General features: G+C 31.6%; 2 protein-coding genes across 5 annotated transcripts; both read left to right on the forward strand.

The window, feature by feature from the left end:
- Positions 1-3,869: 3,869 nt before the first annotated feature.
- LOC129984589 (uncharacterized) lies at positions 3,870-42,572 on the forward strand. Of its 4 annotated transcripts, none has more exons than XM_056094510.1 (7): positions 3,870-3,987; positions 9,197-9,490; positions 14,296-14,347; positions 26,513-26,911; positions 32,451-32,562; positions 32,831-32,988; positions 41,312-42,572. In XM_056094510.1, exons 1-7 carry the CDS (start codon positions 3,970-3,972, stop codon positions 41,596-41,598), a joined length of 1,320 nt encoding a protein of 439 aa, XP_055950485.1. In that variant the 5' UTR covers positions 3,870-3,969; the 3' UTR covers positions 41,599-42,572. The 4 variants fall into 4 exon arrangements, with proteins under 4 accessions (XP_055950485.1, XP_055950484.1, XP_055950486.1 ...); XM_056094509.1 differs by having other exon boundaries at positions 3,872-3,987; positions 9,194-9,490; XM_056094511.1 differs by lacking the exon at positions 41,312-42,572 and having other exon boundaries at positions 3,872-3,987; positions 9,194-9,490; positions 32,831-33,001.
- Positions 42,573-52,795: 10,223 nt separating this feature from the next.
- LOC129985246 (deubiquitinase DESI2-like) lies at positions 52,796-58,072 on the forward strand. The gene is made up of 5 exons (XM_056095205.1): positions 52,796-53,160; positions 55,985-56,057; positions 56,359-56,452; positions 56,626-56,767; positions 57,414-58,072. The coding sequence occupies exons 1-5, from the start codon at positions 53,122-53,124 to the stop codon at positions 57,594-57,596; spliced, it is 531 nt and encodes a 176-aa protein (XP_055951180.1). The 5' UTR covers positions 52,796-53,121; the 3' UTR covers positions 57,597-58,072.
- Positions 58,073-72,089: the final 14,017 nt, after the last annotated feature.

Here is a 72,089-nt window from a genome sequence, read left to right on the forward strand (position 1 = left end):
ATGATTTAATGCATATTTTAACTTCATTTTTGATGTATTGATTATCTGAGCACTGTAGTTTACATTTTAGTTTATTTCTTAAACAAAAAGTGGATAAGATGTTATTAATAAAATTGCATCAGATTGCAACAGTTTTATTTTTATGCAATGTAACAATCCGCCCAGAAAAGATTGATTAATGCCAAATGAAATTCAAACTTTAATGTAAGACATTACGGAATTTGAATTCCATACTAAAAAAACTGTACAAAGTTGTTAGGTTAAATTAATCCTAAAACTTGAGTGGTTAGTACACTTACCAATGATATTTTTACCCTTAACGCTCAGCAATAAATATGCTGACAATTTTCAGTTTTTCCTGAACAATCTCTGGTAAGCATATTTACCACTCCTTATTTCATAAATTAAATGGAAAATCAACGAACTTTTGATGTTTTAATATTTACATCATCAATTTATCATGATATAACCGTAAAACATTTTATTTGTCAATGCCCTATAATGCCATATAAAGAGTTAAATCTTGCAGGACTTCTTGGCGAATTTCACACTAATAGTCAAACAAGAAACTAAAAAAGAAAGTAAAACCTACTATATTTTCAATAATGGAAGAGAAACACGCAACTAAATATGAAAAAATAGTGAAAACTATCAGAATTTCATTGCAAAAAGGGAAAAATAATGATGCAAATTATGATCAAAAATATTTCTCAAAGTTTGTTAAAATTATAATAGAAGTCAGACATCTATTGATTTCATATTATATATTTCATTATTATATAAATTATATTTCATATCAATGAAAATATAATTTTTAATAGTGTTTAAATGTTGTGAAAATGATTGCCTTGCTATAATTTGAAAACTATCGCCAAAAATTTCACAAGCATTTTGTTTAATTTTTAACTAACTAAAATTTCGGAAAAACTCGTCATAGGTGAACATTTTCAATCTGAATTTTGAATCATTGTTAGATAGCAATTTTATTTTAGTTTAGTTAACGTCCGTTTAGTTTAGTAACGTCCCGTTTTAAAGCAACACTAGGGCTACTTTGGAACGGACCTCGTAATTTTGAACCACCGTCAGATGATTAGGAGGATATCTGAGATGGCATCTTCCTCTCCAAACTTCCACACCACGCCAGCGGGAGGACGTTTGGCCCCAACGGATTTAAGTGCTCCAGGCTGGCTAACACGACGGTTCTTCGGTGAAATCGGGTCTTGAACCTGAAACCCTCTCGTTCCGAGCCCTTACCACCAAGCCACCGCAGCCCCTGATTGGAAAGACACTTTGACTGCACTCTCTTTCCAAATTTCCAAGCCATTACCGGAAGAGTGCATTTAATCGCTACGGCTTTAGCATGCAACAGTCGGCATTGAACAATTCATCGGTGCAATGGGTTATCGAACTTGAAAAACTTCGAGCTTTGAGGCCGAGTCCTACTACCAGATCACCCCAATCCTCAATATATATCCTAAATAAATCCCTTCACCTATATAGGAAAACAATTAAATTCCTAAGACAAGTTAAATATAAACCAATAACTGTGAAAATATGGTGAAGACTCTGTTGTAGCATTTCAGTTCTTCTTAACTCCTTGTAATTGAAATATCAAAAATTAACATTTATGAGATTTATTCACATTTTGGAAGATTTAATCACATCTCGATTTATAAAATATTTTATATGTACGCAATATTATTTGTATGTTGATATGTAATATCAACTTATGATATGTATGTTATCAACTTATGATATGTATAGGTAAATATGATATGTATGTTATCAACTTATGATATGTATAGGTAAATATGATATGTATGTTATCAACTTATGATATGTATAGGTAAATATGATATGTATGTTATCAACTTATGATATGTATAGGTAAATATGATATGTATGTTATCAACTTATGATATGTATAGGTAAATATGATATGTATGTTATCAACTTATGATATGTATAGGTAAATATGATATGTATGTTATCAACTTATGATATGTATAGGTAAATATGATATGTATGTTATCAACTTATGATATGTATAGGTAAATATGATATGTATGTTGATAGAAACAAGTAATGCTCTATTATTATATAAAATCATATTTTTCTTTTCGAGATAAGAAGTAATTCATCTAGTTTATTGGAATGACTAAATTAATCTTTCAAATAGTAAGAACTTCCGCGACCCTATTAATGGTATTGATGAAGTCATGCTTAATTTTGATGTAAAACATTTTATCAAAAGTCATTACTATTATAAATTATAATTGTATAACAATGATAGACCACTGATTAGTTAGCTGTGTTTGTAAAGTGATGAAATTAATTGGGGACAAAAATTGATAAATTCGGTCTAGATTTTGTGATTGGGATTTCTTCTAAATTTTATCTTACACTGTCTTTGAAATTGATAAACTGAAAGCATAAGACCCTTGATGACGTTATCAGGTGTCATTGATTGTCATGCGAAATAAAAATTGGCGAAATCGACACAGTGATTGTAGCTGGGGGACTAGGTTAGACTTTCTTTGTTATTGTTTGAACAATTATTTTAAATACATAGATGGTGCATGAACTGCATCATCTACTTAAATAAATAAAAGCGGAACAGTATAAATAAATTAATGAAACCTCACTTTGATATCTTTATTCTAACAAGAAGTAGGGAAAGTAGTAGTACATTAGGAAAAGCTGGAGTGTTTTTAAATCAGTTTCTACGCGCACTTATATGGAATTACAAGGAATTATGTATCTCATAAAAATAAACACATAATTCTAAATAATCTAACATACATAATATATACAATTCCAAAATATATAATAGTATATATAATTCTAAAAATGCGTCTTTCTGACCGATGAAGTCAAAGCCATATAAAATCATGAAAGTCCCGAATTTGAATTCTTGGTCGTTTTGTAGAGTGTGTAATAGTCACTGGATATTATTCTTTGTATACAAGATTTGATCCATCGTATATTCTGTTGACAGCTCACAAAAAAATGCCCGAAATCTCAATAGGCATCGATGATATAGATCAGAGGAGCACTCATTGTGATAAAACCCAGCGGGGGTGGTCTCTCCGAGACTTTCTCGCATACTCTTGCATAGAGATGAATTGTATTTTAGAAGCGTCTTTTAAACTAAAATATGGCACATTTAAAATTGCTGCCACAAAATCAAGTACCCAATTCATCAAATACCAAAATATATGTTCCTCAAACTACAGATGGACGGACATTCAACCCCTTATTGGATTATGGCTCAAAATGTGACGGGTGTCTGTACTGTACATGTTAAATCTACATACCGAATTTTATCCATCTAGATCTCTTCTTTTACAGTTATCGTGCTTACTTTATTCAAATAGTCGTACAGATAGACTGCTTCTGAATAGAGTTTACTCAAAATTTGATAGAATTCTACACATTTAGCTTGAAAACCATATACTAAATTTCCTCCGTCTAGCACAAAACATTTTAAAATTATCTTTGTTATAGACAGGCATTTTCCAAAAATAGATTTTTCGAGCTCAGACTGGTCTAAAACACGGAGATTCGTTAAAATCTCGAGTACGAATTTTTTGGCGATTAGAATACTTTCTCTATGCTTCGTGTACGAAAAAGTAATGAAAAACTCACATTTTAATATAACGTAATTATCCTTCAATGTGAAATTTTAGTCAGCGGCAACCTTCCATGTTTCCATTAAGTGCAGTTAAAGAAACACGCACGCCGCAGTTATGCAAATATCTCTTAGAGATGGCTGTGCGGTTTGTAAGCAACCACCAAAACTGTAAACAAACAAAATATCCTCCTGGGTATAGCAACAAGCGGAATCTGTTCCTTTTTCTAGCATTTAGAAGGGTAGATACGCTTTACAGTTTTGCTGTGATAGTAAGAGGATTGCAAGGAACTGAATAGAAAACGCTTCATCCCAATTGAAATTCATCGATTATATCCATGTTATTTAGACGTCAGGTAAGTTGATTTCCTTTGTCCGAGATTTAAACATTAGACGCATTTTCTGATGAGGATAAAAATAATTATAACAGCTACGTCAGAAACAAAACTTGACAAGGCATATGTCGTCCGAAAAATGTAGATAAAAGAGTAATAATAATAATATTCTTATATGGCTGTACTAAATTTATTAATTTAATATTTCCAAATAAGAAAAATAACATTATATGAGTATTGATGAAAGTTTCAAACGTGGGCTGCGTAAAAAATTGTGAAATTCAGGTATTTAAACTATACTGAGATTCTTTTTTTTCTTTTTTTCAAATGGATATCAATAAGTTATATTTATGAACGATTAGATACCAGTTTTATATTTATTGAAAAAAATCAAAAACGGAGTTCAGATTGAGACATCACGATGGCTATTTTGGGACGGATGTCGGAATTATGTCCAGGTGTTCATGTTGTTTCTCATGGCACTTCTCATAGACAACCCCGCTGTCAAAGTCAGCTATTTTAACTCGAATTTAGCCTCTCTTGTTTCAGTTGCACCATCTAGGGCCGTGAGTATGGCTTAACTACTCATGGATCACAGCCCTTTTCACGGAGCGGACTTCTTTCATACATTCCATCACAGGTCATAATTTAGACCTGAATCAGAGAACGATCACCTCTGATCCAGTATCCCCAGTGTTATTGTCTCGACTTGGAGGCCTTTGTGGTTACGACAAATTTATACGTGAACCAGCCACCACATACACGGGCAATCTTCGGCCGCCGTGGTTCAAGCTCACAACCCAAGGGATGCGAATCCATCGCCTTACAAAAAAGCCTATCCCAGCCTCGGAGCGTGCTCATAACATGTCAAATGTGCTCAATTCAATTTAATTGGTGATAAGCGAATGGCTTATGTCATTCGTCATTGGCAAATGACATTTAATTATTTATGATTGGAAATTTAAGTATTCAATGTTGAAAATTTTTACAAAATCTCTTATATAATATTAAATTGACTGGACAACATAGACAATCATTATGAGCAGCAAATCTTAAATATTAATACTGCACATATATATATATTTTGTGCTGAAAAATTTACTGAAAGCAATAAGAGAGTTTCACTAGTTTTTTCATAATTTCCCAGAAAAAGAAAAGAAGAAAAACTAAGATTTAAATCTAAAATTAAATCTAATCTAATCTAAACTAAGATTAAATCTATTCATTCTAAACTTGTTACACATATGCATATGATTACATTTTTGCGATAAGTAGGGATTGTGATTATTTTTAAATTGCTAAAAATTATTCTCATTCTTTTTCCTTAAGTTGATATTAGATATTCCATTAATAAAAGTTAGTTAAATAAAAGAATAATATAACACATAATAAATTGCTTTAATAAATAATCTCTATATGTAAAAGGTAAATAAAATTGGCTCTTTCATCACGAAATCTCTCAATAGTACTACATTAAAAGCCTTTGTTTTCTTGCCATTGTATTAGAAATGGGAGTACAGGATTTCCTCGGCGAAGCGAGCTCTCTTGATTCTAGATATCAGATCAAACAGGTTCTTAAAAATTCTGTCCTTCCTTATTACGTAATGTGCTGCATAAAAAAATTTCTTCAAAAACTTCCTCAAAATGCTAATTTAACTATGAAGCATATCCAAACAAACACAATACAGACATGATTTATTATTTGCATGAACTTGTTCACAACTCAGCTAACACACACACAAAAAAAAATCTTGCATATTTTTAGCTTTTTTTTTTTAAGTTCAACTTTTGGGTGATTCATTTACTTATACTGAGGCAGGTACTTAAACACGAGAAAGATAAAAGGCGTCAGACTCGTAAAAGTAGTACGGGCGAAATGCTTATCAGAAAAGTCTTCTCGAAAAATGTTTCAGTGTATTGGAACAAGGAAAGCTCATACCACGTCAAGAATAAGAGATCGAGTTCTTGAAGTTGATTTTTATTTTGCTGTCTATGTTATTATTTTCCCTATTTGTTGCCTGTAGAAAAATCGTCTGCAACTCTTTTACTGACTCATCGCGAATTTCTCAATCACGATCGGTGGTGGGTTTTAGTTTAGTTACATTAACGTCCCGTTTTGAAGTAACACGAGGGTTATTTTGTGACGGACCTTTTAATTGTGAGCAGCGATCAGAAGACGAGAAGCTGGCTCTTGAACTGGTATCCCCTCTTCAAGCTGCCACACCACATCAGCGGAAGGATGTTTGGCCCCGACGAATTCAGAGTGCCCTAGACCCGCTTACACTACGATTCTTCGATGGAATCGGGTCTCGAACCTGAATCCCTCCGGTCCGAAGTGGAGACTCTACCATCAGACTACTTCGGCCCTTGATCGGTTGTGGGATTAGTTATTCTGAGACCCAAGGCACATTATGAAATTCCTCTTTTAATACGTTGATCAATTCAATTTTACATTTCCGCACGCTATTCCTGGGATTTTTATTGTAAACCTACTGGCAACTAAGAAAATAAACATTTTTAATCGACTTGCTAAAGGCCTCCTCTTAGTTTAATAAACTTCAGGCAACTGCCTCATCTGCCTAGTTTTACTTCCATTTTTAAATAATCATTGCTATTTTAAATTTCTGAATTTTATATATGCATTATCCTTTAATCAACTTCCCCCTTCTCTTACTGAAGCCGACAGATTTTATGTTTTAATTAATGCATTATTTTTATCTAGTATGATTTTAGACCATATGCTTGGCCCAGGATGGCCAAACATAACCTTTGCGCAAAAAAAAAAAAAAAAAAAAAAAAAAAAATTCCAACATAAGAAGAACAACATAATTTGCCTAGTTGGAAATCCGCCACTGATCAGAATGGAATTTCAATTTGGCTAGTGTTTGCTAAGAAATTGTGTTTGGAAAATCTCCAAGTAGTCCAATCTCTCTAGTAGTAATCTCTAAGTAGTCTCTATTGTAGAAATTGCATTACTCTGTCTTCTCTTTTGGATAATAGATGGCGATGCCTGATTAGTTCGAATCGCATAGTGCATTGCGATTATAATTATAATGAGATGAGATGCTGTTCTGTTAAAGGTGTGCTCGCGTTAATGTCTTGTCTTGTCTTTGTGTTTGTTTAGTGTGAAATGTGATCATTAAAGAAATGTTCCCGAAAACATCCACTGCACGGATCATAGCGATCTTCATTCCACCACATCATCTACTGCGAGCTACTTATTCAAATATTTATACACAACTCTGTCTGCAGTAAAAAAGGTTAGATACTTCCAGGCGTTAAGCTTAGATTTTTTTTTTTTTACATATAAATTTTAATAAGTAAATTGCGAGTTTTTTGGAGGAAGGCAATGCCTTTATCCCGAAAATACCTCCGGTTCCATCGCACTGACACTTCGGTCCAAGCGGCTGCAGTCATCAGTCAAGATTATTGAAGAAGTGAAATTGTTACAATAAATGGAGTATTTCTTTCATGATCAGAATAACATCTGTTCCTCAGCCAGCCCCTTGGATAGCTGAACCTTTCTCTAGCCTGAAGGCGAAGAAGCGACTGGAGAAGATATAAATGCCACAAGATTTAGGAGATGCATAAGGATAAAAAATTAATGCTTTTATGCCAATGAAGAGAAATATGACATGCGAGCAAAAAAGAATGCCATGCCCCGGGTTTCTTGAACATTTATTGAGTAATTAATAACGACTAGGGGCAAAAAAATTATGTTATGTCCTTGCTTCCTTTATATTTGCTACGCCACTGCTTAAGGAAGAGCTACAACTTTAGTTTAGCAGGAAGTTCTTTAAAATTTGTTATATTCCATAGGCTCTATTTCAACTTTTGGAAGAAAAAAAAATTCTAAATTTTTATTAAAAAAAGGAATTTTATTCTTCTTTATCGAGTTGTAGATTAGCGACAAAGCTACACCGGGAATGCTAGTTTTTAAATAAATTAATAAATAATCCTCAAATAAATTAATAAATAAGTAGAAAGTCAATCAATAAGTAATTAATGTAATTAATGACACATAAAATCAGTGATCTGAATTTTCACCGATTTGATTATTATTAGACCAAATTATTTCATTTTTCGAATTGCATTTAATTTTTCCGTATCTAAGATTTTCCAAACATGTGCAATTATTTCCTGGATTATTCAAACCTATTATTTCGAGAAAAAAAATGTATCTTCCTTGATAAAATAAGATATTTTACATTCGTTGACAAACCATATCAACTTGTTGCTCATAGTAGTATCGAAGAAAAGATTGTTTTGTATTTCTTGTATTTTTTTCTCATGGACAGAGACTAGGAATGCGATAATCAGAACTTTTCCATTTACCGCAAACAAGATTAGATGTAAACCATTTTAAAATATTTATCCATTAATCTCATAAGAATATTTCATAGACTTAATCTATGTAAAGTGAATAAGATAAATTTCTCCGTGTTGCCACATAAATTCAGCATATTCGAATGACATGGTCAATACCCAGTATTTAGAAAAATTTGAAACATTTAATGTTATTTTAATCATGCATCTTCTTATTATTTATTATATAAATGAAATTTTAATACATCTTTTTTTAAAATTGTGATCGATTCAATCAGATTATCCTAAATTAAGAACAAATGTTTCTGCATACACAATTATTATGAAAGATTTCCATTTCCAGTTTCATGACAGACGCGATTACTTAAAACTTGTTTCGGGTATTTTGATATGACTGTGGCCGTAATCTTTATGTATTTCAAAAGGATTTTGCTTTGCCTTCCTTCACAACATTTTTGCTTTTTCGTCTCTAGTTAGGATCCGACAATCCGTTTTTCGCATAGATGTTCTGGTGGAGTTGCGTGTCTATGAAAACGAATGAAATCATTATTTCTCTAAATATAGTTGCAAAAGCTTGAAAACTCATTGTCATGTTTAACATCGGCATGCTCAAATAAAACACGATTTCATAGAGAATTTGAAAGTAATGAGCAACAAAGTACACATTAATGAACATTTTGTTTTGCAAGCTTTAGTTTCATAAGTATTAACTTTATTGTATTTCAGTTTTCCAGCTCCCTAGGAATTGACCTATTCTATAACAGCCACGAACGCCTGATTAGGACATTGCAATTGGTAGAAAGGAGCTGAAAAACTGATACTTTTAACTAAATATTCTAAACCAAGGATAATCAGGGATGGAATTTTCAGATATGATAAAATTGCCTTTCTTTTACATAAGCAGGAACAGAAGATAATGGCGTTACATAGCCTGCTGCTACTTCTGTTGGGAGTGCGGTGGTCAACAGGCGGCCAGGTGTACACTTTTTTTCTCAATATCAAGGATCGACTGCACGAGGACTGGGTTGCGGACGAAATACAACCGGTGACGAGGACCGAGTGCGCGACCTTCTGCTATCAGAGGGGCACTTGCGATTTCTTTGGCTTCAAGGACAGCCATTGCCTCCTGCTGAAGGACACCTTGGACGGATGCACCGGGGAGGAATGCCCCGAAGTCCTCGGCATGAAGATATACGAGGTGAAGGCTCACTCACTCCTCCTGTCGCGTGTTCTGAAAATATATACAATTAGTATATAATTAGGAACAGGATATGTCAAAGATCTTTGAGGTTTAAGTATTTTCCCTCGATAATCTTAGTAATTTGAAGAATCCGGATGATTTCCTTTAAGTTATTAAAGACGTTTCTTTGCCACGAAATTCTGTTCAACTATGGGGAAATACTAAAACCGAATGCATTTATCATTGCAAAGCAATAAGTACGGTTTAGTAATTTTTTTTTAAATTCCTTTCCGATTTTATTCACCGAATTCTGATTTTTAAAACGTAAAATAAGCGCAAAAATATAGGTTTCGTGGCAACTTTTCTTCCCAAAATCGATACCCAGGGCATCTCTACTTCTTTATCCAGTATTCGTTACGCAACTGCATTTATTCAAAACATCTTCAGAAGATTTTTTTTTGGGGGGGGGGAGGCAGGGAACAAAATCTCATAATCTAAAGACATATTTTTTCTCCACTATAAGCTGAGATGTTATCTAAGGAAAAGAATAAAGCATGGTGTAAAACATTTATATACATAAAACATATGTTTTTGAGCAGTTTCATGACCGAAGAGAGAGAAGACACTTTTGAATTTTTTAAAACTTCGCTTTATTCTATCTCGGGAGGCATAATCTATGTAAAAGCAATAAACGACGAGGAACGTCATTTACAGAATGACACAAGAGCGAAAAGAGAAATAGCGACAGAAATAATTTTTCCCGATGATTAGATACCATGACATCCTGATAGGGATTTCTTTACATTATAGATTTAGATAAGTGATTCATAGGTGTCATTTAAAAGAATTTGTTTAGATCGATAATTTTTTATCCCTTCATTCGGAGCGTGTGAACTGCTGATTTAAGCAATTTTACTGAGTTTCTATTGAATTAATTAAATAAAAAAGGTGGAATGGGAACAGGAAATAAGAGAACATTTTAGAATTTAGTTAATATGAGTTAAATTATGAAATTAATTAATTAATTATATGAAATTAATTGGGATTTAATTTAGATTCAGAGATATCATTACACACACACACACACACACACACACACACACACACACACACACACACACACACACACACACACACACACACACACACACACACACACACACACACACACACACACACACATATATATATATATATATGCAGAAACTGATTAGGAAGAATAGTTATTATATTTTTCACTACTTTCTTTTTTTACTATTATTAAAAAAAATTTCTTTCTCTTTATTATTTTCCTAACTCATTTTTTTTTTTTTTTTCAAACGGGTTCACTCGTGCTGGTCACATCAAAATGAATTCATTCCAAATATATTAAAATCCAGGGGAAAAAATCTTCGACATCTAAATTTATGAAAAATTAAATCTAATTAGCTTTTAATATTATTGGTTGGCTAAAATGTTTGATTCAATTTCGGATATACTCTTCCATCCCGGACTAAGAACTCTTCTTCAAAGAAAATACTATCTTCTGGTTTCTCTAGAAGATAGCGAAAACAGAACAGGGCGATTTGTTTTTAATTTCTCTTTATCTAAAATTAACTTTCTTTTTATGTAGCCTGTTTTAAATATGAAATTTGTTTAAGCTTTTTAATATGAATTATTTACTAAACAGTTAAATTCGTAATAATATGGCGTAGTTCTCCCATCCGTAACAGATTGTCAAAATTCGGAATAATCTCGCCGTCTGGGAAATCTGGTCACTTTACAAGAGGCAGTTTTGATTCAAAAAAGTTTACCGCAACATAAATAATAAAAAGGAAATGAGTGAGTGATTAGAAATAAAGTTAAATAAAAAGAATCCATTTAAAATAATGATTCGTAAAATTTTAATAAAATAAATTGCATGAAGTTCTCTCCGCCATTTTTGAATGCAAATGTTAAAGAATCTGAAAGAAGCCGCGGGAAAGTGTTCATTACACCGTTTACAAACACACAGTTAAAAAACAAACTAATCTAATTCTGTTGATGCATGATTTACTTGGTAAATAAAAAGATAGTATTTCTGAAACTTTATACCTTTAAGTACGGAAAGTTGATTCTTTATTTATAACTAAAATTATTATTCTACTAAGATTCATTGGTTGAATCGATTCAAAGATTGAATGAATAAATGCATCGAAATGCATGATTAAATCAGTTTCGATATAAGACTTTTTTTTTCTGAACTAAGAGTATTTACTAATCAAAAATGTTTTGTTGAGAAAAGAGTTAAAGCATTTCACTCCTTTCCAGAGTCATAGAAAGTGACTCATATGTCGTGCAGCGACACGTGTCGAATTCGATCATAGTAATTTTTTCAGACAAAAAAGAATACACTTGACATCTCTAACTAGTTGACTAGCTGATCCTAAATATATAGAAAGTGGATAACTGATTACACTTCAATTAAAATTTTAACATTTCAAGCGATCAATCGGTTTAATTCTTATTAGCTTACTATTTTTTGTATCTTTTTTAAAGTTATCAAAAAATCACTTATTAATAAAGGATTCGAGTAAACTTATTAGATGACGGCTGGATTAAAAAATCGTCTTAAATCGGTTTTTAATATTTAACCATGACGGCTAAATATAATATTTTGTTAATATTGTACAAAACATTAACGAAGCAGTTGTGGAACCTTTTATAGTTGTTTATTCCATATTACAAATTGTAATCGACATGTTCGCTATTCCAAAACCGATTGATTAAATTATGTTATTTATTTAATATTTCTCCTCAATGGTCTATCGATGATTTTTAAATGCGTCATATCCATTTTAACCATTCAGTCTTTTTACTTCTTGTGTGCAAAATTTACAAAGAGAAAGTATATTGTATTCCTAAAAAAAATTGGAGCTCTAGATTTCTATGCTTTAGATCTTCCTGAGGCCGAAAAACGCATGTTTGGTATCGTATCAGTTTGTTAACACGATAACTATAAAACGCTCAAGTTAGACGGATGTGGTTTAAACTGCTACCAAACTTTCAACAAAATCCGTCCAGAGAAAGTTAATGTCTGTCGCAATAACTGCAACAATTAAAGAGGCCCTTAAAAATTGGCCGCCTAAACTTTAGATCCGTACCAAATTTTAAAGCAAATCTGTCTCGAGGTTGACAGTCTGTGTTTCCCATACACGTAAACGCAATAACTGAAAATGCAACGACTTAAATAAATGAAATTCAGTATGGGATCCTCTTTCTTAAATTGTTAGTTTTGTGTCTAATTTTGTCAATCATTTGAGCAAAAATGTCCAAAATGGATATTCTGTTCTATTCATTATGCTATGAAGAACAAAATGCTCGTGTACAGGATTGGAAATAAAAATCGAGAACGTGGCGTTCTCGGCTTTGCTTAATGTCCTCGATTTTATATATGAGAAGGGGTGTAACATCTTTATTAGAGTATCATGTTAGTATGTCATGCTATGGAGAGACCACTCCCTCTGATATTCTGTTACCGTTTTCGAGTTTCCGCCAACAATCAAATGGATAGAAATAAATGCATTCAAATATTAATCTATTAAAAACATTTAACAAGCAGAACTCTCTTTTTTTGTATATGGAAAATATGTAAGAGAGAGGGGGGGGATGCAGTATGCACATCGCGCTATCTACGTGTTACCAAGGGTTAGGGCGATTCATTCTAATACTTCGAACCTAGATCCAGCGCCGTCTTATTCAGTGAACTCAGTAGGATGTAGTTCAGGGATACCAATCGATCCTAGGGTTCCTAAAATTTTACGATACTGAATATTTTAATTGTAACAAAAGATGGCATTTAATTTTGAAATACTTGCTAGAATAAATAAATTTATATGAAAATATATAATTAATGTAATAAATTGAATGAATGATGTAATAAGATCATTATTATTCGGAATAAATATGTTAGAATTTAAAAAATTTGAAAATTACTTAAATAGAGGAAATGAGTGATTATTCAGGTTGCCTGAAATATCAATGATAAAGTAGCTGCACCTCAGAATTTAACAATAGCAATCAGATTCATTTCTTTAATCATATTATAGAGAGCTTTATTTTTAAAAAAATTGCATTTTTTATTGTAAACAATAGCGTGGTTATTCTAAATATGATAACGTTTATTGTATCTCAAATATATATAAATTCTCTGTTATTTTTATTGAAATATTAAGCACGTTATCGTATTTTTGTATTAAATATATATTTAGAATAGAATAGGAAAAAAGTAATTCTTATCAAAGGCAAAGATTAGAAATTTTCGTGTGTATAGTGAGGAGACAGAAACTGACCAGTAAACTCTTGTTCTAAAGATACGGATTTTCAAATCAAGCAGAATAGCTAGACAGAGAAGAGGCGAACATTTTTTCTTTTGATAATTAGGTAGATGATTTCATTGGGCCAAAGATACTCAGCTTCCTAATTAAGGTTCGCAAGTGACGCCGAATTAGTACAACTTGGGGCTTCCAAACATGTCAAGACGTTTACACCAAGATCAAACCATGAAAAATGATAATAATGAATGTAAATTTATGGAACACCTCAAAAAGTCTGCAAGATATTGAAATAACTAAATGAAAAATTGTTTTATATCTTTTATTACTTCTACAATATATTAAATATTGGATAATAAGTTGGTTTCGAGCTGTCATTTTTGATATTTCAAATTGATAAGCTTGATTAATCAAAATAAAAAATTGGAAGCAAAAAGTAAAATTTCGGAAAGGTCAAGATCTCGAAGATGATTCCTCTATTCAATAAGGTCAATCACCACAATTACATTTTTTTTCTCTTTTTTTTTACAGCTCAGGAAAGAACCTATTCCGACCACAATGACACCTGCAGTAACAACAGAAGGTATGGTGGTTACAATATTTACATGATCTTTATATTTATTACATTCGAATTTAGTGCATCAGACTTGATATTACCGAAATGAACCATTATTAAATCAAAATATAATCGATTATAAATGTGTGTGTGTGCGCGCTCGGAAGATATCTCGCCGCGTCACCAAACCATACAGTCAGAGGAAAAAAAAAGATGTAAAAGAACATAATGAATAGACATTCACAGAAAATTCAATCAAGCATGAAAATAGGCTTAACTGACGTCAAATGAGCAATGCCTCACTTACTTCTGAAAATTGAGGTTTTTATCTTATAAAACTTTTAGCAAAAAAAAAAAAAAAAAAAAAAAAAATCTTAAAAAGAAAAAGATTATTTTTAATAACATCAATTTCCTTTCCGCCCAATGTTTTTTTTTAACTTGTAATAATTTTTTAAAAAAATTAATTCGATATGCTATTTGTAACACATTTTTAATGTTTTGAAATTCAAACTCATTCATAAAAATGTTACATCTCGAGTTCGAGTTAGTTGATATTTCAGAATTTAATGAGCAACAATATAATTACAATGAGATGTGGAATCGCAATGACTTACCTATGGAAATTAAAGGTCATAGCTTCCAAAACTATCGCTTCACAAAGATTATGTTTACATTATCTTAAAGCTCAAGAGAAAAACTATCGTTTTAATGATATCAATTTCGTTCCTGTACATTTTTTTCTTTGTTTAAAATAGTTTTTGAAAGGAATTGTAATGCATAATCTAACTAGGGATTTAATGGTAAAAGATAAAATGGCAAAAGATATACAAAGTAATCATTAAACCTTTTCCTGATTACAAAAAATATTTTTAAAAAGAAATATTGAATATGATGCCATAAAATTTTTATAAGGGAATAGTCATGTTCTTGGTTTTTTTTAGTCGAAATAATAGTGCAACTAATGCAGAAATAGTGATTTTAATTTCAATTGTCATCAAAATGGCGTCAATGGAGGAAAAAGTTCACTGTGTTTTTAGATTCAATAATTTCTAAGTGTCCAGTAATGTTCAATGTCAGTTTTGAGGTGATAGTAAAACACAAAGTATGTGCAGCGCCACTTGAAAATATTGATACATTGCAGGTTTAGATCATAGATGTTGTGTCTCGTGCAACAGCCGAAGTGTTGTCATACAATGCTTTGTGAAAACTGAAATATTGTCTTCACATTCTTCGAACAACCAAGCGTGCTCGCATTGAAATTTACTGACCTAAGTGATTTATTAATAACTTTATGAACTTCTTTACAATATATCGAAACAACCAGAAGCCAAATTATATTAATTATTTTAACTAATTTTTTTGTAAGCAGGGAAAGACTTTGTAATGACCCTGCATCTTCGAAAGGATCGTAATTTCTTTTTCGATTTCAGATTATTTTCAAACAAAAAATAAATGTGTCATTAAATCTCTATCAGATTTCGACCGAAGTGTCTAGGAAAAAAGGAAGCTTAGAAACAATTTAGTTGTGAATAGGTCATACATATTTTTTTCAAAGGCATCAGTCAGTTGGCGAAACAACGCCAGCATAATTGTAAGCACCATGCGAGACTACAGTATTTTTCTCGTTGAGTTGCTTCAGAAGATTCCGAATGAGACTTTGAAACTTTTTTTATTGAACATAATATATATAAAGAAAGCACTGAAACTTTAATGATGATGCACAAATTGAAGATAACAAATTACATGATGAGACTACGATTATCAGGTTCAGAGCTAACATAAAAGTTCGTCTTCACATCGCCGCGTCTTGTCGCCGACTGACAGCAAATTTTGTTTCCTCCGCCTGAGACGCTGCTCAGTGGTGGGAAGTGAAGTACCTGGCATCACATATATATTTAAGTATGTATATCCTGCTGGTTAATGCAGAAGCCTGGGGTAAGAGATGCCAGCTCTGTTATTGCTCATGTATCGCAGTCAAATTATGAGAACCTATAGCCTTCGTTTGGCATCGGGGAGTAAATATACTTAAAGGAAACCAATTATAGAAATTAGGCCAATTTATTTTACTTTTCTTCAAAATAAGACTTGATTTTTTTAAGAGTTTCAAACAGTTTCCAGGGCTTTTTTTTTTTAATTTGCAACAATAATCTGTCATTATATTCATATTCTCGTATCTATGCATTTTATACTTTGAAGAAATCTATCATTTGGCTCTTCACAAAGATTTTTCTGGAAATTATTAAAAAGAGGAATATACTCAATCAAAAGAGGAATGCACTCAAACTCATATCATAACTAAATCTCTAACGTTTTTGTAGTCTCTTCCCCTCCTCCTCTTTCACTATATATTGTAGTTTGGATTTTTGTAACTTCCTAAAAATTTCTGTGTCTCGTTTTCTAAACTAACCCATGTGTTTTCTACCCTTCCATCCATTTCCTTTTCCCTAAATTTTTTTGTATCCTCCATTAATCCTTTTAACTCCAGCCCGACAAACAAATCTCTGATTTTACCTTCCTTTAAATGTAAAAGGTCATCCATAAAATATCGAAAACAAATGCCACTTTTAAACAAATTGTTACAAACCATCCTTCATTTGATGTTAAAAAGTTGAAAGAGGACTTCATTCGAATCCATTACATTCTGTCGGATCATAGTCTTTAAACCTTGGTTTAAATTTCTCCTTAGAGGCCACTCTTTCCTTATCAATGCTTATTTTTGATTTGTTATTCCATTCTCACCCTTCATGTTCTATTTACTATCCTTTGATGCATTTTCACACATTTCTAATGATTCCCCCCGACAATTATATTATTTATTCAGACTCGCTGAGTCCTTGACGTCACTCCATCGCTTCAGTCACGCATTGACTTTTAAAATTCTCGAATTGCGCGATAGCCTTGCACGTAAAGACTATTCACACCTACTCCCTCACATGCAGGGCAATGAATTGGCTGACGGGGCCACCATTCTTTTAGATGACCCTGTTCCTTTTAACGACATCGACATATATATAAAAGACCATTCTAAATTTGGAATGGCAAACAGAATGGGATAATAGAGAGGCAAATAAGCTTCTTTCCGTCAAATATTCCATCGAATTGTGACCCAGTTTATCTAACAGAAAATTGGATATAATTATTACCCGTTTAAGAATGATTCATACTAGACTTACACATAGGCATATGTTGTTGGGGGTGCCCTCCCTTCGGTACACAATATGTCAAAGCGTAATGACAGTTCGGCACATTCTTATAGAGTGCCCACGTTTTAATTCTCAACGAATTCAATGCTTTCATTCGTCTCACATTATTTTAAAAGACATCCTGCAAAAAGTGTATTATCCTTATATTTTACCTTTTTAAAAATGATCGGTTTCATCTATCTTATATGAGTATTGTTCATTCTCTTTTAATGTTTTAATATCTATACAACAAGTGTTTTTATTAAAATTCAGAATAGAATATTTGTAACATTGAACAGAATTTTGTATTTTATGAATCATATGTATGCACATACCTTATGGTTGGCGCTGCATAATCAGAAAGGGTTTTAGCGCCAGTAAACTTCATCAAACTCAAACTGTTATTCCATTCACAGAGGAAACGGGACATTTTTGTACAATGACCTGGCTTGTTTGTAAGCATGAATAAAATTTAACATAACCTCACATTTGCCATTTAAACTTTATTTAAATAAAAAAAATCGAGGTTTAACTAGAAATATTTAAAATTGCTGAAGCAGATACGAGAACTGAAGCAAGACATTATCATTACTCTATTACATAATTTTTTCAGTTTACCTTTCGGCAAGCAATGAATATATTCCGTTAAGATGGATTTATGATCAACAATTGAAAAAAATTATCGATTAATCCAAGTGGATGTTTCCACTCTATAAGCGTTTTCCCTTTAGAAAAGTCCCTGGTTTATTCTGTTCCCTAAATTTTTGCATCAAGAAAATGTTTATTTTTAAATCGCGATTTTAAAATTTGAATATTTTTCTTTGAAAGATTTGAATCCAGTCTAAATCCTTTAACTGACCTCTTATAAAAATTTGTGCAAGATTTTTTTCTGGACAAGGCTTCATTATTTCTTAATTCTTCAGAATCAGATGGCAAATCAAAGGATCTAGGAGGTACAGACTAATCGAATCTAGTAAATCGAGACCATACCGTATAGATTCAATAGCTTAAATAATTTTTAGTAGCAGCATTCGCGTTATTTTTAATATTGTGTCGCCTTATCTTAGTTCGACAAAAATGGTAATTTTCTTGTTTGACAGGCTATTCTGCGTTTATTAATAATATTTTACTCTGAAATTAACTTTAAATTATCTAAATAATGTATTTTATTCGGTAACATTTCACATTCATTCATATTAGCCCCAATCGCACCTTCCATTAGTAAAGAGTGCGCGGAGACCTGGTGATAAGGAACCGCAGGGTTTCAGGTTCGAGACTCGATTCCACCGAAGAACCGTCGTGTAAGCAAGTCTGGTGCACGTTAAATCCAACGGAGTCAAACGCCCTTCCGTTTGTGTGGCGTGGAAGCTTGGAGAGCGGAGTGCCAACTCAGGTTTCATGTTCGTGAACTTACCGCGATTCATAATTAGATGTCCGTCCCAAAATAGCCTTAGTGTTGCTTCAAAAATGGGACATTAATATAGCTAAACTAAACTAAAAGCTCATTAGTTTTGATTTTAGGCACATCTGTAGGCCTGGGAGGGAAGGTAAACGAATATAATTTTTTTATTAGTGTGCTTGTTTTATTAAAGGCAAATCTTCGGTTGACTTCAAATTCAGGTTGACTTGTGTATTTATTGGTTCATTATTTTAATAGCCTTCTTTTATGCGAATTATTTATGAATCGCTTCATTTCAGTGACGTTTCGCCCTTTCTTCTAAAATCCCTTCATTACTTTAGAATCTTCATCCCTTTGAATCCTTCCCCCACCCCTAATCCTCCAAGGACATCCCAAAAATGGAGATGAGAAACTTCCGGTATGATGGTTTGATTGCGGTTCCCTGATAGATAAAAACAATGGTGTAGAGTTGGTTACCTTCATACCGATTGCGGAACATATTTCTTATTTAGGGCGATGGTTGTACCCGTTATGGGGATGGTCATTAGGACTCAACCATACCGCGACGACGCGGTCTTTCAGTTTAATCTAGTTATTAAGGCAGAGTCAGAATATCTCGCTCAGATTATCCTTTAAAATATATATATATATTTTTTTTGTGTATATTCTGATCAAAGGAATAGGAAACATCTGCTAAGAGATTCCGGTTTATTGTTCTGCACGGCATTTTGATGCAGTTCTGCTCTGTTCCGGTTTTGCCAGGCCGGCGATTCTTCAATCTCTGAAGACGCTATGAAACAATGGGTTCCCTTTGCTAGTATTTTTATCGTTTAACTAAACAGACTTATTTTAATTGATCAAATGTTTGACTTTGCATGCTTTTAATGAGTACAATGAGAGTTCATAAAATAATAAAAGCATTTAGTAATTTTTACTTTATTTCATTTTTAAAGTTGTTTTAATTAATATTTATTAATAATTATGGTGCTTTGAATTCATTGATTTTCATTTCATACTTGAATTCCACGTAGTTAAGTATTAGAGAAATAAGTTGGGCATTCTTTGCATCTATAGTCAATCGTCCAAAGAACAAGGAATGACATGGGTTTATTTTAAGATCTATTCATTTTAAGAGTAAATGACAGTAAAGAGTAAAAGGGAGAGTAAATAAGTAAATATTTCATCTTTAAAAACAGAATTTTTATATCAAAGTCTTTATAATCAAATATTAGGAAATGCAAAAATAGACCTAGTATTTTTTTCCTCAAACTGAATAATTAAATTTAAACAATACCGAAAAATCAAAAAGACATCATTTTTACAAATTTTTCATTTTATTTACAAACGAAAACTTTTGATTCTTTCATTAAGTTTTTTCTATTGATAAGTTTCATATTCCGAAATTTAATATTTTAAATCATTTTATTAGTTAATTGTTCAGAATTTATTTCAGAAGTCTGTAATATACGTATGTGATAAAATATGCTTTGTAAAGTTTAAATTCCAATGCTTTGCTAAGAAATTCATGTTCAGTACAATACTACTTTTACATAACACAGCACAACTCGTATTCTTGAAATATGATACGCATCGTATTTATTTGTTATCCCTAGTTGCGTGCTGTTCTGATCAAATGCTCAAATTTGATGTTCACGCTGCATTATTCAAATTTTGGTTACATATTGTTCATAAATCTGCAATTCATTTGAAATGAAATCATAAATGTCGAGATTTTTATGACTTTGCAGCGTTTTGGCGATATTCCAAAAATCTTCCTTCGCAGCATTGAAAGCAGCTCTGATTAATGCTGGGTTTACGCTTGGCCAGTAGACAGCGCATGCGCAGAAAGGGACTGATTTATGTTTGCCACAATTTCATAAGATAGATTCAGGCATTCCATGCTTGGCAATAAATTGCCGTTTTGGCGTTTCTGAATTTTTCATTGTGTATCGCAATAAAATAATAGATATCTACACAAGAAATATGGTAAAATAAAAAAAAAGGTCAACATACCTAAATTTGAAAAGTAAAGAAAAAAATGGTAAATAAATGAAAAAAAAAGCATAAACTTGCATCAAAAATAACAAAGAGACAAAAATTTTGGAATTAATCTATGATAAGTGATCAATTTTTTTTCGTTCGAAAAAACTCGCCAAATTTTACAAACGCATGCACAGTAAGAAAAAAAAAAATACAATACAGCAGCATGTTTTTATGCCATCGAAGTAATTACTTGCCATGGACAGAACAGCATTTTTTAGCTTTCTACACATGCGCTCCCTATTGGCCGAGTGTAAATCCGTGCATTAGACTTGGAATCATGATTTGAAACCTAAATATGTCATTGATTAGGATATTTATATAAATATGTGCATCATACAATTAAAAATTAGAAGCATTATTAAAAGTTAACCTCTATTTCTATTTTTATTTCGTTTTGATTTTTTTTTCCGAAATAAATCTGCAATTTAGAATACGTCCCTTTTCAGTTAAAGCTATCATCTCATTAAGTGCTTCTGACAGTCATTATCAAAGCCAAATTTCGATGATCCTTTCAAGAGGAAAGTGGAAAAGAGAGCTCAAAAACATTTTTAAAGGAAAGACACGAAACTTGAAAATAAATAATCCATCAAACAAAATAAAATCAAAAGAGATTCGTAGCTCCAAACCAGAATTTCATAGCGGAATGATCATTGGTGTGGTGCGGAAGTTTGGAGAGATGGGTGCATCTCAGGTGTCGTCCTCGTCATCCGACCGTGGTTAAAAATGACGAGATCCGTCCCAAAAAAGCCCTAGCGTTACTTCAAAACGGGACCTTAATGTAACTCAACTAAACTAAACTAATAGCGGAATGATATTTGAAGCTTGATTCGATTCTTGATTGATATTTTTAAAACTACTCTTAATTAAACAGCAACGATGACATTCACACACATAAAAAAAGTACTTATTGTCGAAAGCACGCAGTGAGAAATAATGCAAATAAAATGTCTGCTAAAACAATAAAATATATTGTTTTAAAAGGCCCTTAAAATATTTTTAACGACTGTTAAAATTGGGTGATCACTCATGCACTGGTGATAGGAATTACTGAGAAGCTGTTTTTTTATTATATTTTTTTATTTTAAAGCGATATAAAAATATTATTGTGCAGTAATACGCTCCAAAATTATTAACAAAAATATCCAAATTTTGATTTATTTTTTAAATTAAAAATATAGTAAAATATTGAAAATTCTTTTCTCAATGAGCATCTCCTACCCAAAAAGTAATTAAATCTGAAATTTGGTGGTTTTAGAATCCCTAAAGCGCGTTTAAAGCGGGTTTTGCATTGCACATTTTTACGCATTTCGCAACTAATTTATAGTAATAAATCTATGAATATTATTACGTTTAAAATCCATGCTGCTAACAAAAAAATAAAAGAAAATAAAAAAAAAGAATGTTCTGTTTCAGTTTCATGAATTTTGTTATTAAACATTTAATTCATTTTTTGGAAATTTTTCTTACATTTTAACATTTTTACTCTCATTAGCAACATCGCTGATTGAATAATTTTTCTATTATACACCTAAAGGTAAAATTCTTTAACGCATTGTTAGTTCCGTATCACTCGTTATATCAAGTGAAAAAGTTTAGTTTAGTTATTTGGGGACGGACTCCATAATTTTGAACCGCGGACAGATGGCGAGGACGACAATTGGGCTGGCACTCTCCTCTCCAAACCTCCACACCACACCAGAGACAGGATATTTGGCCCCGACGGATTTAACGTGCACCAGGCCCGCTTACACGACGGTTCTTCGGTGGAATAGGGTCTCGAACCTGAAAATCCACCGGTTCCGAGGCCTTACCACCAAACCTCAGCAATCCATCAAGAAAAAAAAAATCATGATAAAGCAAGCGTTTTTTTGTTTTTTTTTCGTATTTCCTTTCTTCACACATATATAATTCTCTTTTGCCTGCATGCCTGTTACGTGGTTTCAAATGTTTACTTTCTCTTCAACCAATCATTAATGCGTCTTTCCGCTACCTTTAAATTGTGGCAGCTTTTCTCGGTCTTCGCATTTAGGTTTTGTGTACAAAATTTAGATTTTGAATTTGATCTTCCACTGCTGCAATGTCCGTTTCGAATAAGACGAGGAATTTCTACCAAGTGACAGTTGAAACCATTCACGAAATAAATATTTTGATCGTAGTTAGCGGAAAGAGGGCATCGTGAAGTACATTCTTCATTTCTTTTTCCATCAGCCATATTCCGAACTAGAGGTTCTAAATCAGTTTTGATGACAGTTTTATCTATTATTTCTCGATGTATATTCAACCTTAAAATTTTTGTCCATCTATTTGCTTTAGCTCCAAAATTACTTAGTAAAACAAGACAATGATAACTTTTTCTTTATGAACTGCATAGGCAACTGAACTTTACCATGAATAAGCGGAATTCCAACGCCAAGTTGCTTCCATTTGTCGTCACGAAATTTTCTTTGCATGAATCAATATAAGATTATTCAATGACAATGTTTCGACGTAGAGCGAAGAACAATTGTGCATTCACAATATGAAGATTTCTTTTTCTTTTCTTGTTTTGTTTTATGCATTGTTTTACTAAATAATCGACAGCGAAAACTTGATGACTTCTTTAATCTTCAAAGAATTCCTCGTCTCTATATTTTTGTCAGTCCATTGTTTCTCTTCTTCTCGTATGTATTAATGAAAAGAGTCTTTAAATTTTTTTTTATTTACTCTATTTTATGACCTATTGAATTAATTTTTTTTAAAAAACTTTATTTAAATTTTAAAAGAAAAAAGTGGTTGATTTTTTGTCTTTTCTTTCTTCTTTATATAGTAAATGTTTGAAATTAAGAAGATAAAAAAAAATTCTGACTTGAAATTTTGATTCTGCTTTGAATGAGAATATTATATGTTAAAGCGAAAATCTTCCAGTGGGTAAGCGGCGAAACTGAACAGCAGAAAACAGCGCTTTATTCCACGAAAACTGCAGATAAAATTAATACTAGGAACAAAAAAAAGGCCACATTTATATACTAACATCACAAGCAAATAGTAAATAGTAAATTGTACCCAAAGAGAGAATGACTCTGCTTCAGCCACTCGTTTTATATAAGTATTCTGACAGGGCGTGTTGTTGCATGGAGTTCTCTAGGAGGATCTCCAATTATTATTTTTTTCTTTTTTTCATTTACCTTGTCATTCTCATATTTGTCACTTTTATTAATAAAATCGCCTAGTAGAACCACTGACTCCATTAAAAGTCTCAGTAAATCTCGTTTCCCATCCGGACTAATATGATGGAAAGCAGCATCATAGATTTGTAACAATATAATTTTTCTGGGTGTGATGTTGCAGTCAAAATTATAGATACATGTCATCTAACATCAATATGCAAATTATCATTAATGTTGCGTTCTTTTCCTCTAAACGACGCAGAGCTGAATTCACAATGGAATTGGTACATCGAAATTCATCTGTGCAACAAGATCACTGCCCTTATTGTGTTGACTGTCGACCTTTCATCGTTTATGTCTTCGGAAATTAGCATATTTTTATTTTAGTTTTGGTGTTTATTCACTTGCATGCTGTCTTTCCGTCAATTGAAAAATATAGGATATGTGTGTTCGTGTGGAAGATATTAAGCCTAAAATTTCAAATAATTATTGAAATATTGTAATTAAAAAACGATACAACGATCAATTGGCTTCACTGAGTTGAAATTTTTCACATTCTGATACATAGAGTAATACTAAGAAATATAACTGCAATTGTCCTTTCTAGTGAGAATAATTGATTTCCCCATTTAGTCTGTAAAGCACGTTCTTAATATTTATGTCCAATTGTTTTTCTCTTTCTTTTATATTCAACCAAATCTTAGACTGGTCACAGTGACTATATAAGCCACAGGGACATGCGATGGTATTTTGTATGTCTGTATTTACGAGAGTGCGATATTTCAGAAACAGAGCGAGTGAAACGAATGAAATCTGGTATACATTCTTAATACCAACATTATTGGCCTGTATGAAATTTTGGATCCAATAAGTGAATTTTAGGATTATTTTTCCAAAATGCATCCTTATTTCTGTTTGCTTTACAACGATGTTAGACATACAAAGCATAATACTGTGTACGAACCATAGAAAGCAGTTGGGAAAACTATTCAAATTTATTTGGTCCTTAATCCATTAAGACTTAGCATATTCATTTGAGAATAGTTACATTTCACTTGTGTGACTTATTTCATTGTTTCTTTTTTAATTTGTTTCACAAGTAAATATTTTTGCACGTTAAAATAAGTTTCAAAATAATAAGTTTATTAGAAAATTCCAGATAAGTGTAATAAGTTTTCTAAATAGGTTTCAGTTAGCATTCACCACCCATTAGCTAAATTTTGAAATAAAAATGTCATCATCTTGAAATCTTTTTTTTTTCCTATTTAATTTATTCTTGCAGTTATTAAAGCATAACTTATTTTGCCTGCATTTTAATAACGTACCTTATTAACGTTTTTTCATATTTTGCCTATATCTTAAATATCTTTTAATGCATATCAATAAAAAACGTCTTTTTTTTTAATAATCTTCACATGTTAAGCTAGAATACCATAATTTTCAAAAGAATGTTCAGGCATTTAGATAACCCTATTCCGCGTCTCCTTCGTATGACACAAAGCCATTAAATCTCATTTTTTTGTCGGGAATATCATAATAACTGATTCTAGTTTTAATACCCTTACGCTTTAATTTTATTTAAAAGTAGATGCTTAATAAGAATATAAATTTTTAGCCGAAATTTATTGAAAGTAAAAAGACTTATTTTACCAACTTCACTTTATTTGAAAATTAAATGCGAAAATATGATGGAACTTTTAGATATTTCTGCATTACATGTTTCATGATAGGAGTGGTGAACGTTGCTAAGTGCGATGATGGAAAAATCCGAGTCGATGACGTAAAAGAAGATGTAGCAGTTAATTATGCAAGATACTTCTATTGAAAAATTATAATTCCCTCAAAGTGTTTATTTTTATTGGCATTCTATTCAGTATTTTTACAGTCGTGTATTGGGAACCAAACTCTTATAAAATTTTATATCAAGCTCAAACCTAAGATAATTAGAGATAAAAGTATTCCATATATAAGAGATCCTTTATATAAAGCTCAGAAGTAATGTGAGGGGAAGTTTCTTTTGTGCCAAAAGCTCAAAGGTTGTGGAAATGAAGAAATAAATAATTATTCTAAATAAATTTGGAAGTATTCTAAATAAATCACAGCAACGCTGAGTAAATTTGTATTGAGGAAACAATCACATTTCTCTAATCTAAGTTAACACTGGTATTCAAAAGACTGATGGTATCACAGAATGGGAGATGAGAACGTAATCCCTACACCTGCTCCAGCGATTTTTGACTAAAACCTGTCAGCATCCCTTTTACTTGTTATTCTTAAGTACTGAATACCTGCCACGATTTAAAAACTTTATAAAACATATATTTTTCCTCTAGTAATACAATCTACGCATGAAGTTTTCCATTTTATTGAACTGGCATTCTGTATTCTTCCTTTTTGTTTATAAGAATTTAATATAATTTAGAATCTACAACAGAAGATCTCAAAACTACAACGCAGGAAGTCACAACAACGACAACTCTTAAGCCCGCTATCAGCACCGAAAGCAGCAGTACTAAACCTACAACTACCATCAAACCTGCAACGTCAACTACGGAAGAACCGACAACAACCTCAACTACTACGACAACAACTACAGAGGAGTCAACAATTAAAACCACTACCACTACTACATCAAAGCCTACTACGACTACCACAAAGGAACCTACAACAACTACTACAAAAGAACCAACAACAACTACCACAAAAGAACCAACAACGACTACAACAAAAGCAACAACAACTACCACAGCAAAACCAACCACAACCACAACAGAGCAACCGATAACTACTACTACCACGGAGCAAACCACAACCACTACAGGTAAGGTTTGAATCAGTAAAAAGCAAAATATCATTTAAAAAATTAAAGTACCCTTTTAATAGAATGTTTAAACTCTGAAACAAAGAAAAAGTCTTAAAAGGCGTGAAGGGTGACTTTTTTTTTAGTTTAAGTAAATTCAAAATTATATTTTATAAAAAAAATGCATTAAATAAATTGACATTTTAATAAAAATTTACAAATATATTTTAATTTTATACGAACGTATATGAATTTTCTATATTCTATTGCTCATAAAGGTGACTTTCTTTCTCTTTTGTTTTCAAAATACCTAAATTTATAATTTTTGACAAAAAAAAAACTTTTCCTTCTTAGTATAATAAAAAAGTGAGCTATTAAAATTTTTTCTATTTTTATTATTTCCTATCACAACCTTGAGTCATTCTCATGCTTGAAGCTTCTTTCTTTTCTTTCCTTTTATTCAAATTAACTTATTAATTTTAATATCTATTTTATGTTGTCTTCCTCAAAGCCATTTTAGTTCTTATGAGTCTAATCTAATATATATATATATATATATATACAGGGTGATCAAGAAATAACAGGAAGTGTTCGGAGTCCTGTAGCGTGTTATGTATTGGACGAAATATAACAAAATTTGGCCACCATACACATTAAAGTATGCGGTTTCGATTTATCAAAAAAAAAAAAGTAGTACCAAATAAAACGCCGATTGGAGAGATCCTGGCGCTGCAAACGCATAATATGAATAAAAAGAATACATAACTGCCAATGGAAAACAGTAAATAACAACACACCAAATACCAAAGAAAAACGTTTATTAAAGCAACGTACAAATTTGACTCAAGGTGAACACCAACTTGATGTTCCAATAACTGCATGCGGTACACGAGGTTTTCGTCGGTGGCTCGCATCATATCGGCATTTATTCGTTTGACATGTAACGTTTTTTTTTTTTTGTTTGTTTGTTTGTTTTTTCCAAGTAGGAATCTTAGGAAATTGTCCTTGATACACAACGCCTTTCAAGCTTTCAAGTAGCCCCACAACCAGAAGTCGTCCTCCGCCTTGCACACCAAAAATTCCTGTTGTTTCAAATCTTTCTAACATTCTTCGTAAGTTAGTTATGGTCATCGATCCCCTACGTAACGGTTTTAACCGCCAGTATTCATGAAGAGCAGCACTCATTTTCATCCCGCTAATGAAACAGCTTGACTAATAAGGCACATTCACGTGGTGACAACGTCATCTACGGGCGAATTTTTGCAGAATGACATAAATTCCAGCAACCCTTCCTTTTATCATCGACATCGTGTCACAAAATACCCGTGTATGCAAATTACATAATGAAGTTTTTGATCGCAGGGGCAAAAATTTTCCTATCGGCGGTTTTTGGTACTATTTTTCTATATATATATATAAATCGAAACCGCATACTTTAATGTGTATGGTGGCCAAATTTTGCTATATTTAGTCCAGTACATAACACGCTACAAGGCTCCGAACACCTCCTGTTATTTCTTGATCATCCTGTATATATATATTGTAGTCATTAAGGTTGCAGTCATTAAGTCCTTAATTTCCTTTTGAGATACAATTTATTTATTTATTTATTCGCTTTCTAAAAACTGTTGTTATTAATTCTATCACATATTTTATCATTTTTATACACTGAGTTAAAATTGCTATTTCTTTCAGTTGTATAATGCAATAAAAAAGTATTTAAATAGTATTACATGGTAAATATCTTTAGAAATAATAATCAAAGCTGCAGGACGCCTTTCAAATGTTAAGAACTTCATAAATATATCATTAAGTGTAATAGGAATTGAATGACTGAATACTAGAACTCTATCAGTAGGGCCTATGCTGCTGTCTGCTCATGGAATATGAAACATCCTCCGGTCTCCTATGATATATCTAATCTGAGTGTTTTCCAGTACGAATCTTCCCTACTAGCATGAAAAATAAATCCTATATCTAATTCAACAGTAGGAATTGACGGGAAGGAGAGACAGGAAAATCTTTTTTATCTCTTGAAAACTAAAGAAAATATCAGGTTATTGGTGGATTTAAAAGATATCTTGTCTAAAATTATAAACTATAATTATTCACGGAAAAATAATTGAAATGTTGCAGTTGCTCAGACTTTGCACTTAATGGAAGGTACAGAGCATTGCGCGAGTATTTTTGTATATTAAATCCAGAAGGGCCTGACATAAATTCAACTGAAAAAAGGCACAATTGCTCATTCTTTCAACAGCTAAAATATACTTTATTCGTCATTTCAATAAAAAATCTGGCTGTCCCACATTAGTTCCAAATTATTCCTAGATTTTTAACTCCAAAGTGTTCTCCCGCAACCTTCTACCATGGCTTAACGAGTTTCATTCTGTGGAATGCGAAGTACAAAACAATTCGACCAGTGACAATGGCATCATGAAGTGCCAGCTTCACTGGCTTTTTAGAGTTCGTGGGAGTTTTATTCTCGTTTTGACGCTTAAACTTTTTAAGAACGAGAATCGTCTCTACCTTAAATTTGGCATCTGAATTGTTATCATGATAGTATACATTTTCAAATTCAACAAATTTGTCAAAAGTTAATAGTCCATTTCTGTGTTTTATCCCCTTAGTTATCCTCTAAGATCGAAAATCAAAAAATGTTGTCGTTTCCTTTAGTAGGCTGATTGTTTCAAAATTATTTCTCCTTATTTGTAAGTTATTAAAGCCAGAGAGACATGTGAAACACAGAGTCGAAAAGAGTCGTTTCGTGTTATTGGAGTCCCCAGACCGATTAGATCAGCGGTTCTTAAACTTTCGATAACCGCGGCCAACCTTTATGTATCAGCCTGACCTCGTGGACTCCCAAACGTTTGAACATCCCTCCCCGATTCCCAACACATGGCTGAGTGCTTTAAAAGTTACTCAATTATCCTCTGCTACTGACACAAACTTTTTAATACTTCTCATTTTTTTTTCCTTTGAGAAAAAAAATAAGCATCTAATTAAAAATATTACAAAATGCAGAAGGATGGTGCTGCATTTCTTAACAAGTGCTGTTATATCAGATTGATATCTGCAGTCTCCATTCCAGTTTTATGCTTTCTGTATTTATTTTTAACATAAATCAGTAAGGAAAAGCGTCAGAACTTTATTGGGCAGCTAGGAAAAAATTTCCTATAAATGACTCAAAAGTTTGGAAAAGACTTATTCTTGTAAACCAGTTTCAAACCATCTGTGGGAATTTCTATCAGCTGTTCTTCTTCTACTGATGTGAGACTATCCGGTTCACACAAATCTACTGTAAATAGATCTCTAATCCAGTTATTTTTTCGTTCGGAGACAGGAAAATATTTACGCTTTAAAACTATGCTTTAAATTTAATAAATGTGTAAACACTGAATGGATATTCTTGATCGAAATATACGTTCCAGGAGAATTTTTCAATTGGAGGGAATTGAGTGATCCGGTCTAGGATGGCACATCTTTCAATTTTTCCACGATGCCTTTCAGAGTCTGTAAAAGTGGGAAACCTTAACATTAAATGAGAGACCTCCGAGGATGCCCTAGAAAGATGCTGGGGACCCCCAGTGGTCCACAGACAACAGTTTAAGAATTGCTGGATTGGATTATTGTGGAAGAAAAGGCCATTATAAATATTTCTTTAAATTTGTGTGCATGTTTTATATTTTATACCAGAAAAATTTCATTTGTGCTTAACGAAAAGACTTATTGTTGCAAAGAATAAGCTTAACCAGCAGCTAAATGCGATCACTCACGTTAAAATGAAATAGAAGCCTCAAAGATATACATTATGCTTTTCATGGCATGTTGTGAAATAGCAGTTAGAAAATACTGATCTTCAGAAACGCTACTTATTACCCCAAGCTTTAGAAAAAATGAGTAGTTTTGCCTTTATCGATTCATCTAAACACTGATTTCATCTTGTCCATCAAAGCAAACATAAATAAGTTCATTCTTATATAGTTTCGGTCTTCTATTTTAAAATACGATATCTTACATAAAAATTACTTTTAATATGTAGTTTGAAATATTTTGCATAAAAAACTTTTGCATTTCACTCTCTCGTGTATTACGAGAAAGTATTGTAACCATTAAATATTTCAACCTTGATATTTTGATGATTTTTAGACTGCCCTTTAGATCGATAGACAAACACAAATCATTTTTTTAACTATCACTGTATATCGTTGAGCCTATTTATGAATAAGATAACTCAAAAACACAATCAGCTATATAAATGATATTAAATATATGAACTTTAAACTAAAATTACAGATTTCTATCATATTTTGGACGTGTGTGTAGGGAATCTGTCTGTCTTTTCGTCCGAGTGCATATTAGTATGACAACTAAAATATTTCGAAGAATTAGATGAAATTTATTGTATGGCTTTATCATCAGAATGTAGATTTAGATCAAATTGTAAACTAAAACCATCAGTTACCCTCTGTCGGTTTGCTTTTCCGCTTGTCTGAAAGTTATAATGTTAAAACATAACGACTTCGATAAATAAAGTTTGGTATCTGGTCTTATTATCAAAAATGTAAATCTATTTCAATATCGTATTCGGTCGGATATCCCAAATGCATGCTTGGTTTCTTCATTATACTAAGTATCACAAAATACACCAATTTGCTTCACCTCCTGTTGTTTCCTTTGAGATTTGTTACGGATTCTTGTAAGGAGAAATGAATACTAGAAGATCGAGAGAAGAATATTATCTTTCTCTAAATCTTTATTGCGGCCCGTTTTCGGATACAGAAACCTTCCGAAAAGCTTCTGCACCGGGAGGCTTTTATTTCTTTAAAATGGGGGATGAATAAAAGATCTTTTGTCAGGAAGATAAGTCTCCATCCAGACTCGGCATCCGGGTTCTTTAAAGACAACAGATCTCTAACGAGGTCACTGATCGGACATGATGAAATTATCTCCTCAAGAGAAAATCATCGACTTCGGTCAACCGACATAGTTCCCTGAAAAAAGAAACACATGCCCATTTGCACAGATTCTATGTCCGTTTCTCCATTCTAAAATTGTGTCTCAAGATACAGAAAGAAGGTAAACTGATTAATTGTCTTAAGCACTAATTATTCTATGAACAGCTACAGACCTAAAATACGAGTTGAGTCATACAAACAGTCCTCTATCAGGCTTCAAATTATAAATTTAAGTTCCTTTCGGACATGATGACGAATCAACAGTTCTAATAAACCGAAATGATGGAAATCTTTTGGAAGAATTCTTGATGGTAGGTGATAAATATTGGATATCTAAATATAGATCGTTATTATTCAGCAATGCAGGAATCTCCGATTATCAGTGGAATTAGGTGGTGTAGTTAAAAACATGTTTTGGAGTGAAAGTCAAGACCTAACAAAGAACTCTGGAAATGCGCATATCCTACTCTCTGTGTATAACCTCTCTGAAGAGCATAGTTGTCTCAAAGTGATAGCATCGACTTTCTTGAAAAGAATAGTAACTGGCACTGATATTTATCATTTATTTCTTAATTCCATTTCTTTATCTATGAATCTTTCAGGGGCCACCACCACCACGACAGAGGGGAAGAAATTCAGCTGCGACCCTCCCAAAGGAGCTGAGGCCCAGGCGGAGTGCCCGATGGACACTATGCTGCTAAATGCCCTTGGATCGTAAGTGCAGTCCTTCTATCCAACCAATACAAGTCAGAGAAACTTCCACAAAAGAAAAATTTATCGCAACTTGTTTGCCTTAAGAAATGCAAAAAAATTAAAAATTTTCTGGGACGGACACGAGACGAAGTAAAAAATTCTTTCAAAATATCTAGGGCGAGCAGAAAACTCCACTGGTTTGAGACAGGGGCAAAAAAGCATAATTTTTATTTATATTCAAAGATTCCTTCAATACACCTAAAAGCATAATTTTTTTTTTTAATTTCAGGAAATCTCCATTCTTTGGGGATGCTCTGTCGCCGAAATGCTACGACTTCAAAGAGAACATCTACGACAAGGACATTGATGATGTGTATTACTTCTTCTCTGTTGATGGCGGAATCACCATCAATGCTCAATGCCCGGGGAAGCATGATGTCGTCATCAGTAAGTAGTTACAGAAGTCCTGATTTTGAAGAAAGAGAAAAGGATCAAACAAAATGATTTGAAAATAAAGTAATGATTACTTAACAATATTTGCTTTCAAATTATTTGTAACTTTTTACGAGATATCTCTTATCATTCTGGGGAACGAGAAATTCCTGTAACAAAGTAATATGCAGAGTACTTCATATATCGAAGTCATTCTACAAATTGCAGGATAAAGCATCAGAAATTGCTATTTAGGCCTAAAATAAATCACGCTGTATTACTATAAAAAAGATAATATATTATTTTATAGTATTATCTCATTATTTTATAGTATTATCATAGTATTTTTCTCATATTATTTTTTACTATACATGAGAAATAATGCTAAAGCATTCAGTTTAACCAGGGGAATTAATTGGCGACGAAAATTGACGATGCTTGCTTTTGTAGTAGGAATGTATTAGGAATAAGACGATGTATTTCGGAAACTTCGACTTTTGTCAGTTTGGTTAGAATTTCTTTGTTTGGACCCTTGAATTTCCTACTAATATAATCAAAATATTCCTTATAATGAGAATTTATTTTAGTAAAAGTGATGTCAAAAACAAAATCTATTTATTTCTGAATTATTTTCTTCAGTTAAAGATGTCCGTAAACTTGTGTATATTATTTTGATAATCGTTGATACTTTAATATTATTTATTTTTTTTTTTTTGCAATAATTGCTGTATTGTGCGACAGCAATAAAATTGTTATCTGTAGTTACTTCAATATGAAATATTTCATTGTTTTTGTCTAAGAATGGAAAGGAATTCGAAAATAGTAACTTAGATGTAAAGAAATCTACTTTTGCCTCCCAACTTATAGGGAGAAATTTTTTAATATTTTTACTTGTATTTACTTCACTTTTGTTTGTTTTTTATTTTCCATACACTCACACAAGCACACATACACGTATATATATAAATACACACAAACACACAAATATACATACGGACAAGCAAGCATACACACGCAGACATACACACACATAAACACATAAACACACAAACATACAAACATATACATACATAAATAAACACACATAACACATATAAACACACAAACATACACACACAAATATATATACACACATACCCACGCATACATACACACACATATATATGAATTACATTTGTGTGATAATAAAAATAATTGTACCGCTGATATTTGGTCTGGAAACTTTGCACCGAGGTGGGATTCACATTATTGAAAAGGCTATAAAATGAATCAAACAATAACAAATAATAGTAAAATTAAACAAAATACAGTGGAACCTAGATAATCTGAATTTTTTCAAAAAGATACAGTTAACAAACACAGCAAAACAACAACCCAGGCAATGTTTAATAGATAGTTCACTTTCATACGCATCGCTGTATTATGTTCCTTCAGTTTCCCTGTTGTTAAAATGACAACATTGAAACATATGCACTTAGGCTTCTAAGACGATTGTTTCTTTGCTTATTTTCTGTCTTGATAAAAAGCAAAAATATAATTACGGAGATTACAGTCTGCAGAACATGATTCCAAAAACGAATGGCTTCAAACAAGTTTGGTCAGAAAGAAAGAGAAAAGGAAAAGTTATGCGTCAGCAATTATTGCCATTAAAAGTAGCTTCTTAGTGAAGTATTTCGCTATGAGGAAATTCCACGAAATGTTTCCTGGCGAATAGCTTAGATCAGGGATGGGCAAACGACAGCCCGCGGGCCATCAGAAGGTTTTATCCGGCCCTCGGATAGAATTTTAATCGGTATGTGGTCGTTTGAAGCCCGCATTGGAAATAAAAAATTGCCCAAAAATGTGTAAGAAAAACGACACAGCAAAAAACAGTGCACAAACATTAATGATTTATTTTTAGCAAATTAAATAACATATTAATTTTTTAGTTTTTACTTATCCTAAATTCGCAAATAAATTGCTTCAAGTGGTCAAAATGTTGATCCTGATGTATTCCTTGTTTGTTACGCAGAAACCTTTTTGTTAAGGACCAAAAACACTCGATATTCTGCGCATGAATATTTACACCGTTTGGGCTTACAAAATTTTTGGAATGGTTAATTTGTTGGTAACCAAAATCTTCGTTATTAGAGAGAGTACCTTAATAAGCACGACACTCATTTGTTATTACTGTAGTCCCAGGAAGAACATATTCATCTAAATTCTCAGCATTGTTTTGGTATTTCTATTGTTTACAGGCACAAGAAACGACTTTTTACTTGCCCGTTCGGTATCTCCAAATACCATTGCCCTCTAATTACCCGACCTCTATTATACTTTCTTTAAAAAAAAAGGCTTTTGTCTAACTCGATGATTTTCGGCCTTCCATCTTCAGTTAGGCCACTCTGCCTGTCATTATTACTTATTATGTAACGTACTATTACGTCTCTTATTTTCTCATTATATTCTCCGACTGTTTTTCTACTGATATCTGTCTCATAAGCAGTGAGCTCAGCTTTGCAGCTTGAATTCATTGAGTTGCAATCTAACAATCATCTCAAGCAGTTGTTTCTAAATATGCAAAAGTTAGAGTTTTACAAATATTTATCGAAAGTAGATTTTCCAAATTTAATATCTCACGCCCAGAAAATCAGTGCTATGTTTACTCCATCTCATATATGTGAACAAGTGTTTTCATCTATGAACCTTAGAAAGAATAATTTCAGAAGTAGACTGAAAGATGAGCATTTAGCCACGTTCCTTAGAATCAGTACATCTCACTTCGAACCTCAATATAAGGAACTTTTAAAAATGAAATCGCAATTTCATTCATCTCATTAACATATTTAAATTGTAGTACTTGTATATTGTTTTTCTCATTTTCAAAAATTTATCTTGGCCCACCATTTTTTTTTTTTTTTTTCGATTTTTGGCCCGCGATCGAAAACGTTTGACCATCCTTAGCTTAGATGATGTACAATAGCATCAGAAGTCTCTCTGCATTACCCTGGCTTCTTAAACTATGATTACTGAAATGATTGACTGTTTTAGAAATATATTTCTTTTAAAAATGAGGTTTTAACATGATTGTCTATACTGATGGCATACTATCAGTAAACTGCGTCACGTGATATGCCTGATGAAATGATTCAGATTAGCAGAACAAATTATTGAACCTGGCGCTACAAACTTTCGCGCATGCTTACTTCTTGGGAAGTAAGTCTACATCAAGAGAGGGAGTTTTAAAATTTTAACGCATTTTTAATCAAAGTTGTTTAATAAATTCTTAGTATTTTATTGCACAAAAACATTTTTACACACTTGAAAACTTCATTGTGAATAATAAAATTAACTTAATTAGGAACTTAATTATCAATGATATCCATTTTATTTATGTAAATTTTATTTCTAATTTCAATGAATGTTAACATTTTTTAATTAATTTTGATAATCTTTCAAAATTAAGTTTTACAAATTTTTTAACATATTTCTACGTATGTTTTATAATAATTTTCATCTTTTTAGTTTCTCGTCTTAAATTCGCACATATTGCTACGATATTAAATTTTTTATGGGCTAGCAGAAATTGCTGTAAAACTAAGAAAATATTTTAAAATTAGAAAACGGATAGACAAATCAAGCTCAAAACTTTATCTTAGAACATTTTGGCCTATAGGAATTATTCCTTTCTAAATTATTTTAACAAGAAAGTCCATAAGAACTATGAAAAATCGAATATAGACCTAAAAGACCTAATTTCTATACTTTTAAGTAGCCAAGAAAGCATGCATTTTTCTGACATGCATTTCCTGAAAATTAATTTTAAAAGTAAATATCAGAATAATATACATATAAATGTGTTCCAAATGTATTTTTAAACTATAACATAAAAAATTAGATACACAAAATTGAAAATTAAAATGCATGGAATTTTCAAAAAAAAAAATTACTGGAAATTTATTAAGCTTTCACAATATAATTTTTCAATTTAAAAGTGTTTTTTTAAAAATTATTTGACAAAAATATCTTCTTTTGTATATGCGTACAAAATTTCTTAGTTGGAAGTCAATAATTTGGACAATTTATTATAAAAACCACCGTCCTCTTAATAAAATGGCCTAGATCAGAAAACGAATGTAATAGATTACACAGAATTGAACGGATGATCATTCCTGTACCACTTCATGCCTTTTTTTTTCTGAGTTGTATTATCTACAAATCGAAAATTCCATGTCAAATAAGATAGCTATTGGGTGGTGGTGGGGGGGGGGGGTTGCTTTAAAAAACTTTAATGTATTTGAAATATTTTTTAAAAACTATGAAAACTAAAAATAAATTAAAAAAAAAGAACTATCTAGTTGTGATATGAAAAACTATTCGACTTTTTTCCCCCTTTCAATGTTTGTGATTCATTCATACCGCGCTTTTCTCCATTTTTCCAAAGATAAAATGTAAATGAATTTTCCTTTTGAAAAACTGGTTATGTGAAGACTTTACAATCTTGTACAAAATAAACAAAGATATTCCTTCAGAGTTTGGCTTTGTCAATATAGAAATCCTTAGCGAAAGATTTAATTTTAAACTTCAGCTAACTTTTTAATATGTAATTACGCTCAAAAAGTACATCACAATGTTTCTCTTTCTTTTTTTATTTCCTCGTATACAAAGAGAAAATATTGTAATTGTCAAGAAATTCGACCTGGGGCCTTCAAAGAATATCCATGCTCATACATCCCAAGGTCGAAAAAACACATTTTTGGATAATGCCTGTCTGTCTGTTTGTGAATATATGATAATTCAAAAATGCTGTTCAGATAGAGAGATGAAATTGAGTATGTGTTCTTAACATCGTATTTGTAGATTTCTTTTAAATCTTGAATGAAATCCCTTTATATGAAGTCTGTCGAACTTGTTGTACACGTATGAGTGAACACGACACTACAGAATGCAGAATAAATGGATATATAAAATATGGTACACTGAAGTTCTATCAACTAAAATGCGGATCTGCATTAATCTTTGAACCAAAAATCAGCCAACAAGTTGGCCGTTTGTCGATATACGCTTTCCATTAATTAAACAGATTATGCAATAATTCTAAACGCAGCGACTTAAATAGATGAAATTTGAAATGTGGTATTCTTACTCATAAAATTGTAATTTATCACCAAATGCGAGATTAAGTCCTCCAGCATCTGTATAATTACATGTTAATGCAATAATTCAATGCAGACTCAATGATATTATTAAATCTAGTATACAATATTGTTATTAAAATTATAATTTTGATCAAATTTTGGCTTAAATTTATCACAAAAAACTGCATGAGGGTTGGAACTTTGATAGTGACAACATTGCTGTAGAGACGCCAATCAACGGAACCAATGAATGTCGCTTTTACAACCTGTTAGTTACATACCTCAGAGCAAAAAAAAAATCTCTCTCTTCCTACATCATGCGCTTGCCGAGTGACGAGAAGAAAAAGCCTTGTACTAGTTTGCAGTCTAATGCAATGTTTGCACGAGCGAGGATAACGAAGTTGCAGAAAGATTTAATGTACCGGAGATTGAACAGCACTACAGTGTCACCAGGGTCTTCAAGAGGATTATGGGGAGTCTGAATTTCCTTACAGAACAGAGGCAAGATGGGTAAGGGCCTACAACGTAGGACGCCAAATGTGTTCAGACATGCATTGGCCAGGTCGTCCTAGCGTCAGTGAAGAAGAAATGGATGATCTTGCCATACTAATAGACAGTGATCAATATCATACGATTCGTGAATTAGCCCAAGAAACAAAATTAGCGCATACGATTGTGCTTCATATTCTGAAATTGCTCCACAATGGGTTCCACATGGTTTGACGGAAATACAGAAATGTCTATGATACGACGTAGCTCCTACTCTTTTGGAGCGATATGAACGTGAAGGAAAGTCTTTCTTGCGCCGTATCATTACGCTGTATGAAACATGGGACGAATCGTACTAACCACAACCGAAACGCCATTCGAACGAATGACATCATTACGGGTTTCCACAATGATCGAGAGTTCATCAGAACCCCAGCAGTGCGAAAATTAAGGTGATTCTTTTATACGACGGCGTTATCCTGACGCATGCCATTCCACCGCAGCGTATGCGTAGTATTTATTATTCATCTTTGGGACACAATCTGAGAGCAGCTTTGAGAAAAAAGTGGCGGCAATTTCTGCAGAACTCCCTATATTTTTGCACAACAATGCTCGGTGAAACACAATGCAGGATGTGACAAGTTTGTTTGATAGATGGGGCTGGGAATTGCTGTACCATCCATCATGCTCCCCAAACTTAAGTCCTTATGACTGTGATTTGATTCCTAAAATGCACGAACCACTTCATAGCATTCACTTCAGAATTGTTCTAGGGATTCTTCAGACAATAGACAGCTCCATTGGAGCCATCAACAGAGCAGGTGTTGCTACCGGTATGTAAGACCATCATTGCTCGTAATGGGTTGTACATAATGTTGGTGACTACACTGAAGGACAGTGAAACTAATAACATGGATATCTTTTGTATCATCTGTAAGTAAATAGTTGCCACTATTAAAATTCCAACCCTCGTATATTTTCTTCTCTATATTATGAAGCACAAAAAGCTCCAATGTGGGACACCGAAAATAAATATCTAAGCTCTCAAGGAGTTCGCATCTTTGTTTAAGGTACCCATTTTTTGCATCTGAGGAAGAGGGGTAACATTTTTATTTAAGATCCTGTGAGGAAGTTTATAGGAGACTTCTACTTGCAGCAGTTGCTGTAAATATCTAATAAACACTACAATCTAGTATTCACTGCCATCTTTCTTACAGAATTCAATATAGAAAATTAGTAAAATAAGAATTAAACTGAAAATTCTTTTAATTAATAAGTTTTAATTTCATGAAATGTTCAAGTACGAGAAAGTTAAAGTTTTCCTTTTCAAAGTATTATACTGAAAAAGAGAGTGCCCATAAAAATGTCTTCATTTTACAGCACGGCGAAATGAGTGAACTAAAATTTCATAAATAAGCTATTGTAGACAGTACTCGATAAATTCAGTCAAATTTAATTCATATTATTCACGAATTAGAATACGTATAGTAAATATTAACCCTTTCGGGACGAGACGTAAGCGAAAGGAATCATCTAGAGAATAATGCCTAACATCGAAAAAAGAGTCACAAAAAATAAACTTTGTCCTAAAATAGTCATTTTTGTTACCTTTTTAGAATATTAGTTCATTCATAGCACATTCTTCCTGTGACAATCGCATTTTCTTGCTATAATAAACCGAACCTAAAGCTTTCCGTAATAAAAAGAGAAGTGCGCGAAATGTATCCTAACTCTACACAAAATTCAACAGAACTGACGGTTAAACCCGAAAATACTACCGTTGGACGGTAATAACAAAAAAGAAGAAAGAAAAACAAGAAACGCGAAAGGTTCTATCAAGCGGAAAGTTACAAAACCCAGCTCTGTTTATTTATATTATTCTTAGCCCCCCCCCCTATCCCCCGCAACAGCTGATGTGTAAAATACCAAAGCCAGGTTGAATATGAGCTAACTGAGGGTTAGGATACTAAAACTATATTTATTTCAGAAGTAATGGACACAGGAAGCCATCTAGTGGTGATAAAAAATTATTCCAGTTTAAAATGCACATATACATCACCATCCCATGAGTTCGATTTCCAGAAATGCACAAGTGGTACGCACAGATTGTGAGAGACGTTCAAAGGTGATGCATATATAACACGCCCGTTGCGAAGGAGTTAATACTGACTGTTAACATTATACAACCAATTTATTACTCGTATTTTGTGCTAAGTAGGATAAGGAATGCCAAAGGAGGAAAAACGTCATTTTTACTAGTAGTTTCTTATTAATTTCTTCCTCTGCTTTTTGCTGTAATTTGTATGCGTAAAAATGAGTGCCCGCTATTGATTTCTCCATGTCCTGAAAAGCATATCACCGACTTGAGTCTTCTAGTGATAATAGGTTTCTTCTACAATACTTAAAACAGGGTTTTTCAATTCGGACAACTTTGGCAATTTATCTCCTTTAGTTAGTTGTGTTCAGCTTCTTGCAACAACAAATGCATTATAATGGGTCAAAAAAGAAAAAAAGATTCATAATAGAAAATAGTTTGTGAAGATAAATTTCATTTAAAATCCAGCCAATTATAGAATCACTAATGTATTATGTTTCTATGCGACATATCTTTCAATGATCTGGTGAGGCAGATTGTATAGTAAACAGTTTCATATTCCATCAATTATTCAGATTGATACAAGAAAATGTGCAGTTGGTACCAGCAAATATTCATATCCTTCCTTTTCTTGCAGGTTATGCTCTATGCGTGATAGATGCGCACATTCCAGCCATCGTACTGCATTGCAGTCCAATCAGAGACCCGGATCGAATTCTGGATATCTTCAACACGACCAGCGAGGGAATGAAAGATACGCTGGTAAACTGTGACTCGAAGGCAGGATTCCAAAAAATGTTCTTCAGAGACGCCGACGGCAAAGGTGTCGTGACAAGGGTCATTTACCAGTGCGTTCTCTTCGACGTACCGGATGATGAGCTAGATTCGGCGCTCGGAGACAACAAGCCGGACCAAGTGGGTTAAACTTCACAGCAGCTGATCTAATTGTAGAGTTCAGCGAAAAGTGCTGCTTATTCTAGAAATTTGTTTTTATCAGAGACAAAAGTTTCGTTTGAGTTACTGATTCAAAATACAAAAGAATAGATTTAATTCTGGAAATCCTCCAATTCAATCTATCCGTCAGTGGTTATAGCATGAAACTTTATAGTTTTTTTTATGAAATCGCTAATGTTGTGTTTTTAGCGATATGTCAGAGAATAAGAAGTCACAGGTCACTTGAAGCGATAATTTTGATAATTAGATAAATCGATCTATCTGTTTACGAATCATTGGAATATTCCAGAAGTGAAAGCCACGAAGTGTTTCCTTCTCTGAAGTCATATCTTTATCACAAAGGCTTAAACTCGCATACAATAATACCAGCTGCAACGAACGAGAAAAATGGCCACACTTTGTTATCGAACAATTTCAATGATGCTTAAACAATGGAAAGCTCCATTCAAAACATCAACAAATTTGAATGCTATAAATATTCTACAATTTCCACATTTTTAGAAACTTATTTTACACAATGCTGGTGACTTCACCAAACGACAATAAACTTTTTAAGCTGATATAAATGTCGTATCGATTACAATTATATTGTTGTAGTTATTAAATTTGCATTTCTTATTATATGCATTTTGAAATAACTTCTTAGACACTGATGTTAAAAATTGGCAAAAATTGACATCTTAATATGATAACGATATACTATCTATGAAATCCACAAGTTTTCAAATGTACACAACTTCCAAATGCTTGTTATATGATTGGAACCTCACTTGTATCACCTTAAACTCTCAAACTATTTGTCTGCTTGAAGCTTTTTCTGAAATATTGTTAAAATTATGATTAATCAAATTAGCATTAAAGTTTGAAGTATGTTTAATGGGTTAAATTTACGAACAAGCATATAATTTCGAAACTTCTAAGAGTAACATGCTCTTACAGTCCCATGCTAGGGACTTTGTAAAGGTATATCATTCATCATGGTCTTCTTTATATGGCAAATAATATTAAATAAAGAATGTGGTCATTAAAATTTCCTGAAATTTCTGTATATAAATGTGTTGATACTTTTTCATTCTAACCATTCAAGTTTTTCAGAATCCATATGCTCACGATTCATATGCCTTCCATATTTTATCACTCCTAAGGATATAAAACAGAACAATTATCTAAAAAAATGGGTGTAAGGTGGATTCGGGTACTCAGAAATTTGAATGATTTAATAAAACTCAAAAATGAAATGAAAGGAGATATCGAATAGAAAAAAAAACTGTTCTTTCATTCATGAAAATATTTTACATACGCTGCAGAATACTTTAAATAATATACGATTAGAATAAAAAAAAAAGGAACTACAAATGGTATTATATATGAAAACTCAGTATATAAATAGGTATTAAAGCATGGAGGAAGAATACAATACGCATATCCTACTTTAGATGCTAAAAGTGAAATCTTTCTGGTTGTAAAAGGGTACATCGACACCACTGGTCGCGCTTTTAATACTTTACCGAATATTGATAGTGTTTGTTGCTGTTTTTACTTCACCGGATAATTGAGCCTGCGGATAGTCAAATATTCCTTCATTGAGCATCGGATGGTTAGAACTGCAATAGTATAGTTACAAAAAAAAATTAATAGTATAGTTTGTTTTTATGTTAGCTGTTTTATCTTGGTAATATATATATATATATATATATATATAGTCAAAATTACAATTCCTTTGTCAAGTTCCCAACATCTATAATAATTCGAAATAAAAATGTCCTCATTTATTTTATGTAAGATAAACTAAATGGTGCACACGATCTTATTTCTCCTTGAGATAATTTCGGGATGTTATACCGAAATGACTCAGAGCAATAAGTTGATTTTCTCCAAAAAAACATTATCTCTAATACATATTAAATATATATTTATTTATTTAAGTATACCTATACTATTCCAGAGTTATACTTAAAGAACTATAAAAAATGGCTACATCTTGCAGACATTGGTTGTTGTTTTTTTAATTTCTCAAAAATAGGCCACTTAAGTGTTTTCTTCTGAAAATAATGCTATCTACATATTTAGAAATCATTCAAGCGAAGAAAATTCTATTCAGAAAAAAAAAAGCATTTATTTCTGAAAGTATTTTTTCAGTACAATTTCCTTAATAAACAAAAGTTTCCATTGACGTAGTTATGAAACCAAAAGGAAATCCATTCCTCAGCATGTGGTAGATTCCGGAAAGTCTTGCAAAATTCAGTGGGAGTAGCCTCCCCAAAAATGTTCTCCAGAAAAAGGTCTTCTCCCTCTCCTAAAAGTGCAGACCTTGAACGAATTCCGCCAGTCCTTTGACTTATGCATTTAGAATCTCACACAAAAGAGTTGTATGTTTTGCAGTATAGCAATGACGATCGGTACTTGTGTATTACTTGCAAAGCAACGCCGAACAATAGCTTCTCAGCTGAGGATTAGCTGACGCTGAATTTAGTTTTTGACCGAAACGAGTGTTCTATCTTTGACAATAGTTTGCGGTGATTCATCAATAGCATTCGATTCATACACAAGAATCAAAAAATAAATTGTACATTCGACATACCTTTTTTTTTCACATAGAGTAAAATAAAAATTTTATGTAAAATTTCAATTTTAGTCACAAGATGACATGCTAAATTCCATTTATTGAATTCATTGCGTTTTTCAATCATTCAGCAGGTGAATGTTACAAACCGAAAAACAGTCAAACATTTGGCAGATTCGGTTTAAAATCTGATAAGAGTTTACAATTTAAATGCTAAATGTATGTATTAAATCTTATTTATCAAGCTTTTTGCGTTTCTTAAGGATCGAATTTCCTAGTGTTTGAACAGTCACACAGGCTTGTTCTGTGTTTATTTCGTTCAATGTTCGATAGAAATTGACATATTTTGAGACTCAATTTTATCCATTTGGCTCAAAGCCTTTTTGAGTGATTGTGCTAACAGGCGGACACGTTTGCGAAATGTGTTTTTCAGACTGAGGGAGGTCTGAAACGTGGAGGTGCGTCAACATCTTGGAATCGTATTTACAATACTTTCTCCCTGCATTCTGTCGCGCACGAGAAAGTAAAAAATGATGGGAGTTTCGAACATCTATTTGGAAACATCTCCAAATAGACATAAAACGGATCATTAAAAAAGATTTATATCGTATCTGCGGTGAAATCTCTATTTAGTGCATGTATTGTGATTGTTATACGTTTTCAAAAAGTATGGACGAATATTGCAGGATATACGATGGGGTATAAATATTTAAAAATATATTAATAGTAAGTGCGTTTGAACTCAAACGGATGCCATCTACCCGAATAAATTTACGAGATAATCAAGCATAGTTTATAGAATCCACACTCATTTCATATAGTAAATGGATGCAAATATGGATTCAGATGGGCTTAGTTGCCAAAAATCGCACTCTAGATTCATAAAAATACTAGAATTGTCCTAAATATAAATAATTAGTAACTATTGTTTGCCACTGTCACGCAAAGCACTCACGGCTTTACCAGAAATCCATCATTTTATGCAGACGATGTGTGACGTACCCCGTCAGCAGATGAATTCAGCGAACTTTCTACCACCCCAGTGTAAGACTTTTTATTGAAGAGCAATGGGTGGCGTAATGTGGGAAGTTGACGAAAAGAAAGGAAGACGAGAAGAAACTCCCCGAGACTGACGAAGAAGAGTGTCGAGAACTGGAATAATAACTCATTTAACATCCTTGCTGCATATAACTAAATGTGTATAGAAAATATTATTTTAGTCACGATATTAAACGATGTACACGAACACCGTTTAGGCAATGACTGGGATAGCTTGAAGCGTCTCTGTCTCCAAGACGTTGCAGAGGTAACACCTCATTAGAAAGATCATTACCTCATTACCTCATCAACACCTCATCAGGGAGATCACTCCCGCTGGTTTGTGTCATATATTTTATCAGCTTTTCCCTTTCTAGAACAGACAAGGAAGACTCATTTCCTTGACTCAGTTGTCCTTTGTTATTAAATACTTTTTAGAATTCAACTCTACCAAATGGTTTTAAATGTCGCATAGAAATTTCCTTCCCATTCAACATCTCCGTGGATGTCTCATCTTCCTTTTTAGCTGGCGTTATATTGGGCATATAGTCTTATGCGTTATATCGTGCCAGCTTCAATCCAACATTCTAGAGGGAGTCAAGAATTCTAGAGTCTATTAGAAGAACCTAGCTTGTCTAATAAAGGTCTGTTGACTTCTTCTGCAGTTCCATTACTTTATGGTGAGCAATCCTTAGGTAGTTCCTTAGTATTTTATTAATTTTTGTCAAAATGTTTTAATAGAATTAATAAACTCTAGTCAATTTGCCTCTCTTTACGCTAGTTTAATGTTGAATTCAACTCCTTTTCCCTCTTATTTATTAACTTTTGTAGTACGCACTAGCAACTTCAACTTTAGTTTTTATAAATTTAACAAAATATCTTTGTGTAAATGGGTCAGTAACTGTCAGAACGTACTTTTGCTAACCAGAAATATTATTTTCATTTGTCCATATAAATAAAGTTCTAACTGATAATTTGTAGTCTCTGAAAGAAGTTCCATATCGACAATTAGTCCTTTGTTCTTTGTTATAGGAATCACATATTTCTGTTTCCCTTCTTTCTCCAAACCTCTAAACATTCATTTGAATGGCATTCCTTTTAAATATTCAGAACTGGCATGGCCTAATTGTTTGTGTCAAATTTCATTTAAATCATTCACTTAAAAGCAAGATTCGTTTTCTGTTTCAGATTTTCATGGAATCAAGTTAAACTTCGAAACACATAAAACATTTCTTAAATTGATATATATATATATATATATATAACTTCATCCATTGTGTTTCTTTTCAACTAGCTTCGACAGATTGATTCAATATATATCCGGTTAATTCGATCTGTACAAGCTCAAAGTCTTCCATATGAGAAATCTGTACCTAACCTTTGTATATTTAGAGATGAGAATAATATTCGTGTGAAAATTTGAATTACTAAACGTATAGATACTTCTTAATTTCTGTCGCCATTCTTTTTGTATAAATCACAATTGTTGCTTCTTGTTGTTGAATCATATCTTTAAGCGGAAACTTGTAGAACATTTCAATATTGGGAATGATCTTGCTGGGACACAATTGCTTCTCAACATAATATGTGAAAAGTATTGGATTTTAGACGGTCGGAAAACTACCCGAAAAATATGGTATGCCTGCCCTAGGTGTCTTAGTAAATCTTCCATGACTGATCCAGCATCATTACCTGCTGACCGAGTTGAAAACGCAGCCGTGTTTAAAGTTGGTAAGTGTAGATTTATCTGACTTTCTGTACATTAAACAGGGTAACAAGGTTTGCTGTCCTCTACACTTATGCCCTTTACAAAGTATTACACCTGAAATTACTCCTGAAATCGCTCTCCACTGATGTATTTTTGTTATATTTTCGTAGTTTTGTGGCTAGGAGAGGAAGACCTCGATTAATCCATTCAGTCAACAGCACTAATTTCAGAGGGACCCGCCATCGACTGGAATGAAGTTCCTCGCTATGCAGAGATACAAAACATAACATGGAAATTTATATCTCCACAGCTGCCTGGTGGGAGAGGTTGATAGAACCGTGAAGATCTCAGGAGAACATTAGGCAAAGCCATATTTATGTATGAAGAAACTGGTGATAATCTTATGTTAATGCGAAAAGGTAGTTAATTCTTGTTAAATAATATCTCTCTCTGAAGACATGCAAGATTCTACTCCAATTATACCGGCAAAGTTTTTGTTTGATATATCAAATGCTGAGGTTAAAGATTTAGATACGCGGGATGCTAATCATTACGCAAAAGATTAAGATTTCGAGCCAAAGTAATCGAAGGGTTAAGATAGTGATTTAGGTCCGAGTATCTGGATCAGCTGATTCAAAGACAGAAACAAAATCCTCTGTCATCAAATATTCGGGAAGAGGTTATCGTCTTAATTGGGACGATGTAAAGAAGCGTCTTCAATGTTCTTAAGCTCGGATAATAGAACTGATTCCAGGAAAGGATGAACTGGTAAGAAAGTAAAATTAAAGACTCAGTCTTGTACGCTAATTCGATCAATCCAATGTGTGTTTCCACTTGAGGTTAGTGGAAATGACTTGAAAAGTTTACCCCTCCAGAAAGCTGAACAGACTGAATAATCTGTAAATTTTCATAAATCGAAATCTTTGGAAGCTAACCAGCTTCAGGATCCCGCTGTGGTCGTACCTTTAAGAAACTCAAAGGACTGAACTTAGTGACTTTAACTGATGTTTTTTAGTAGCTATTCAGTTCTATAAAAAAGGGAAGGATGCTGCGAAGGACATCCCCTAGCCAACCAGAGACAACCTGCACTGACGTCAGCTGTTCTGTTTTCACTTTTCATAAATGTACTAAAAACTTCTTGATGTAACGTTGTGTTGTGATTAAATATCTTATGTCATATCCTTGTTTATTCTGTATATATTTAAATTAGCTCGTCCAAAATAGACATTAGGTAGATGTCAACCCAGCGTGATTATTTGAAATATTGAGCAGCATAGAATTATGCTACGATAAACTAAAATTAAAAATAAATATTAATAACTATTGATATTATACATAAGTGTTAAAATGTTAATAAATTTTCGGCTTAACATTTATCTTATGAGATTAAAAAGCTGCAGTAGTTTCATACATTTACTTTCTACATTTTCTATTTATAGACAAGTAACAGAAATACTTGGAACTCCTGACAGACCAATGTCGTTCTCTTCATCCCGCAGATAGTGAATATCAATGCCAAATCTTTCAAATCAAAAAATAGCAAACCTTAATAACTTAACCTATGTTAATTGTAATTTTTTTTCTTTATTTTATCCCAGTAGAGAGAGTTTGAATGGCTGTTTACATCTGAAGTAGAAGACCACCGTCAGATGAAATACAATTGAAGCTTGAAGACCCCTTTCCCCCTCGTCAATTTTCAACATAAAATGTTCTTACTCAATTTTTCATGTGGATATAAAATTTTCATGTAATAAATATTAGGACAAACTGAAACATTTAATTTTGGGTCCCTTTCAAAGAAGGTAGCTGCAGTATCTACAGTACAAAGAAGTTAAGTGAAAGTCAATTTTTAACAAAATGATAAAAAAAAAAAAAAAAGCTGAAATAATATGTAAACATAATCTCATTACTGTCATACAAAATTTGCTAGATCTGTCGATTTACAAGTTAGTATGCAAATTGAAAAATAAATAAAACGAATCAGACTAATCTGGAAACAATTCTAAGAATATTTCTAATATTCTGAAATTTAAACGATAGCTGATTATAAATTTCAATAAGTTCGAGTGCATTGCTCCTGTAATTCAAAGGAAGACACAAAATTAAATTACCCTAAAAAATTATGGAAACATTAAATCTTGAAGCACCCCCCCCACACACACACACAGAGAGAGAGACCTCCTATAACTTAGGAGTGCCATAAGTCTAAAGATACGCATATCTGTAAAACTGTCCAATAGGGTGGAACGAAAATGGCCATATTTTTTTTTTTTTTTTTTTTTTTTTTTTTAAGATTTTAGTTTGGTAATAGTGCGGAAAAGCTTCCTTTTAGGCTCAAAAACAATTTTTAAAAATCTCGTTGAAATATTACGTTATCTTAAGATGCAGAAAAAAGCTTAAATTTGAAAAAAAGTTGAAATTTTTAAAATGTGCCTCTAAAAATTTTTCTTAGAATTTAGTTTGTTAATAGTGAGGAAAAGTCTGCTTTTAAGTTCAAAAAGAATTTTTAAAAAATTGGTTGCAATACAGCAATATTTCAAGGTGTCACAAAAAGCTTAAAATTGGTTTTAAAAAAAATTGAATAATTATAAACTTTGATAAAATATTTTTATGAATTTTTCGTTCATATAATGTTGCAAAAGATGATTTTAAATTCATATATACGCATTACAGCTGGAAAAAATTATTAATTATAAAGTGTAACAATAAGAAAATATTTTTATGTCAAATTTTGCACTTCTCACTTTTGTATCCTTAATGATTACAAATATTACAGCTAAAAAATGTTTGTTTTCTACTTCATTGCCACATTAAACTGTTTTTTTTTTTTTAGTATTAAATTTTAGCACATTCACACGTAAGTCAATTTTTGCTTTTATGTATCCTTCTCTTGCTATTGAACCACAGACATTTTGAGCTGATTCGGCCACAGTTTCACAGCTCTTTCCATTGCTTGCATAAGACAAGGAAGAGAGTCTCAGAAAGTAGATAACGGAGTCCCCTATAGAATCTGGTTCAATTTCAGTTTTCCGTATAAAGTCTTTCATAGAATCACCGGAAACAGATTTTTATAAGGGAGGTTCAGTTACTTCATTTTCAAGCCATGAGATCATGTCGCTGTAATCCTTTGCATCAAATTTAATCTTTGAAATATTAAACCTCCTGACTCTGTCTTTACTTTCTGTTCTTGCTTTTAAAACAGTCGTAAACCAAGTTCTCTTTGAATTTTACTTTCAACATTTAGCTTGGACAAAAGGATATTTTTAAAGCACAAAGTACCCATTTCTTTGAATAATCGGGTCTATAACGTTCTCAAGATCATCAGAGAGATAGAGTTAATATGAGATAAGGTTAAAAAGATGTTTGGAAGCATAAGTACATGACGATTTTAACTCAATATTAAATCACACAGGCACCTGGTAGTTTTATCTCATCTATGTGATGGATTTGGTTGTTTTACCTCTTTTTGTAAACATTGTTGATCTTCAACGTTGCCATTGTCGCCAGTAATCGTTTCTAATACACTAGTATTTTTTGCCCGTTCTTGATTAAATTTAACTATTCTCTATAGTTCTTTACTCTTTCTTGTTTCTTTCTTCCTCAAAGCGCTTGTGGTAGCAATGTCAATATTATCTATAGCCATTTTCCTGTTAGAGCATTGATCGAAACTTTGAAATTTTTGTTCCCTAACTGGCACTTTTTTTCTTCTTTTATACAAGTTCAGCAATATCAAATAAACTTCTAGTTTCTTCTCTAAATTCTGTGAGATTGGAATCAAACTTATCTTAACATTTTCTACTTTTAGGCTTTGATAAATTCCTGTATTTAGCATGATGAGCTTTTATCAGTTGTGAAATTCTTTCGCTAGAAGCAACCGGAATAGAAGTTCTTGACCATATTTGTTCTATTATGAGAACAAATATTTCATTTTTCGCTTACAGAAGTATCCTTCTCTAAAACAATTTTGAGGCTATATATAATAAAACAGTAGCATTAGATTCTTAAGTAGTGAGTTAAACATCAAGCAAATCACTAAATTTCTCAAAAATTCCGATATTTGTCTTGTTTTCACTAATTTTTCTATTTGCCTTCATTAATTTTGCTGTGAGCAATTTTTACTCACAGCAAAGCACGCAAGTGCACTAACTAACAAATCAGTTATACAACAGACGAAGTGAAGACGCAATTGAACTCCGCAAAGCTACTGATTTGAAACCAGGTTTTCCTTGTCACCGGATGCAGACACCTTACCTCAATAACAACCCCTCCGGTGACGACTCAGTACTCTGCCAGTGCAACAGTAAAACTGTTTTCATATTTCTATTCATATAACAACGCCTATTTAAAGCTTTTTATTTCATAATCGAGGCACGCAAAAATCTTTAAAAAGTTGCAAAAAATGTGCTTTTATGCAATTTTAATGTCCTTGCGGCACCTCAAGCCACACCACACCTATTACCACACTATTATAAATTAAAAATCAAAAGTTGATTTTTTCGTTCCCTCCTACTGCTCAATTGCATATTTGATTATCCGATTCCGTGGGGGGGGAGGGGGTCAAAAAGAAAAAATGTATAATATTGTTCATCAAGATAGATAAAAGACATGAAAAAAATATTATGAATAATCTTTTAAAATAAAGGAAATATTTAATTTTTATTTGAACTAGCTTGGTTACATTCTTTGTAGCACTCTATCATGGCGCCCTTTAAGGATAAGGTCCTATCGAGAACTATTGGTTCAGTCTTCTGAAGGCCTATCATACACGATGATTATAATATCTTAAATATAATAGAAATAACTGGTTTTAAATATATTAATTAACTGTTGATAACGCATTATTACAACGAAAGTAAGAAAATGTAAACAAATAAAGCAACATAAAGGCAAAAACCTCTATAAAATATGTAAATCGGAAAACATTAGAACTAGATTGATATATTTCCCCCCCCCTCTGCAGTGACTTTTGTACATGCTTTGAAATAAAAAATAAAAATAAAATAGAGAAATAAATTGGGGAAAACAGCTGACTCTCTATTAATCCAGTGTCCATTCGTTTTTTAGTCTATAATTTTTGAAACGCTTTATGCCTGTAACATTTCCAGGCATTTCTTTCAGAAAAATATTTAGTATGTATAAATTATTCATAAACTTGTAGTGAATAGCTTATAAGACAGTTAACAGCTACTCTACCCGAGCAATTGCTTTCGTATTGTGGTTATGTTACTGGGCTGCGAACCACAAGGTCCCAGGTTCTATTCTCACCCATACCATCATACCAAACTGCCACAAACTAAACACAGTGGTACGACAGAGGCATAAAGTGCCCATAGCTGCTTTCTTGACTGAGGGCTCTGGAATGCAAGGCATATGTCCCGGTTAGGTGGTCAACCTAATGCATAAACCCAGGTATTTAGTTCTAAAGCACGCTTGGTCCTCAGTTTATCGACCCACTGAAGGGATGAAAGGCTGCGTCGATCTTACCCAGTCTGAGAATCGAACCCCGGAACTGTGCGTTCCACCGGGCTTCATAAATTATTCATTGTACAATTAAAATTCAATCCTGCTAGTATGTCCTAGTATAAATAATATTTCCTTCATTTGTTTTCAAATTTCAGTGCTATGGGACGAAAAATTTCATAATATAAACAGAAACAGCGATTAATTATATTGAAACACCCCATCACAATAATGTAATTTTTTGTTTTTTTCCCTTTAATATTGAACTGTATTAATCTATTCAATCAACACTGAACCATTTTCATTCTGAATTTCATTATTTTATGAAAGCATAATAATAATTATATTAACTATCCTGCATTCGGGCGGCAGAAAATAAAAGCAAAATGGCGCGCGCCTGACGAATAAATTTGGAAATTTCTTTGTTTGAAATCTGGCATGTTTGTCAGCTACTTTCGCCTTTCTATTTCTTTCCGAGAACGAAACAATCGATTGCGGGTCTATCTGTCTTGTCATTCATTGTTTTTGCATTTCGTTCAGAGGTTGTTTTACATTTTTCATGGCTCTGTAAGGGGACAATTTGCATTAATGTTTTTGTAGAATATTCCCAATAATATATTTCTTAATGAGAAATATGCGGAGCTAGCCAAATTTAAATAGGAATCTAGGATGATTTTAATTTTTATTTATTCTACGATCTAGGATTTTTAACGGATATTTTAATATGGCTCGTGAACCGGTAATTTTAAATGTTTACGATATGGTAAGTACTTAATATTTTCTTTATAATGATTTTTAATTAATTTAGTAAGAATTCAGTCTTTTGCAAGGAATTAATTTAAAGCAAGTCAAGATAAATCTATTAAAGGACATTTTGTAAAAACATGTTATAGCGCTAAATTATGAAAAAAATTTTTTTTTTTTTTTTTAAGGATTTTGGTGCAAATTTTTTTTTCAATCTAAGATTATCTTAAAAATCCAAATAAAAAATATACTATATTAATATGAGCATAATTTTTAATATCTTAAGCTAACAGTGATATTCAGAATTAACTATGCAAAGCTATGTATTAAATCACCTATTAAGAACTGCCTGTTTAATATATTATTCAATATTGTCGTATATATTAGCTAAATCAATATTTTTAGAAATTTTGGAGATCAAATAATATTTTACTAATTACTGCAAAATGATAATGTGACAGAATTTTAATTTAATTATGTTTTATTCTCTTTGCAATATTTCTACAGGAAATTAAATTCCATTCATTCAAACTTCGACCATTCCATTTCAAACTTGTGTTTTAAGTTTAAAATCTAAATTTATGAATAATAATACCAACTAAGTTTTAAACAGTTTAGTTTCTTAATTACAGTTGAGCATTGTTTTCTGTATTTTAAAAGAACGGCCTGACTGCCTTGAATACTCCAGATGCATACTGAGATTGCATTAAATATGAATAATAGTACTACATCGAGAATAAGGATGATTATTGATCAGTTGCTTCAACGTGCATTTAAAAAAAAAGACTATACTTCGAGATAAAAAAATAAGCAATATACATTTCGTGTCTCATCAGCGAATAGATTCTATCGCAGCGTAAGCAGTGAGCAACTGAAAGTGACTTATTTAACTGTCTGATTTTTCATTTAAAAAATAAAATAAATTATGTATTTTATCTCCAAGTTTTGAATGGAATTGGCTGTAACACTTTGAAGACTAAAGCTAAGTCCATTCAAAATCTGATATTCAAAAAATAAATTAGAGAACATAAGTATGGAAATCTAATTATTGATATTAACATTTGAAGCACATGTGTATAAAGAATGCTAAGTATTGCTTAGTGAAATTTGAATTAATTAAACATGAGGAAATAAAGGAAAAGAATCTTAAAATTCACATATAATAGATATGTTAATGCATTTAAATATAATTCTTGCTGATAAGTTTAATTAGAATAAGTTTAATAGAATTATATTCAATGAAGAATTGCTTGATGTCCATGATCATTGTTCTGGGGACTTTGCCCTTAGAACCTTAGTATTTTTCTGGGTACTTGTGTTTTAATCACATGTCATTTATTATCTTCTGGCTTAAATTAATGGTAGTAGTGGGCTTTAAAACAAGTATCCTTTTTCTGAAAAGTTTTTTTATGGTAATGCTTTTTTTAGTGTGACGCATCATTAAGACTGTTGAAAGTTGTAGATAGAACAATCTTGGAACTAACTAATTCAAAATGAAGTTGGTATGCACATACAGAATTATGCCCAAAGCCATTTATGCCTTCTAAGGGCTCTTTGTAGGAATCTTATGGCCGATATTCCCTCTCAAATTGTCAATGCCAAATATTTTTTAAATCTTTGTACAAGTAGTTTGAAATGGCAATTTTTGACACATTTGAATAGCAAAACTCTTAATTGCAGATCTTTTTCTAAAAAGATGGTTTTAGTAAAAAAATATATATAACTGAAGTTTAAAAGTAATTTTAAACATAACAGAAAAAAAAACCACAATTTAAATAATATTTAATAATAAAGTGAGATATTTTTTTTTAAATTATAAAACACTATGTTTTTTTTAAAATCGTAATATAAAACTTCCAAATGGTAAATGAATAGAAATATTATTATAAGAAAGTTCTAAAATTACATGGTTTTGCTAAATAATTTCAATTGCATGACCTTTATAATTAAATGAAAACTCAAAATTTAGTAACTTCCAAAAAAAAAAAAATCTTGAAGGTTTAAAGCTTGGAGTCATTTGCCTATTTTGTTTATTCAATAAACCAGCTATGGTCATGCCTGATTAAGATTCTAAAAATTTAAATTCTTGTTGTTATAATAATTTCTTACTGGAAATAACATATACCTCTTATATATACATCTTATATATACTTCTCAATAACTGATAAGATTTTGATTATAAGTTTTTGTCTAATATAGTTTATTAGTATTTACTTTTAAGTTTTTTTAAAGGACATAAAATGCCTCTATTAACCAAATAAAGTAAAGGCATATTTAATTCTGGATTAATAGCAATGGGCTGGAATCTGTTGTAGCAAAATTTTATGAAAGAAATTTTTCCATAATTTTCTTTTATTCTGATACTTGTGTATAGTAATATTATTACTAAAATATAGAAAGAATCTGCAAAACCCATTTCAGAATTTAAAAAATGCTGCTAATATCTAATATGCAGCAATTTTATAGTTTTAAAATTACTTCTTTGGAATAATTCTCTTCAAAGAGATTTTTTTTTTTTTTTTTTTTTTTTTTTGTATATGTCAGATAAAAGTTAATTGAAAGAATGAATGACAGTAGGATATCAGATTAATTTGCTTTCTTGCCAAGCTTGATGAAATTGTGCCAGTCTTTCAAAAACTCACCACAAGTCTGCCATCTTAGATAGCTACAAGGTATGGGGATAAGCAACTTTTAAGGTTACAATGTAAACGATGTCATATTGTGAAAAATCCCCCCCCCCTCCCCACCAAAAAAGAAAAATTTAACTCGACAAGTGGGCTTTAATATTAAGTCAAACCTAAATTTTTGTCTTTTTATGATATACGTTTATATATGATTTTTAGTACTGGATCAATGATTATACATCTCCACTTGGGATTGGTGTTTTTCATTCTGGTGTAGAAGTTTACGGTACAGGTAAGTTTCTTTTATAAATGTTTTTCCTAAAAAATTGTACTATATTTGGTGCAACAGTTTTGAATTTTTCTCTCTTTTAAATTATGTGTAAATATGTAATACTTTTGCATATAATATTTGATACTTATTTAAAAAATTATATTTATGTTGTATTCATTTCTTAGCTCTGTTTCTTTCATTGTATTGATAATATCTTGGGAGAAAGAAGTTTTAATAATATTATTTTTGATAAGTTTCAGATAATACGATATATATATTAATTGCCATATATTGTGTTCTATTAAGCATTCTTGAATTTTAGAATTTGCATATGGTGGTCATCCTTTCAACTTTTCTGGAATTTTTGAAATTCATCCTAGAGATGCAGCTGACTTGGGTGACCATTTCAGGTTCAGGTAATTTGATCCTTTGTAAGAAAGTTCATAGAATTGTTTCTTCTTATAAAAACTAAAGGAATATTTTTAGTTAAAAGTAATCATCTAGTATATTTTTTATTCTATATAATGTAAAAATATCAATTTTACCAATTGTAGCTTTGAAATATTTATATGTCGATATTGTCTTGCAGAGAAGCTATATTAATTGGTTACACAGATTTCACTGAACAAGAAGTGAGGCGAGTTGTTGAAGAACTTGGGAAAGAATTTAAAGGAGATTGTTATCATCTAATGAGCAAAAATTGCAATAACTTTTCTGAGAGCTTTACGAAGGTTGGTAATCTCAATGTATTTAAATGTATCTTAGTGAGTTTTCTGCTGTAAACAAAATCCATAACATGCATATAATTTCTAATAAACAAATTGATCATGGATATTTTTTGTAGAATAATAAAAGATAATGATTTCCTTTTGTATGAAGTAAAACTTTTTAAGTAGAAAAGAATTTTTTTTTTTTAATTCTCTTTAGTTAATAAAGATATTTTGCATTACATATGTGTGTATGTGTAATTCGTTGCATTATCTGTAATAAAAAAAATAACCTCAAAATGAGTACAGTATTCAAAAATACAATATTCTGATTTGTTTTATGGAAGCAAATATTATGTTTGTTTAGAGATTGCAAAATTTATCAATTTATACTGCTTCATATAAAATCAGTGTTTTTTTAATAGAAAAATATTTTTTTCCATTTTTTAATGTGGGAAGATGAATGCGAGATTGCAAATTCTACGGGAAATTGAGGTTTCATACATTTAGAACAAAATTGGATTTTAAAGAAAAAATTATGTGAAGTGATTTTTAAAAAAATATCGAAAATATGTTATTTTATGAAACAGTTTAAGTGTTTGGATGTATTAATATGTGATAACTATATGTATCCCCTGTTTAATACTTATTTCATTATTTTTTTCAACAGATTTTGTGTGGATCTGAGATACCTTCATGGGTGAACCGATTGGCCTACTTTAGTTCTTGCATTCCTTTCCTGCAGCAATGCCTGCCTCGTGAATGGCTCACCCCCATTGCCCTGCAGGCCTCAATACGAGGCAGCTATGATTCCTCGCCGGCCTCTGATCCACCTCGGAAATGTAGTCTATGAAAGTCACTTTCAGTCATCTTCCCAAGTGTAAAATCTCATTTTTGTACAAATATAGTGTCCCAAAGACCTATTCCAACCCTTGAAAATCTCATGGAACACCTTTCTGCCCTGCCTTGCAAATTTAAAGTCTTCAGTAGAGGTGTAATTTTTCAACAACTATTTCTGCTCAGCCTCTGAAGAATGTCTCCATTTTAAAAAAATTATTTAAATTGCTAGTTTTTTTCGCCTGACATTCCAGCCTTTATATGATCCTGTTATAAACCGTTGACGAATTTCAGTTGTAAATGCTTGTATGCAAAGTCAGCTTCTTGAAAGGATCTCTGTGATTTTATAATGTGTTCATTACATTGTCATTCAGGTGCATTTTCTCATATGCAATGGATTACTTTTGTGATCTGTTATGTTACTTTTATTGTGAGAAGAAATATTTTATTTATTATTCAAGAATTGTTTGTAAGGTTGTTGTAACATAGTTTTAGCAAAATATAAATCATTTTATATAATTTTTGAGTTGCATCTTTTTATTATTATTATTGTTATTATTAAACCTGAATTTTTGTTTTGTAACAAATAGATAACAGAAGATATATATACATGAATGCCTGAAGCCCATTTCAAAATTTTTAAAACTATTGTAAAGCAAAAATCTGACATGAGTTTTAGAATGCTGAAGTGATATATATATGTATAAGCAAGCATACACAGGGTGTGTAGCATCATAAAAACTTCTTAAAATCTGATTATTTTTTATAGTCCTTATATAAGGGCCTAAAAGTGCTCATTTTTATCCAGGTGCTTTTTTTTTTTTTTTTTTTTTTTTTTTACCCTTCTAAAAAAACCCATTTCACCATGCTACATCTGTCCAATTATTGACTGTATTTTCTTTGTGGTGTTAGATTTTTCAATGTTTAACGAATTTAAGTGAATTCAGAGATCAGTGGAAAAGGTGTTATCTCAATATAAGAAAATACTGATTGAATAGTAAAAATATTTTTTTTTCTACATTAAAATAAAAATACATGACTCTTCTTTCACCGCTTTTTGCTTATTTAGTGGGGAGGTGGATTCTTTTTTTTTATAGATAATTTTATGCATTCAAATAAAACCACTAGTGTGGATTTTCAACAGTGAATCAGTGTTTTTCTAGATGTTATTACTTGTTGGTAGAGCATTAGTTAGTTATATTTCAACAGGATTTAATGACTTGCCGCTAATGAATTATTTAAATATTTTTACTTCATTTAATTTTTATGCAAAAGTTTAGAAATTTTTAACTATATGTCAGAAAATTTGTACTTCATTCATTGTGGACTTCTGAGAGTTAATGTGTCGAATGATTTAAGGCTCCTAGAATGAAAATGAAGCAAAATGTTGCTTCAAAATTACTTAAGTCGTTTGCCAAAAGATACCAAAAGAAAATTAATGCCAATAAAATGCCTTTTTTACTTTTTCGTGCGCAGACTATTCAAAGAGAAGGAAATGTAATCGCCAAAAAATTCGAACTTGAGATTTTGCACTTTTTTTTTATTTAAATCTCCAAATAAAATGCTTTTTTAATTATGTCTATATGTGAACAAGATAATACAAAAAAGCTTTGAGCTGAAATTTCTTAACTCCAAATTTACAGATCTCTATTAAATTTTGAACAAACTCCATTTCCATGAAGGATATTTTTTTCTGTTTATCTGAGTATAGATGAACGCAATAACCTCAAAATGCAAAGCATTACATCAGTAAAATTTTGCACACAGTTTTAGCATTTAAAGAAAAAAAATTTCAAGATTTTGAACAAAATCCATCAACAAATTTATCATCTGTCAGTCTTTATGTTTGTATGCATGTAAATACTGTAACAGAAAAGCATAACAATTTTAGAAATTTATTTCTAAAATTGTACAAATTTTGTATTCAATTGGCCCACCAAAAATGTACAAATATACTCGCAGGTGTTTTTTTTTTCTATACTGAGTTTCTGAAAATAAGAATCTATGTGCTCTTGATTTTCACAGTATTGCCTAAAGTTCCTACTTTTTATGCTGCCAGTGAGAAGGATGATAATAACTTTCTTAGTGACTTTGCAATGAAGTATTGAAAAGACATTTTCAGCTGGTTCCACATGTGTTGCAGCCACTTTTTGTTTTTTTTTTTTTTTTTTTTTTTCCAAATGTATCAGGAATAATCCTTTTTTGATTTTTTGCATTTGATATTTATAAATTAGTAAAACTATGATTGTATTATTTTTTAAAAAAGATTTCGAAGAAAGTTTTTCGGTTGAAATTATTTTTTCAATAAATTGCTAATGCCTATATAATTTTTCCGATGGTGCCCAATTCATAAGAGAGTGAAGGTATATGGTGGAATAAATCTTAATTTCACCAATGAAATGTCTGATAAATTTATATGCTTTCCCAGAATGACTATCAGTAACTTATTTAAAAGGAACCTCCGATACATTTTTCATTGGTCAGAAATTATTTAGGCAGAAAACCAATAACTGGGGGGGGGGGGGAAGGAGCATGATCTGTATTGTACCTCATCAGAAAAGATGCTATTCTCATGAAGTTTATAAATTTCTTGGTCAAATCGTCTTTACTCGATTTTGATAATTTTAATATCTGGAAAATGTAATTGTGCTAGGCTATTTTTGTTTTATTTGAAGACCATAATTTTTTTTTTAATTTTCTTTCTTCCTCTTGAATAAGCATCTGTTGGAAGAAGATATAGCATTAATAAAAATATTGAAGTGGAAAATTTGAATGAAGAATAACATGTTTCATAAAACATGTAGTCTGTGACCACATGAAGTAGTGTGGCCAAATCCACTCATTAAACATTATTTTAAAAAAATTGATAATTTTAGAAGCTTCAGCCCATTTAAAATATCATTTATTTTTGTGAAAAAAGATAAAAGAAATAATTGTCATTGATATAAAATTAGAATCTGTTTTCTTTATGAAGGGTTGCCACGCCACCGGGTAAATACAGAAAATTTAAAAATCGTATAAAAAACCCGAAAAATGCAGGAAAATTTGAATTTTTTAAAAACCGGGAAGATGCAGGGAATTTTGTTTCTTAATTATTTTCCCCCATCTAAAAAATGCCGATCTCTAAAGATTGCAGGAATAAAAGATTGTAGTCATAGCTTCCCAAAACGAAAAATAACATTCGTGATTTTGTAATGTGGAAACTTACATTACTACTATCTATTCTCTCTCCTTCTTTACTGTGTAGTTTCGATTTGCTTAAAGGGTTTGTTTTTTTTCCATGAGATTCCTGTAATGGAAAAATAAATTTCTCTTTAAAAAGAAAGTTACGAAAGTAAATATAAAGCAAATGCCTTTTTACATTGAGGAAGAAATTTTTCTCTACTAACAAAATAATATAATGAATAGAGAAAAGTTAAATGTCAGAAAATTGGTAGAGTTTAGAAAAATCTCTAAGAGGAAACAACTTTTCATTTACATATTTAATAAAATTAATATGATTTTTATATTTGAGAATTGTTTACTTAAGTTCTTAAACTTTTTTCCGAGAAATTATAATGTCAATATAGAAGCAGTATTTTTTTTTTTTTCTTTTACTACTAACACTAGTGTATTTAAGATATGCAATGTAAGTCTTTTAATAAGATTTTTCAAACAAACTTATATATAAAAAACTTCGTTTCAATGTTGGTGAAAAATATTCGGTTATACCTAGTAATATTCTATGTTTATATTTGTAAAAAATTGGACACTTAGTTAATGCCCAACTTAATTTATTTTTTCAAACTCATAGCTCTATAGTAGGGAAAAAAAAAAAAAAATCTTTTAGTTGCCCCTCCCCCTCCAAAGGTACTTAAAAATGCTTATTTAAAGATAAAATTAGTCTATACACTCTCATTTTCAAATAATTTCATAAGTGAAAAAAGGAATATTTTAGAAAACTTCTTGAAAATTACTGAAATTTTAAAAAATAAGTGTTAACGTTAAACCTTTGTTATTGGAGAGTAAGGATTGTTTAGGAAGTTTCAGTTTTCCTTAGTACATAGTGAGAATTCAGTAAAATCAATAAAATATTTTGATGCAGATAATCACTTTTTATGTAATCTGTCATTACATTAAAACTTTAATCAGAGCTATGATTCGTCGGTTACGTGGCCAGAGCGGACAGTGGCTACAACGGACGCGTGAGAGGAGCTGGGTGGGCAGAGCGTACATTCTCGCACCTATTGTGTTGTTTCCCCAATCAGTCACGTGTCATCGATTGTGTAGTTTCGAGCTTTGCACCTGCTGTAGACATAAGCCGATACTTTTGAGAGAGAAGGCCTTTCTCATTTTCTCAGTAGATGTTTGATCCTTATGAAGTGTGTATGTCGTATTATATCGTCGAAAAAGTCTGTGATGGAACCCATAGCCATTTCGTCAAAATTACTCTCTACAAAAAAAGGAAAAGATGTTTAGTTGTAGATGATTAACCACACCGTTTACACCGGAAAAAGAAATTAGGAATGAGTTGGGTATGTGTAAAAGAAAAGACACATCGTTGTAAAGGAAATGTAAAGACAAATTTTCAATACAAAGTACTGAAGAAAACTGAACATTCCTGCTTGCCCAACGTTGCTGAGATCGAAGTTAAAAGAAAGTTAGAGACTTACAGAAAAAGAGTCCGAGAAGAAACATCAGTTCCCGTTCCCCAGATATTTCATGAACTTTCAGAATTATATCAGAAAGGTTCTGATTTCGTTACTAACATACTGACATACTCCAATGCCAAGACTGTTTTTTGTAAGGAGAGGAGAAAGGCTTTGGGAGCTACCCAAAATCCCCAAAATGCAACGACATTCAGTTTGTAAACGATACATTTATGCTTTTTAATGGCGAAAACTTTCTTCGTTTAGACTTTCAAAATGACCAAGATAACAGGATTTTAGTATTTGAAGGAGAAGAATCTCGGTACCTTTTGGAAAATGGAAAGACCTTTTTCTTAGATGGAACATTTAAAAGTTGTCCGAAACAATTTATACAAATATATACAATACACAAATATATACAATTAAATATATACAATACACGTCGATTTAAGGAGTACAGCAACTTTGACCAACGTTTATCCAGCTCTTTTTGCATTTCTGCCTCATAAGAGACAAGCAACTTACATTGCAATGTTTCAGGAAGTGAAACGTTGGTGCCTTAGTGGAAGCCGGGCATTTTAAAATTAGATTTTGAAGCCGCAGTCATCAATTGTTGTATGTTAAAATTTCCCAATTCGACTATTTCCGGTTGTAACTTTCATTTTAATCAGTGTTTGTGGCGTAAGATACAAGAAATGAGTCTAGTAAAGGAATATAAAGAGAACGAGGATATGAGAAATGTCTGTAGAATGATTTCTGCATTAGCTTGCTTGCCAATTGAACACATAGATGATGCTTGGAGTATTGTATGGGAAAAGGCTTTTAGCATTGACAAACTTACCACATTCATTGATTATTTTGTCGAGCAGTGGAAGGACAATCCAAATACGCCCATTAAAGTTTGGAATATATATGGACAGCGTTATAGGACAAATAATTCTGCTGAAGAGTGGAATTCCAAATTAAATCCAATCACTGGGAGAAACCAGCCTAATGTCCACTTATTAGTTAAAATACTAAAAGAAGAAACACAAAAGTGTCTTTTAATTTGAAATCTAGAGAATTAGGCGATTCTGGAATAAAAAGGTAAAAAGCCTATGTAAAATTGGATGAAAGAATTGAAAACATCCTAAAAGAATTCGCAACATCAAACAATTTAGAAAAGTGTCTAAAATCTTTAAGTTTTGTAATTAGGTTGGACTAAATCCAATCGTAAATGATATTTATGCCTTTATGATAAAGCGTAGTTAGTATTTATTTTTCTTTTATTTACTTGTATCTATTTTATATATTTTACTTCTAGTATTTATTTTTACTTACGTTAATAAAACTAATTAATTTTAGGGCAATTGCACATGTTCTAATATTTATTTGACTCTAAAATATAGTTTTCCACAAAATCCCTGAAATTCGTTCATACCTTTCATTATACTCCTACTATTAATTTTTAAATATTTCTCTGAAGATTTTTACTTTTATTACATTTCGCTATGTTTAAAATGAATTCGCGTTATAATATAATATAAATAATTGAATTTGATTGACAAAAATGTATTTATCCTTGTAATTCGATAATCGAATGCAAAAACAGAAAACTTCGGTAAAAAAAAAACTAAAAAAAACCGGTATCCTATGTGAAAGAGATTTGCCACTTAAAATACTGTTTTAAAATATATTGTGATTTTTCAAAGTATTTGTTTACTTATTTATCTGCACCCTTTATCTGTTCTAAGATAGGAGGGTGGGGGATGTGTCCGCTCTAACCACGATGATTTTCGAAGTATCCGCTCTTATGTGTCCGCTGTAGCTACACTACCGATTCTTCAGGGATCCTCAGTTTTCTGTTTTATTTATTTATTTATTTCATTTGAGATCACGAATCTGTTCTCCAGGATATTTTCTGTGCTAGACTCAGATGTTTTTGTCTTTCGCCGCAATTTTATTTGTATTTTTTGTTCTGTACATGATGCTTTTTTTGTGAGCATAATTTTATTTTCAAAATTAAACTTTTATTTAAGTTTGAAAACAATATATATATATATATATATATATATATATATATATATATATATATATATATATATATATACATATATATATATATATATATATATATATATATATATATATATATATATATATATATATATATATATATATATATATATATATATATATATATATATATATATATATATATATTCTTGTAAGGAGAATGACCAGCCTTCATATGTATATTGTATCTTGTTCTTCATCGGTTGACGTTTAGAAAATAGATAAACAAGCTAAAAATCCCTGGTGATGGGAATGACAAGCGAAAGAAATTAAAAGTCTGTCTTAAGATGCTCCCCAAAAGATCGGAAATTTTAATGTGGTGGAGAAAAAAAATCATCTCGCAAAATTTGTATTTTGGGGTGTTAAAAAGCTTTCCACTTCAGTCCCAAAGTCAAGATTTGATGCTATGAAGAAATTCCAAAAAAATAGATTTAATGCATATGTTCACGAACACTGCAGAAGATGCCTTTGGAAGATAAGTTACTGTTACAATCTGCTTCTGGATCGGAAGCATTCTCTTTCTTTGACGTTAATGACATGATCTGGTGACTAATGTCATTAGTGTTGAAAAAAGAGAAGGAGCCAGTTGATTACGGTTGGATGGAAGTTGAAAATTCCTGACAATTTCCATTAACAAAAATTTCATGTACCCTGTTAACTCGTTTTTATGGAACTGAAGTTGAGTAGATTTTTATTATCATGAACTTGGTCATCATTTTTGAAACAAATAGACTAGGTGTAGAGTTGTTTGATGCCTTTCAGATTGGGAAGTATGCACTCATGCCTCAAAATAAATCTGCAGTTCACTTATTTAAAAAAAAAAATCTATCTAAAGGAGACAGAAATCGTGTAAAAACATGAACTCTGAATAGCATCAAGTGATTGCAGAGCAGAAGTTCTTACTAAAAAAAAGAAAAAGGTTTGTAAAACCTTTTTAAGGAAGAAAGGAAGGTTAAGGAAGAAAGCTAACATCAAAGGAAGCTGCAAAGAAAACATCTGGAAAATTGCGGAAAAATATTTATCAAAAAAAAAAAAAACATTGAAGTCCCAGGTCTGAAATTTTTTTTTCCATGTCTGATCTCACACAAAATAAAGCTGTTTGTTGTACTAATATGAATGATACACTAAAATATGAAATGCCAATTGTGTCATCTCAATGAAAACCTGTAAGGAACAAAAGGCCTATAATGTGTTTAAGGTACGCTGCACAGGTCCGCTGACCATTAGCTAAATTATGCAAGTGAGGCATAATGGGGTCAATTCAAGGTCACGTGTCAGGTACCAAACAAACCGTTTCTGTTCAATTTTCAACCGTTCTGTGCATGTCGGGATATCTGCCGATAACGTTGATGAAACCATTGTTTAGTAAATGTTACGCTAGCCGATCAATTATTAAAAACTTTTGATTTTTTTTAAAGATATTATTTTCTCCAAATTTTCGTAGTTATATAATTTTATTTCTTATATTAAAATTTTAATTAGTATTTTCAATGGAATTATTGTTTTTGCATAATAAATTAACATCGCTTTTTAATTCGTTTGGTGCTGCTTTATTCTTTCCTTTCCCATATCCTTTTTTACCCAAAGGATACATTTTGACAAATGACTATGGCAGTGCTTTTCAAAAATTACATATGTTCTTTTTTTACATATTGTTTAAATATTGTTGATTGTTGAATCTTATAAATATAGTTCTTTTTAAAAATAAATTATTATTCTTAGATAAATTAATATTTTAAAGCTTACTAATAAAATTATTACATTTTTTTTCTTATGTTATGATTTTTATTAATATTGAGACTTTGATGTTTTCAGTTTGCTCAGATGAAAGAACATGAAATTCAAATTAGTATATATTGAATGAATTTCAAATATATTTATATTTCACAATTTCAAATTATGAAATATAAAAGGTATAGATACCTTTTTTTAAATCTATGCAACTTATGAATCAGTTATTTCATTTTAATTTGTAGAGATCATTAAAGGAGAACAAACTAAATTACACTTTCATATTTTTTATTTACACATTACAAAAAAAATATAGATAAAATATATATGATATTTATTTGAAAAAATATGATGAAATGGATGTTTCAATCTACTCACTAATTCAAAAAACTATTTATCAACATTTATTTTTCTTGGCACTTAGAAAGAATATAAACACAGTACGACAAGAATGTCAATGTAAATGATGAAATCAATTTTATTCAACAGAAACATTCTAAATACTAAACAACAGTTTTTTTTATCACGAATAAAAACATTATGGTGAATAATATACTTTTAACGCAGAGCATATATGAAATTCTTTTTAAATGTTAAAGTTACATTTATAAAAATTACATTGAATGAATATCATAAAATAAAACATACAATACAGTAAATTTAATAAACAAGAATAAGGTCATGATATATATAGATATATATATATATATATATATAGAGAGAGAGAGAAGTTAAATAGGATATAAAGATGAGTTGGAAGAAACACTTTTATACTTTTACAGAATTTTATAATTCAAAATTAATATGTTAAAAAAAATAGAAAAAAAAAAGTGAAACAGGCATGTAGCAATGAAGTTGGGAATAAAAATTATATAATAAATGATGATATGGAAATTGATTTTCAATGAAAAGACCTGTATTTATTAAAACAGAAATCACTGAGGTGCACAATGGTATAACACGATATTATGATAACAGTCAATTTCAGTTTAAATACAATAAACTATTGACATTTCATTTTTAATAATAGAAAAGTTGTTTGATATAAATTCACTTTGAATCCATCACAGATCTGCAAATGTAATTAGAAAACTAGTAATAATGCTTTCTGGAGCCATCCATTTTGCTCTTTTGTTATTAGACATGATTACCCAGCAATAACTGAATAACATGAATTACTAAAAGATAAAGAAAACTTTAAGGTTCATAATAAAAAAGTAAAACCTCATAATACATTTTATTATAATGCCAAAAACTAAAAATCAAATGCAAAAATTATTTGATGTTAATTAATGGTTTTTATAATTAACTAATTCATATACTTAATTAAATGAGATGTATTTTCAAAACTTAAATATATATATATATATATAATTTCTTACATATAGCATTCAATTTATCAAATTAAGAGCACTTTTAATAAAATGCATCAATTATATATATATTATAACAGTCAATAAGAAAATTGGATTTTCAGTAGTTAGTAAAGGATTCACTTACTAAATAAATCTTTAAGAAATTTATTCCCTTCCACCTAAGTTTAGCATTGTAGCAGCTGTTAATTTTGCAAAAGGAATTTGTTTACTTACATTAATTAAATTTAGATAAAATTTTGTAGAAAAATGCAATGTAATATTCGTGTAAACAATTTAAAACCTTCTAAGCATATTCAAAATTATCAGAAATTTCATCAAATGCGAATAAAGTGAATTAGAAATGCACTCATGTTTTTGATGGCAAATCGCTTACAGATTTCTTTTTCTTCGAAGAGTTTTTCTAACAAATTACTGGAACAGCTATATTTAATAAATGGACACACACTGAATGAATTCTTCAAAATGATTGGAGCATATCACCGACTTCGAAGGCTTGAAAAAATCTGTACCAAAGCTATCAACCCAAGTCAGGATTGTTGAAAAGAAAATAAGAAAACATTTTATCATGACAGTCACTATTGTGTTTCGCATTAAAGCATGCATCCATCAGCGCACCAGTATTTCCTCTGTTAACACATAATAAGAGCAAAGAAAATGACTCAAACATTATAACTTCAAATGTAAACAAAAAAATCCGCTTCATACTTGGCGGAGAGCGTTAATGGCAGACTACTCGACGAAAGCGGTGCGGATGAAACTTAAATGCCATGCGCGTATAGCTCATGACATGTGACTTTTACGTCACATGAATTGACCCCATTACAATGAAGTAACGACTTTCACCTCATATTTGTTTTCCTGTATACATTCAGTTTGGACAGACACTTACTGAAATAGTCGATGACACGCTCCTGTCCATCTATTTCTTGGGACAACACAGCTCCGATGCATTCATGGCTTGCATCCTTATCCAGAATAAATTGCTTTCCAATTTCAGGATAGGCCAGTAAGGGAGCAGATGCTAGGGCGTCTTTGAGCTTGTTGAAGGCGTTGTCACATTCGTCCGTCCAGTTGAATTTCTGTTCCGCTTCGGTCAGTTTATGGAGTGGTCTGGCGACTGTTGAGAAGTTTTTCACGAATTTCCGGTAATATGTCATAAGCCTAAGAAACTCCGGAGCTGGTGAACATCCGTCGGGCAGGTGCAGTGTCTTACAGCCGATATCTTATCCGGGTCTGTTCGAACACCTTCTGCAGAAATGATATGCCCAAGATAGGTGACTTCATGCCTGAATGGGGTCAATTCATGTGACGTAAAAGTCACATGTCATGTACCTCTTGCGCATGGCATTTAAGTTTCATCCGCGCCGCTCTCGTCGATCAGTCTGCCATTAACGTTCTCCGCCAAGTATGAAGCGGATTTTTTGTTTACATTTGAAGTTATAATTTTTGAGTCATTTTCTTTCCTCTTATTATGTGTTAACAGAGGAAATACTGGTGTGCTGATGGATGCATGCTTTAATGCGAAATACAAGAGTGACTGTCATGATAAAATGTTTTTTTATTTTCCTTTCAACAAACCTGACTTGGGTTGATAGCTTTGGTATAGATTTTTTCAAGCCTTCGAAGTCAATGATATGCTCCGATCATTTTGAAGAATTCCTTCAGTTTGTGTCCATTTATTAAATATAGCTGCTCCAGTAATTTGTTAGAAAAACTCTTCGAAGAAAAAGAAATCGGTAAGCGATTTGCCACCAAAAACAATCAAACAAAATCATGAGGGCATTTCTAATTTACTTCATTCACATTTGATGAAATTTCTGATAATTTTGAATATGCTTAGAAGGTTTTAAAATGTTTACATGAGTATTACATTGCATTTTTTTACAAAATCTTATCTAAATTTAATTAACGTAAGTAAACAAACTCCTATTGCAAAAATAACAACTGCTATAATGCTAAACTTAGGTGGAAGTGAATATTACTAGCTTTCTAATTACATTTGCAGATTTGTGATGGATTCAAAGTGAATTTATATCAAACATCTTTTCTATTGTTCAAAATGAAATGTCAATAGTTTATTGTATTTAAACTGAAATTCACTGTTATCATAATATCCTGTTATAACACTGTGCACCTCAGTGATTTCTGTTTGAATAAATAAAGGTCTTTTCATTGAAAATCAATTTCCATATCAGCATTTATTATATAATTTTTATTCTCAACTTCATTGCTACACGCATGTTTCACTTTTTTTTTTCTATTTCTTTAACATATCAATTTTGAATTATAAAATTCTGTGAAAGCATAAAAGTGTTTCTTTCAACTCCTCTTTATATCCTATTTAACTTCTCTCTCTATATATATGTATATATATCATGACCTTATTGTTGTTTATTAAATTTACTCTATTATATGTTTTTGTTTTATTTTATGATATTTATTCAATTTAATTTTTATCAATGTAACTTTAGCATTTAAAAAAATTTCATAAATGTTCTGCTTTAAAAGTATACTGTTCAACATTATGTTTTTATTAGTGATAAAAAATACTGTTCTTTAGTATCTAGGATGTTTCTGTTGAATAAAATTGATTTCATCATTTACATTGACATTCTTGTCATACTGTGTTTATATTATTTCTAAGTGTCTAGAAAAATAAATGTTGATAAATAGTTAATAGTTTTTTTTTTTAGTTTTTTGTATTAGTGAGTACATTGAAACATACATTGGATCATATTTTTTCAAATAATTATCACATATATTTTATATATATCTCTCTCTTTCTATATATATATATATATATATATATATATATTTGTAATGTGTAAATAAAAATTATGAAAGCGTGATTTTGTTTGTTTTCCTTTAATGATTTCTACAAATTAAAATGAAATTATTTATTCATAAGTTGCATAGATTTAAAAAAAGGTATCCATACCTTTTATATTTCATAATTTGAAATTGTAAACATAATTTATTCAATATATACTAATTTGAGTTTCATGTTCTTTCTTTTAAGCAAACTGAAAACATCAAATAACTAACTGTCAATATTTATAAAAGTAATTACATAAGAAAAAAAATACAATAATTTCATTAGTAAGCTTTAAAGTATTAACTGATCTAAGAGTAATAATTATTTTTAAAAAGAACTAACTGGGGGAACTATATTCATAAAATTCAACATTCAATACTATTTAAATAATATATAAAAAAGAACATATGTAATTTTTCAAAAACACTGCCATAGTCATTTGTCAAAATGTATCCTTCGGATGAAAAAATGGGGGTGGGGGGATATGGAAAAGGAAAGAATAAAACGGCACCAGACGAATTAAAAAGCGATGTTAGTTAATTTTCCATAAACAATAATTCTATGGAAAATATTAATTAAAATTTTAATATAAGAAATAAAAATATATAACTAAGAAAATTTGGAGAAAATAATTCAAAATAATATCTTTAAAAAAAAATCAGAAGTTTTTAACAATTGATCGGCTAGCTTAATATTTACTAAACAATGTCAACAACAATGTAAACAGTGTCAGCGTTATCGGCAGACATCACGACATGCGCAGAACGGTTGAAAATTGAACAGAAGCGGTTTGTTTGGTACCTGACACGTGACCGTGAATTGACCCCATAGGTGGCACTTGGACGGGCTTAATTTCAGATTAGCTTCCCTCAGCTTTTGCAGTACACGTCTAACATTTTGAAGATGTTCTTCAAAGGAACGCCCCATGATGATGATGTCATCGAGGTAAACCAGACAGGCTTCATAAGAAAGCCCTCCGAGAACTGTTTCCATAAGGCGTTCAAATGTTGCTGGCGCATTACACAAGCCGAAAGGCATAACCTTAAACTGCCATAGCCCCTGTCCTGTGCTGAAAGCCGTCTTCTCTTTATCTTCAGGATGGATTTCTACTTACCAATACCCAATCTTGAGCTCCAGGGTGGAAAACCAGGTATTGCCGACGAGTGTATCAAGCGTGTCATCTATCCTTGGCAAAGAGTAACTGTCCTTCTTGGTGACATCATTCAACCGGCGATAATCCACACAAAACCTAGTAGAGCCGTCTTTCTTCCTTACTAAGACGATGGGGGAGGCCCAAGGACTTGATGACGGCTCAATTACGTCATTATCTTGCATTTCTTTAATTAGTGTTTGGACTTCTTCTTGTTTAGCGAATGGTAGTCGTCTGGGGTGCTGCCTAATAGGAGGATTCTCTCCTGTATCAATTCGGTGTTTTACTAGTTGAGTCCTTCCGAAGTTATCAGGTGTTCGAGAAAATTAGTCTTGGAATTCTTTTATCAACTCTCTAGCAGCACACCTCTGTTTTTCATCTAAATTTGTATCCTGCAGCAAATGTTAGACTAGATCGTCTGAAGAAACGTCCTGACTATTACACTTCCGGTCTATACAAGTGACAGGAGTGCAAGTTGCTAGCACCTCTCCTTTTTGTATAATCTTTGTCTTATCACTGATGTTAGCCACTCTCACTGGGGTGACTGACTTTGAGAGGTCCACTACCGACGAAGCTACCAACACTCCTGCTCTGGCACGGTCTGTGTCAGGATAATCCATTACACCAAATCGGAATTTTCGGTTATCTGCTACCAAACCGGGTATTACACATTCAGTCCTAGGCGATAAGGAGATGTCAGTTTTAGCTATTATTTTCTGGCTGGATTCCAGTTCAGCGTGTAGTCCAAAAAGAG

The sequence above is a fragment of the Argiope bruennichi genome, chromosome 9 (genome assembly GCF_947563725.1).
Source record: "Argiope bruennichi chromosome 9, qqArgBrue1.1, whole genome shotgun sequence".
Taxonomy (NCBI): Eukaryota; Metazoa; Arthropoda; class Arachnida; order Araneae; family Araneidae; genus Argiope; species Argiope bruennichi.

Coding starts and splice junctions, on each gene's coding strand:
- LOC129984589 (XM_056094509.1), top strand. Junction 9,491..14,295: donor TCGGCATGAAGATATACGAG/GTGAAGGCTCAC, acceptor TTTTTTTTACAG/CTCAGGAAAGAACCTATTCC. Junction 32,989..41,311: donor GAAGCATGATGTCGTCATCA/GTAAGTAGTTAC, acceptor CTTTTCTTGCAG/GTTATGCTCTATGCGTGATA.
- LOC129985246 (XM_056095205.1), top strand. CDS start 53,122: ATGGCTCGTGAACCGGTAATTTTAAATGTTTACGATATG. Junction 53,161..55,984: donor TTTTAAATGTTTACGATATG/GTAAGTACTTAA, acceptor TATGATTTTTAG/TACTGGATCAATGATTATAC. Junction 56,453..56,625: donor GGTGACCATTTCAGGTTCAG/GTAATTTGATCC, acceptor ATTGTCTTGCAG/AGAAGCTATATTAATTGGTT.